This window comes from Coptis chinensis, chromosome 2, assembly GCF_015680905.1.
Source record: "Coptis chinensis isolate HL-2020 chromosome 2, ASM1568090v1, whole genome shotgun sequence".
NCBI lineage: Eukaryota > Viridiplantae > Streptophyta > Magnoliopsida > Ranunculales > Ranunculaceae > Coptis > Coptis chinensis.
This window is the reverse complement of record NC_141457.1, coordinates 110,163,906-110,217,138: the sequence shown is the minus strand read 5'-3', so window position 1 is coordinate 110,217,138 and position 53,233 is coordinate 110,163,906. Positions and strand designations below refer to the sequence as shown.

The 53,233-nt window shown below is 36.3% G+C and overlaps 4 protein-coding genes, 1 long non-coding RNA gene and 2 pseudogenes across 7 annotated transcripts; 4 read left to right on the top strand and 3 right to left on the bottom strand.

Moving 5' to 3' along the window:
• The first annotated feature begins 15,979 nt into the window (after positions 1-15,979).
• On the top strand, positions 15,980-19,007 carry LOC147520523 (protein NRT1/ PTR FAMILY 8.1-like; annotated as a pseudogene). The gene is made up of 5 exons (XR_015212657.1): positions 15,980-16,352; positions 16,496-16,610; positions 16,701-16,918; positions 17,217-17,777; positions 18,029-19,007. The product of XR_015212657.1 is annotated as a protein NRT1/ PTR FAMILY 8.1-like (transcript).
• A 1,697-nt stretch (positions 19,008-20,704) lies between these two features.
• LOC147520522 (protein WALLS ARE THIN 1-like) lies at positions 20,705-23,373 on the bottom strand. Its single transcript, XM_086592055.1, has 6 exons — positions 22,934-23,373; positions 22,770-22,832; positions 22,564-22,680; positions 22,031-22,436; positions 21,336-21,487; positions 20,705-21,025 (listed from the first exon to the last, which is right to left on the bottom strand). Exons 1-6 carry the CDS (start codon positions 23,140-23,142, stop codon positions 20,836-20,838), a joined length of 1,137 nt encoding a protein of 378 aa, XP_086448181.1. The 5' UTR covers positions 23,143-23,373; the 3' UTR covers positions 20,705-20,835.
• Positions 23,374-27,995: 4,622 nt separating this feature from the next.
• Positions 27,996-28,925, bottom strand: LOC147520521 (uncharacterized). The gene is made up of 2 exons (XR_015214431.1): positions 28,517-28,925; positions 27,996-28,237 (listed from the first exon to the last, which is right to left on the bottom strand). It is a non-coding gene; the product is annotated as an uncharacterized LOC147520521 (long non-coding RNA).
• Positions 28,926-38,575: 9,650 nt separating this feature from the next.
• LOC147520517 (uncharacterized) lies at positions 38,576-51,317 on the bottom strand. Its single transcript, XM_086592054.1, has 3 exons — positions 50,641-51,317; positions 39,537-39,686; positions 38,576-39,011 (listed from the first exon to the last, which is right to left on the bottom strand). The coding sequence occupies exons 1-3, from the start codon at positions 50,668-50,670 to the stop codon at positions 38,892-38,894; spliced, it is 300 nt and encodes a 99-aa protein (XP_086448180.1). The 5' UTR covers positions 50,671-51,317; the 3' UTR covers positions 38,576-38,891.
• LOC147520520 (uncharacterized) lies at positions 40,442-42,456 on the top strand. 2 transcript variants are annotated; one of them, XM_086592053.1, is made up of 2 exons: positions 40,442-41,411; positions 41,666-42,456. In XM_086592053.1, exons 1-2 carry the CDS (start codon positions 40,636-40,638, stop codon positions 42,294-42,296), a joined length of 1,407 nt encoding a protein of 468 aa, XP_086448179.1. In that variant the 5' UTR covers positions 40,442-40,635; the 3' UTR covers positions 42,297-42,456. The 2 variants fall into 2 exon arrangements, with proteins under 2 accessions (XP_086448179.1, XP_086448178.1); XM_086592052.1 differs by having other exon boundaries at positions 40,531-41,411; positions 41,651-42,456.
• LOC147520519 (uncharacterized) lies at positions 44,954-45,865 on the top strand. The gene is made up of 2 exons (XM_086594962.1): positions 44,954-45,070; positions 45,170-45,865. The coding sequence occupies exons 1-2, from the start codon at positions 45,053-45,055 to the stop codon at positions 45,464-45,466; spliced, it is 315 nt and encodes a 104-aa protein (XP_086451088.1). The 5' UTR covers positions 44,954-45,052; the 3' UTR covers positions 45,467-45,865.
• Positions 45,533-47,200, top strand: LOC147520518 (BTB/POZ domain-containing protein At5g48800 pseudogene; annotated as a pseudogene).
• Positions 51,318-53,233: the final 1,916 nt, after the last annotated feature.

The window sequence follows — 53,233 nt, the reverse complement described above, 5'->3', positions numbered from 1 at the left end:
ATTGTTTTTAGCAATTTAGTTTTTGTCTCATATTTTTTTGTAATTAGCTATAGTGTTTAGGAAAAATTGGAGAATCTGTGAAACTAAATGGGATTGTTTTCTTCTTTATATCATATTTTTTTTTTTGTAATTAGTAATAGAGTTCAGAAAAAACTGGTGATTTTTCGACATTAGTCTCATACTTTTTCGTAATTAGTCAAAGAGTTTTACAAATATTAGAGACTCTGTGAATACTAAAAAAACTAGAGTCAAGAGGGTACAGCTCTAATCTACTATCTATTATCTATATACTAAAGCAGAGACCTCTAATGAATGATTTTCTCTCTCTTATGTGGCACTCTAATATGAGAGTTAGTTTTTTTTCTCTCCTATGTGTCACTATAATATGAAAGATAATATTTTCTAATAGCCTACAATCCCACGTACATTGAACCTCTTTTGAGAGTTAGTGTATTTCTAATTCTTATATTTAGAGAGTTTGATTGTATTTCCAATTCTTATATATTTTATCAAATAAAAAAAATTATTAAAAAATAGGTGATTTGTAAAAGGTAATTTCCTATTACGAATCAAACACTTTTAGTGTTCCAATTCTTATATATTTGATCAAATAAAAAAAAATTGCTAAAAAATAGGTGATTTGTAGAAACTAATTCCCTATTACAAATCATACAATTTTAGTGTCTATAATAAAACACCGACTTATTTCGAATATATCCTTAACACGGCCTCAAAACATAGTTAAAAACAATTATACAAAAAATAACCTCGCAAAATATATAATAGAAAATGAAAAAAAAAAAAATAACGGCAAAGCAATAATGACAAATATTTAAAAAAAATATATAATACTGAATGAAACTAACGTAAAAAAACAATTAATAGGGAACCGAAAACTGGATGCAAATACATCGAACTAACCTCAAATAATATTTAACGGGAAATCATAAACTGGATGCAAATGCAAGCATTAAACTAATCTTAAAAAGTAATTAATAGAAAATTAGAATATGGATACAATTGCATTAAACTAACCTCAAATAATAATTAATGGAAAATCTAAACTTGGATGCAAATACACCAAACTAACATAAAAAAAATAATTGTCGGAAAATCAGAAATTGGATGCAAATGCATTGAGCTAACCTCAAAGAAAAATTAATTATAAATTTGAAACACGATGCAAATGCGTGGAACTAATCTTAAAAAATAATTAACGGGAGATCGAAAACCGGATGCAACTGCACTGAACTAATCTCAAAAAATAAAATGGATGCAAATGTATTGAACTAACCTCAAGAAATAATTAACGGGAAATCGGAAACTGGACGCAAATTCATTGAACTAACCTCAAAGAAAAATTAATTATAAATTGGAAACACGATGCAAATGCGTGGAACTAATCTTAAAAAATAATTAACGAGAAATTGAAAACCGGATGCAATTGTACTGAACTAATCTCACAAAATAAAATGGATGCAAATGTATTAAACTAACCTCAAGAAATAATTAATGGGAAATCGAAAATTGGATGCAAATTCATTGAACTAATCTCAAACAATAATTAATGGGAAATCGGAAACTAGATGCAAATGCAACTTTATCAAATAATAAACGAAATCGAAACTAGATGCAAATACATTAAACTAATCTCACAAAATAATTAACAGAAATCAACCGGATGCAAATGCATTGAATCGACCTCCTCGAGAACAATTAATGAAATTGGAAATTGGATGCAAATGTATTAAACTAATCGAAAAAAAAATAATTAACGAAATCAAACCTGGATACAACTACATTGAACTGATCTAAAAAAAATAACGGGAATTGAAAATTGGATGCAACTGCATTGAACTAACCTCAAAATATAAATAACAAAAAATCAGAAACTGGATGCAAATACATTAAACTAATCTCAAAACATAGTTGGGTTATATGTTGTGGGTATATCTCGATAAATATAGTTTTGCATTTAAAATGATGTTTATCTTATCTCTTTACGTATGATTGGGAACTCCTTGATATTCAAGTAGCTTCAATATATATATGAACTTCACATTATTAGGCAATCTCACAAAACTTCAATCAAACTTCTATTATTAAACAACAAAATGAAGTTGAATGGTTTTATCAAATGTAAGTTCTTTTTTTCTAATGGAGAGTGAGGTTTTCACGTTATAAGAAATTTGGTTGAGTGATTAATATAATATTAATATATAATAGTTAAAGATATTTGCAAATATTTTTCGAATAATTAATATAACAACACCGTTAAGTAGATAATCTTTGAAGATTCCACATAGTGAGTCATGCATAATTTAAAAAATAATTAATGGGAAATCGGGAACTGGATAATCTTCGATGATCCCACATATAGTAAATCAAGCATAATTTACTTTTTATGTCATGTTTGCAAGGACACTACAGATGGATCAGTAAACGTTGGTATTACACACCACAATGGATAATTAAAAGGAAATTGGAAATTGGAAATTGGATTCAAATACATAACTGAGCTTAAATAGTAATTAACGGAAAATCGGAAACTTTATGCAAATGCAATAAACTAAACTCAAAAAGTAATTAACTAGAAATTGAAAACTGACCGGGTGCAATTGCATTAAACTAACGTCAGATAATAACTAACACGAAATTAGAAATTGGATGCAAATCTTTGAAAAATATTTAACGAGAAATAGGAAACAGTATGCAAATATATCAAACAAACCTCAGATAATAATTAATGTGAAACCAAAAACTGGGTGCAAATGCATTGAACTAAACTCAAAAAATAATTGACATAAAATCAAAAACCGATACAACTGCATTGAACTAACCTCATAGAATAATTGGTGGAAAATCGGAAATTAAATATAAATGCATTGAAATAATCTCAAAGAATAATTAACGGGAAATAAAAAACCATATATAGTTGCAACAAATTAACCTCAAAGCATAAATAATCAGAAACAAGATGCAGATGTATTGAACTAATCTTAAAGAGTTATTAACGAAAATCGAACTGGATCATATGCAATGAACTAATCTCAAAGACTAATTAGCCAAACATTGAAAAGTGGATGAAACTACACTGAACTAACCTAAATGAATAATTAACGGGAAATTATAAATTTGATGTAATTGCATTGAACTAACCTTAAAAATAATTAATGAAAAATCAAAGCTTGATGCAAATACATTGAACTAACCTAAAAACAATTAACATAAAATCAGAAATTGGATGCAATTACATTGAACTAACCTCAAAGAATAATTAATGGAAAACCAAAAACTGGATGGAACTGTATTAAACTAAAATCAGAGATTAACTAACGGGAAATCAGAAATTTGATGCAAATACATTGAAATAATCTCAAAAAATAGTTAACTCAAAATCGAAGTCGGATGTAATCAGATCAAGATCGACCTCAAAGCATAAATGTCCGCTTTTTAGCCTTCTCACATGAGTAATTACAAGTAATTAGGAACCCAAAACAAAAGTGAGTTTATAAAAATAGACTCTTACATATATGCAAATTGTATAGAAATTGTAAACTATCGAACTAACCTAGAAAAACAATTAACGGAAAATTAAAAATTGAATGCAGATGTATTGAACTAACCTCTAAGAGTAATTAACGGGAGATTGGAACCTGGATGCAAATGTAATGAACTAATCTCAAATACTAATTAATGAAACATGAAAAACTGGATGTAACTGTATTGAATTAATCTTAATGAATAACTAACCGGAAATCATTAAGTGGATGCAATTGCACTGAACTAACCTCAAATAATAATGAATGAGAAATTAGAAACTTGATGCAATTGCATTGAACTAACCTCAATGAATAATTAATGAGAATTTGGAAACTGGATGCAACGTACTACATTAAACTAACCTCAAAGAATAATTAATGGAAAATCAGAAACTTGATGCAAATGCATTGAACTAATAACCCTAAAACATATTTGTATTATATGTAGGGGGAATAAATGTCTCCACAAATATAGTTTTGCATTTTAAGTAGTGTTTATCATAATTCTTTTATTATGATTGGGAATGCCTTGCTATTCAAGTAGCTTCAATATTATCTTCGCCACATTGGACATTCTCACAAAACATCAATCAAACTTCTATTGTTAAACCTAACAATAAAAATAAGTCGATAAGTTTTATCAAGGTTTGATGATTTCTTTTTATAGAGAGTGGTGCAAGAAATTTAAATGAGTAATTAATATAATTTTCATATCTCATAGCTATGCATAGTTGCTAATATTTTTTAAAATAATTTAATATAACGACACCCGTTTGTAGGACACGTTCATGTGATAAAATTTTTCAAGTGGGAGTAGTGTATTATTTGAGGATATGGAAACAATCAATCTGTTTTAGTGATTTGTACACATTAGTACGTATGCTGAGCGGTGATGATTTACCGCTGAATCATCATAAATATAATAAAACTATTACACAAGCTAAATTGAGTTTAAGATAATTGAATTTGAAAATTACAGATTAATATCCTAAACAACAAAGTGAAGAGGCTATCTCAATTTGATCCCTTAGTTTCCAAGTACTTATACACCATAATTGCTGCTCATTAACGTATTTCGGTTTATTTTCAATAAAAATATATTCTGATTCGAAAATTTGCCTCTAAATCACCATAAATCTAAGAAAACTATTATACAAGCTAAATCGAGTTTAAGATAATTATATTTGAAAATTATGGATTAATATCTTAAACCACAAAGTGAAGAGGTAATCTCAATTTGATCTCTTAGTTTCCAAGTACTTATGCATCATAATCGCTGCTCATTAACGTATTTCGGTTTATTATCAATAAAAATATATTATTCGATTCAAAATTTGTGTGAGACATTTTGTAAAGCCTTTTTAGCAAACAAAATATTTAATAGATCTCGGGCGTATGCCCGGGTCCAAAATCTAGTCTATATACTAAAGCAGAGACCTCTAATTGAGGATTTTCTCTTTCCTATGTGGCACTCTAATATGAGAGAGTTAGTTTTTTCTCTCTCCTATGTGGCACTATAATATGAAAGATAGTCTTTTCTAATAGCCTACAATCTCACATACATAGAACCTCTTAGGAGAGTTTGAGTGTATTTCCAATTCTTACATATTTGATCAAATAAAAAAAATTGCTAAAAAATAGGTGATTTGTAAAAGGTAATTTCCTATTATGAATCAAACACTTTTAGTGTTCCAATTCTTATATATTTGATCAAATAAAAAAAATATATGTAATTTGTAGAATTCCTTATTACAAATCATACAATTTTAGTGTCTATGATAAAACACCGACTTATTTCGAATATATTCTTAACATGGCCTCAAAACATAGTTAAAAACAATTATACAAAAAATAACATCACAAAATATATAATAGAAAATAAAAAAAAAATAACAGCAAAGCAATAATGACAAATATTTTTAAAAATTGCTAAAAAATAGGTGATTTGTAAAAAGTAATTTTCTATTACGAATTAAACACTTTTAGTGTTCCAATTCTTATATATTTGATCAAATAAAAAAATTGCTAAAAATATGTAATTTGTATAAACTAATTCCTTACTACAAATCATACAATTTTAGTGTCTATGATAAAACACCGATTTATTTCGAATATATCCTTAACATGGCCTCAAAACATAGTTAAAAACAATTATACAAAAAATAACATCACAAAATATATAATAGAAAATTAAAAAAAAAAAAAAAAAAAAAAAAAAAAAAAAAAAAAAAAAATTAATAATGACAAATATTTTAAAATATATATAATACTGAATGAAACTAACGTAAAAAAATAATTAATGGGGAACCGAAAACTAGATGCAAATGTATCGAACTAACCTCAAATAATATTTAACGGAAAATCAGAAACTGGATGCAAATGCAAACATTAAACTAATCTTAAAAAGTAATTAATAGAAAATTGGAATATATATGGATACAACTGTATTAAACTAACCTCAAAGAATAATTAACGGAAAATCAAAACTTGGATGCAAATACATCAAACTAACATAAAAAATAATTGTCGGCAAATCGAAACTGGATGCAAATGCATTGAGCTAACCCTCAAAGATTAAATTAATATAAAATCAAACCTGGATGCAATTGCATTGAATTAACATCAAAGAAAAATTAATTATTAATTGGAAACATGATGCAAATGCGTGGAACTAATATTAAAAAATAATTAATGGGAAATCGGAAACCGGATGGAACTGCACTGAACTAATCTCAAAAAATAAACTGGATGCAAATGCATTGAACTAACCTCAATAAATAATTAATGGTAAATACGAAACTGGATGCAAATTCATTGAACTAATCTCAAACAATAATTAATAAAATCGGAAACTAGATGCAAATGTAACTATCAAATAATAAACGAGAAATCAGAAACTGGATGCAAATGCATTAAACTAATCTCACAGAATAATTAATGAGAAATCAGAAACTGGATGCAAATGTATTGAACTGATCTCAATGAATAATTAACAGGGAATTGGAAATTAGATGCAAATGTATTGAACTAATCAAAAAGAATAATTAACGAGAAATCAGAAACTGGATGCAACTGCATTGAACTGATCTCAAAAAATAAATAACGGGAATTGGAAATTGGATGCAACTGTATTGAACTAACCTCAAAATATAAATAATGGAAAATCAGAAACCGGATGCAAATACATTAAACTAACCTCAAAACATAGTTGGGTTATATGTTGTGGGAATGTCTCGGTAAGTATAGTTTTGCATTTAAAATGATGTTTATTTTATCTCTTTCCGTATGATTGGGAACTCATTGCTATTCAAGTAGCTACAATATATATGAACTTCACCTTATTAGGCAATCTCACAAAAAACTCAATCAAACTTCTATTATTAAACAACAAAATGAAGTTGAAGGGTTTTATTAAAGGTACACGAAGTTATTTTTTTAATAGAGAATAAGGTTTTCACGTTATAAGAAATTTGGTTGAGTGATCAATATAATATTAATATATAAAAAAGTTTGCATATTTACAAATATTTTTCAAAATAATTAATATAACAACACCGTTAAGTAGATAATCTTTGAAGATTCTACATAGTATAAGTCATGCATAATTTAAAAAGAATAATTAATGGAAAATCGAACCGGTAATCTTCAATGATCCCACATAGTAAATCAAACATAATTTACTTTTTATGTCATGTTTGCAAGGACACTACAGATGGATCAGTAGAAGTTGGTATTATACACCACATTGGATAATTAAAAGGAAATCGGAAATTGGATTCAAATGCATAATTGAGCTCAAAGAGTAATTAACGGGAAATTGGAAACTTTATGCAAATGCAATAAACTAAATTAAAAAAGTAATTAACTAGAAATTGAAAACTGGGTGCAATTGCATTAAACTAACGTTAGATAATAACTAAAGGGAAATTAGAAATTGTATACAAATCCTTGAAAAATATTTAATGGGAAATCGGAAACGGTATGCAAATACATCAAACAAACCTCGATAATAATTAATAGGCCGAGAAATCGAAAACGGATGCAAATACATTGAACTAAACTCAAAAAATAATTAACATAAAATAAAACCGAATGCAACCGCATTAAACTAACCTCATAGAATAATTGGTGGGAAATCGAAACTAAATGCAAATGCATTGAAATAATCTCAAAAATAATTAACGGAAATCAAAACCGGATATAATTACATCGAACTAACCTCAAAGCATAAATAATCGAGAGACTAGATGCAGATGTATTGAACTAACCTTAAAGAGTTATTAACGGAAATTGAAAACTAGATCCAAATGCAATGAACTAATCTCAAAGACTAATTAATCTAAAACATTGAAAAATGGATGAAACTACACTTGAACTAACCTAAATGAATAATTATCGGAAATTATAAATGTGATGTAACTGCATTGAACTAACCTCAAAAAATTAACGGGAAATCGAAAACTTGATGCAAATGCATTGAACTAACCTCAAAGAACAATTAACATAAATTCGAAATTGGATGCAACTGCATTGAACTAACCTCAAAAGAATAATTAACAAAAACCAAAAAACTAGATGCAACTGCATTAAACTAAAATAAGATATTAACTAATGGGAAATCAGAAATTGGATGCAAATGCATTGAAATATCCTCAAAAAATAGTTAACTAAAAATCAAAAGTCGAATGTAACTGCATCGCACTGACCTCAAAGCATAAATGTCGGTTTTTTTAGCCTTCTCACATGAGTAATTACGAGTAATAAGGAACCCAAAATGAAAGTGGGTTTAAAAAAACAGACTCTTACATGTATGCAAACTGTATAAAAATTGTAAACTATCGAACTAACCTAGAAAAACAATTAACAGGAGATCAGAAATTGGATGCAGATGTATTGAACTAACCTCAAAGAGTAATTAACGAGATATTAGAACCTGGATGCAAATTCAATAAACTAATCTCAAATACTAATTAACGAAACATAAAAAACTGGATGCAACTGTACTGAATTAACCTTAATGAATAAGTAACGGGATATCATAAAATGGATGCAATTGCACTGAACTAACCTTAAATAATAATTGATAGGAAATCAGAAACTTGATGCAACTGTATTGAACTAACCTCAAAGAATAATTAATGAGAATTTGGAAACTGGATGCAACGTACTACATTAAACTAACCTCAAAGAATAATTAATGAAAAATCATAAACTTGATGCAAATGCATTCAACTAATAACCCTAAAATATATTTGTATTATATGTAGGGGGAATAAATGTCTCGACAAATATAGTTTTGCATTTTAAGTAATGTTTATCATACTTCTTTTATTGTGATTGGGAATGCCTTGCTATTCAAGTAGCTTCAATATTATCTTCACCAAATTGGACATTCTCAAAAAACTTCAATCAAACTTCTATTGTTAAAACTAACAATGAAAAGAAGTCGATGAGTTTTATCAAAGGTTGATGCTTCCTTTTTATAGAGAGTGGTGCAAGAAATTTAATTGAGTAATTAATATAATTTTCATATCTCATAGCTATGCATAGTTGCTAATATTTTTTAGAATAATTTAATATAACGGCACCCGTTCGTAGGACACGTTCATGTGATAAATCTTTTCAAGTGAGAGTAGTGTATTATTTGAGGATATGGAAACAATCAATCTATTTTAGTGATTTGTACACATTAGTACGTAAGCTGAGTGGTGATGATTTACCGTTAAATCACCATAAATCTAATAAAACTATTATACAAGCTAGATCGAGTTTAAGATAATTCTATTTGAAAATTACGGATTAATATCCTAAACCACAAAGTGAAGAGGCTATCTCAATTTGATCCCATAGTTTCCAAATACTTATACACCATAATCGCTGCTTGGCTATCTCAATTTGATCCCTTAGTTTCCAAGTACTTATCATAATCGCTGCTCATTAACGTATTTCGGTTTATTTTCAATAAAAATATATTTTGATTCGAAAATTTGCTGCTAAATCACCATAAATCTTAAAAAACTATTATACAAGCTAGATCGAGTTTAAGATAATTTTATTTGAAAATTATGGATTAATATCCTAAACCATAAAGTGAAGATGCTATCTCAATTTGATCTCTTAATTTCTAAGTACTTATGCACCATAATCGCTGCTCATTAACATATTTCGATTTATTTTCAATAAAAATATATTCTGATTCGAAAATTTGTGTGAGACATTTTATAAAGCCTTTTCAACACACAAAATATGTAATAGATCCCGGGCGTATGCCCGGGTCCAAAATCTAGTATATATCTAAAGAAAAGAAAGACCTCCTATAAGAGCATTTGCAATGCAGGTGATAGAGGGGGGGAAGTGATAACTATCACCTACTTTCCTCTAAAAGTGCTGTGCAATGCTGGGTGATAAACTCGGTGATAGTTTTCCCGAAGTTCAAAACAAGGTGAAACCTTCCACCGAAGTTTATCATCGACTTGTTAACTTCGGACGGGATGTTGGATTCCGCCTCGTGTTTTTTTTAAAAAATGGTTTTTTTTTTCTGACGGGATGTTAGATTCCGCCTCGCATGATTTTTCGGATTTTTTCGATTTTTTAAATTTCAGGACGGATGTTTTTCATTCCGTCCGAGTTTTTTCAATTTTTATGTCCGGGCGAATCCAACATCCCGTCCGAGATATTTTTTATCACCTTTGCATTGCACAGCTTCACCTTGTTTATCACCGGGTTGGTGATAGAGGGGGTGAAAAGTGAGGAGGTGGCGGTGATAGAGGGGGTGAAAACTATCACCTGCATTGCAAATGCTCTAAAAGAAGAAGATACTCCCTATATAATAGGAATAAATCTCATAAAAGCATCCTTAAAATAGGCAATAATCTTCATTTATCATGTTACAAAAGTGGCTAAAAATAGTAAAAAACATCCGAAAATTCCAATATTTGTTGAATTTCCAGCAAGACAACCTCCGAAACTCAATCTTCTTATCTTGCTAAAGTTACTATCATTAGACTCAACAAGTTTATAAAAGGGGTAGCAATTGTATAACTAAAATTTCAAAATTATGGTTTGACAGGACCTTAAGTTAGAACTTCCGCCTAAGACATTCTAGCGTTGAGCCGGTGGAATATCCGCCTCAAGTTAGAGCTTCCGCCTAAGGCCTCCGCTAGGATTGAGCTGGTGGAATATCGTCGTTACAGCGTATGCTTGTAGGACTCCATCACAAACGATATTGATCAAAGCCCAAGTCTCCAATGGTTAAAAAGGTACTAATTCTTACCATGATATTGATAGAATTTTGATGGATTGGAATTTTATACATCTGTTTATTTTGGCAAGATTTATATCCTGTACATACTAGGGTTGGATTGAGTTTTGATGAAGTGGAATTTTACCCTTCGTTCATCTGTTTTTGGGCAAAATTGATATCATGTAGCCATGTAAACCAAACTCCACAATATATTGATAAGTCCACAATATCACACATATTTCACTCCGTAACTCTCTAAATGCCTAAATGGTAATTTGAAAGTTGAAACTATACCCACTTGCTTGAAACTTGATGCTGAAAATATTATCTATGGGCCTGGCGAGCGTGTAAGAGCCCAATAATTAACTTGGAGCGTATTGCTACTTGCTACAATGCTGTCTGATGTTGGGCTTTACAATTCGGCCGAAAGCTTAGTTACAACTTACAATGCTCAACAGATATCTTCCAATTCGCCACTGCATCTGGATTTCTCAAATATTGAATGGCCTTTTTGCAATCTCCATCTCCCTAGCTGTATTGTTAACAAATACAATAACAATGGTAGTGGAAAATTGGTAATAGATAAATATATTAACGGTTCTACCAAATTACATCGTCATTAATTCCGGTTGACTAAAATTGCGCCACTTGGTGGCATACCCAAGAATACACGAAACTCGGTGGGAGACCAGGACATACACAGCCCTGTAAGTCTGAATATTGGTGGAGATGACATGATCAGTTAAAGCTCAATAATACTCAGCGTCAGTTGTTAACATTATCACTCATTGACGCTCATCCACTCAATCATTTTTGAGTATGTTAATAACATCACTAAAGAAGTAAAGATTCCATGACCCAAAACATGCATATTTTGACATAGAAATCCCATGTCAGACCCTGCGTTTGCTCTCTGAGTTTGTGCGGCTACAACTTGTTTTGTTTTTTAATTTTTTTTCGATAAGATATGCGAGGGTATGGTTTCAAACTTTCCATAACTGACTGTGTGGTCAAATGAAATGTTACACGTCATTTCATAATGAACACATAGCTCAAATCATCCTGTCATTACAGCATTCCCAATGTAAACGACTTTGTGGGGAAATAACAACTTGTTATTTTTATTAAACTAAAAGCAATAGCGTTGTTATGGCCTTATTTAGGCCTATGAGGCCCATAGATCTAAAGTATGAAGACTGGAATATTGGGCCTCCAAAGTAATCTGGGCTCTTGATTAATAAGTGTAAAATGGGCCAAAGAAATGAGGATGTTGAAAAATACCATGAGAAGAGGGTCACGTGGAGGAAATCTAAGTGTGGGATGAAAAAGAGGCTGGATGGACAAGGGACTGCCAGTATAAAAAAAAAAAAAGAATGTGTGAATAGAAAGGAGAGGCTTGATGGATAACATCTTTGAGAAGTTGGGGTTTAGCCAAAGGTGGAGAAGCTTGATTAAACAATGTATATCCACTGTTTCCTTTCAAGTCCTTTTGAATGGGAAGCCTCTTGATAAGATCATCCCTGAAAGAGGCCTGAGGCAAGGGGATCCTCTATCCCCCTATCTTTTTATCATTCTATCTGGCGCTCTTTCAAGGATGATTGCCAAAGCGAAAGAGGGGGGCAAATCCATGGGATTAAAATTAGGAGAGCTTCTCCTCCTATATCCCATCTTCTATCTTTTATGACCTTATCCCCGTTCACAAGAGGGAATCTTGAGGATGGGGGACACCTCAAGAACATCTTGAAGGAATACTGTGATGCTTCTGGGCAATTGATTAATTACGATAAGTCAAGCATTTTCTTTAGTAGGAACCTGAAGTTTAGAAACAAAATAAAGCTAAAAAAGTTCTGGAAGATGAGGCTTTTTGATCCAAAGGATAAGTATTTAGGGATTCCTATTATGTTGTCTCAAAGGAAGGCAGAGGATTTCGACTTTTTAGTGGATAAGATCCATAATAAGATTAAAGGCTGGAAGGCCAAGGTGCTATCCCAGGCTGGAAGAGCTACTCTCATCCAGTCTGTGGTTCAAGCCACTCCTCTGTATAATATGTCGACTTATATGCTTCCTAAGTCTACATGTGACAAGATAGACAAAGCATGCAGAGAGTTCTTCTGGCATGGCACTGAAAATTCGAAAAGTGTCCACACCATTGGGTGGGACAAGTTATGCAAAACCAAAATCTGCGGGGGTTTGGGTTTTAGAAAGATGAGAGACATCAATGTAGCCATGTTGGCCAAGCTTCCTTGGAAAGCGACTCTTGATTTGGATTCAATATGGACAAAGACTCTTTGCAAGTATATATGGAAAGAATTGGATTGGGGATGTTTGGAAACCACCTGGGTATGCTTCCTACTTTTGGAAAGGCATACACAAAACTTTCAACTTGATTAATGGGGGTTTGATATGGGGGATACATAGTGGGACTTCCACCTCTGTTCTGGATGACCCTTGGGTGACATGCAATGGACAACCCAAGACTCTGAGAGAGCTAGGGGTGGAAGACCCCAGACTGGAAGATCTTCATGTGGCAGACTTGTTCCAGGAGGACAAGTCAGGATGGGATGAAGCAAAGCTCACTGACTTCTTTCCTCCTTTCTTAGTTGCAAGGATCAAGGAAGTTTTAATCAGACCCTTGGGACAAGGAAAGGATAAGATGGTTTGGAGTGAGGAAAAGTCAGGAAAACTCACTGTGAAATCTGCTTATAGACACATCTCAAAGGAGAAGAATATAGGGCAAAGCTCTAATATTAATACTCATACTGTGAGGCATATATGGCAAGCTAGACTCCCAGCTAACCTCCAGCTGTTCCTATGGAAAGTGTATATGGATGCTTTGCCAATAGGGGATAGGCTGGAGGCTAGACATATGGGAGGGGAGTTCTCCTGCCCTTTGTGCTACAAGAGTATGGAAACAGATAGTCATTTGTTTTTTGATTGTGAGTGGTCCAGACTGCTGTGGTTCACCTCAGGCTTAGGTCTGAGAATGGAAAGCAAAGGCAGCAACAATGCAAAAGTATGGATCACTAAGTTTCTTAGTTGGAGTAATAACAAAAGCCAACACATATCTCGTGTAGAGTCCGGGCTTGTTATCCGCTTAACAACATCCGAAAACAAGAAATGAAGCCAAGTTTGAGCAAAGGGCACCAAACAGGGGAAAGAACCATTAGAAGAAGTGAGCCGAGGCCTACAACCGCTCATCAATAGCTTTGAAGAGAATAAAAAAATGTAATGAGATCTCTAACCCCGAGCTTATTTTAGATAGAGTTAACTATGATATGGATGCACTATTCCCGTGATTCCTAATGATTGTGTTAATTTAAGATTTGATGTCGCCAGTTTTTGCTTGAGAGGGCTTGCTCGGGATGGACAATAGCATGGGACTCGGAAAGGCAAAGTGATAGGGGCGGGGCATTAGGAAATTCAAAGCCAAATCTGCAGAGGAAGCAAGAGATGGTGGTTGCAAATGAAGTGGCAATAGGATCCGCCATTGCTTTTGGATGGAATGAAGTGTATATAGAAGGAGACTGCTCAGAGGTTATAAAGGCACTTAATAGCCACCGTGTGTTCATGGGTGTGTATGAGAGCTTGAGACTATGTAGTCCGGTTGACTCTTTTTTGAGTTCTGTAAATTTCAAAGTGGATAAACAGGGAGTCTAATGGTGAGGCTCATCGCTTAGCACAATGGGGCCTTCCATATGCAACAAAGGGAGAAGCTACCATTTTGTATCCTAACAAACAAGATAACCCCTGTAATGCTGTAATGCTTTAATTCTATAAATATATGTGGTATTATCGAAAAAAAAAAAAATAGAAAGGAGAGGAAGAACCCTAGGAAAGAACCCGAGAAAAGAGGTCAAACAAATGGCGCGATATAAAATGGTGACAATGAAAGTAGTTTTTCACTAAGTTACAATGAGAGTTGCACTTGCTACTGAGATAGCTGCCGAGTTGTAATATTCAGACAGAACTTTTTATTTCGTTTTTTTTTTGTCCGGACAGGATGTTTCATTTTGTCCTGATTTTTTTTTTCTCTTTCATCTGTCCAGAATGTTTTTTTAAAACTCCAGACAGTTAACTAGTTGTTGGATTCTGTAACTAATAAAATATTGCTTTAAGGTTGCAAGCAAATAGACTCGAACCTTGGTTCCACACATCGACCAACTTACACATCAATTGTCTTGCCACTATTCCAACGAAGGGTATTACTAATATACGAATGTATACATATATACTAGCATGATGCATGTGCTCCGCACATGATGCTTAGTAGCTATTATTAGGGCAGGGATCGGGTCGGGTTTGGGTAGGATATGGCTATATCCGAATCCGAATAGTTTCACAATATTCAAACCCGATTAAAATCAAAATTGAATATCCGAACCCGACTAACCCGATCAGATAACACTTAAAATTTTTAAAAAAAAACCAAAAATTATATCCAAACCCGAACCCGACATATCCAAATCCGACCTGAATACATAACCGGATATGAAAAGCGACCCGAACCCAATATATTCGGTAATCGGGTTGGGTTGGATTCGGGTCTACCCGACCCGATTATGTGGTGTGGAAAAAGTGTGTTGAGTCTAAATGACATAATTATATTTATTATTATTTCAAATTGACTTTAACATTTTGATTAGGTGTTTTGTAATTTAATCAATTGGATTGGATACGGGCAATTCTGTCCAAACAAAATAGTTGAAGAGACCAAGAGTTAAATAAAAAATTAATAAAATACTGTTGTTGGACTGTAGCTAACAGCCGCATTCTTTAAAGTATTTTAGATTTATTTCAAGTAGTGAGCCACTGGTCCAACCACTAATCCAATGACCCAGTCCCTTCACCGGCTTGACCTCCGGACTGGGTCTGATAACACTGATCCTAACACATGCTCAAACCGGCCATCTGGTGGTGGTGAAAACACACAATTTGATCAGTATCTTATCACGAAGAGTAACTCGTACAATAGTACTATCGGATTTGTAAACTAAAATTAATTGAGATTCGAAACTGAATTCCAACCTACTTAGCACTAAACCAATACAAGTACGTATTATTGACACTCAACTAGATTTGGTTGACCGAATTTATTAGGACGGCTTTTTGAATCAGTCCTACTTCCCACTTTTCGTAACATCAATATCCTGTGCTGCTCTGAAAGTTGGTTTAATGTGTAACGTTTTCTTACGAACATTTCCTTCCAAAAGAGAACCTAATACTGTGCCGTCCGTCAACATAATATTAACTTTCAAGATACAACCAAAGACAAACCATTTAAAATTTTGAACTCAAACTAGTACTACATACCTACAAATAATGCTTCAGGTTAGAAGTTGGAACTTGAAACAAAGAAGCTCTTTTCAATAAGATCCCTAACCATTAGTGCCTATAGTACTGCTTTGAAACATCAAATCTTCAACTGAAATTCTCCTTCAGATTATCTTTTTAGTCTAAACCTCAGTTAAGTCTCCATGAAGAGTATAGAACTAGAGGTTGAGCCAAAAACAAAGGCGTCTCAACCCCTTATGGGCATAGTTCACGAATCTCATGAACAATATGAAAAGGTATGTTTACTTTGCGCTTCACTGTGTTTAGTTTACTTGAATACATTCTATGCTAATAATGCCTAAAGATTAGGTGCCTAGGACTAAAACTGATATTTCAACAAAAATTATAGTTATCTTTGTACTGAGAAGTTTCTTAACAGAAGAAGGATGTTCAGTCATCTACAACGTTAGTGAGTAATGGCTGTGTGGACATACGAGGCAATATTGCGGACAAGCGGGAAACGGGAGGATGGAAGGCCTCACCATTCATTATAGGTGCACATTCTATTCTTAATCACTAGATGATTAGTGCTTCTTTTGTAACTTCTAATTTACTGAGACTATGAGGTATTGTTGTTGTTTTAGTGAACGAGGTTGCAGAGAGATTGGCGTTTTATGCAATTGCGGTGACTATGGTGTCTTATTTAGTAGGCGCGATGCACCAATCTCTTCCAGATGCAGCCACTCACGTCACCGACTGGATTGGAGCTGCATTTGTTTTAACAATTTTAGGAGCCTTCATTGCTGATGCTTATTTGGGCAGATTCAAAACCATCATCACTTTCTCTTGCATCTACGCAGTGGTATGAAAGTTTGGCCACTGTGCACTTCACAATTTAATTAGTTAGATTTTTGTTGTTGTAAACTTGTAAGGGTTAGTTAGTGTTACCCCCACTAGATGAGCCAATTAGGGTCTCCCCCAAATACACACAAAAAAAAAAGATTGACCGTGTTTTTTTTGTGTATTTGGGGGGGGGAGATCCTAATTTCCCCATCTAGTAGGGAGGAAATCCTAATTGGCTCATCTAGTTGAGTAGTTAACCCAACTTGTAATCACGTTCATAGTGGACTGATCCTGATTTTGCTTTCTCCTTTAAACAGGGAATGGTCCTGCTAACACTTTCAGCCTCCTTAGACAGCCTACGTCCACCACCTTGCATCGGTAGAATTAATTGCAAACCAGCAACAGGACGCCAGACAGCCTTCCTATACTGTGCACTAGGCTTGATCGCGCTTGGGACAGGTGGTATTAAGCCATGTGTATCCACATTCGGAGCTGACCAGTTCGATATTGAGGATGAAAAAAGTCCAAAAGAAATACTCATTCTTCAACTGGTTCTTCTTTGCTATCAACATGGGTGCACTTCTAGGTATCACAGTACTAGTATATATACAAGAGAAGAAGGGTTGGGTTTGGGGTTTTGGCATCCCTACAGCCGCAACGATCAGCTCAATCTTTATACTTGCGGCGGGAGTGCGATTTTATAGGTACCAGAAGCCAACGGGGAGTGCCTTCACAAGGTTCGTTCAGGTTGGTGTGGCTTCTGTGAGGAACCATAGGAAAGGTGTACGGTTGAGCCAAGATACACAACTTTACGAGGTTAACTCCAGGGAGTCAGATATTATTGGTGCAGGGAAGCTTCCACAATCAACTCAATATAGGTATTTCATGTTTGAACGCTATTTAGTTAAGGGACGACACAATTTAGTTCTGATATTTTAGATTTTGAGAGAGGGCCAAACTTGATCTCAGCTTGGCTTAAGTCCTTGATTTGATCAGTTTGGGCTTTAGCACCAAGTCAGAATTTATAGCTCATCTTGAAATTGCACACACAATTTATGAATATGCAAGTATGATAAGCTGTTTACGATCTCACAATCAACAATTAAGGTTTTGAGTATTCCATTCCCAGGTTCTTGGACAAAGCAGCAGTTATAACAGACCATGAGGCCAGCACTACCAACCGATGGAAACTGTGCACAGTCACTCAAGTAGAAGAGTTCAAATCATTTATCAGAGTTCTTCCAATTTGGGCATCCACCATAGCACTCGCCATCTCATTTGCTCAGATGTCCACCTTCTTCGTTAGTCAGGCCGCCCTCATGGACCGACATCTTGGTTCCAGCTTTGAAATCCCACCCGGCTCTGTCGCTATATTCGCTGCTATAAATGCTCTAATCCTCGTCCCCCTCTATGAAGGTTTGGTTGTTCCAATATTACGTCGCTGCACAGGTCACAGACGGGGTATAACCTCATTACAACGTATGGGAGTAGGGCTATTCATTTCAATCTTTTGCCCCTCATATCAGCTGCTGTAGTCGAAAAAGAGGCGGAGAGAGGATCATCCAAAACCAGGGTCCATGAGTGTTTTTTGGCTTCTCCCCCAGTTTTTCCTAGTAGGTAGTGCTGAAGTATTTACTTATGTAGGACAATTGGAGTTCTTTTATGATGAAGCGACTGATGGAACGCGAAGTCTTAGTAGTGCATTGTTCCTAAGTGAAATTGGCATTGGGAGTTGGTTGAGTACTGCACTTGTTAAGATCATTCAAAGTGCAACAGGTGGTGTACAAGAAGGGTGGTTAAGGAACACCTTAAATACAAGTAGGCTTGACAAGTTCTACTGGGTAATTGCTGCAATTAACGCTGTTAATTTCTTTGTATACTTGTTAGTTTCATGGCGTTTCAAGGCTAGTGATGGAGTTGGTAACACTGTGAGAGATGAGTCTATGATTGATCGGGCGGGTGGTACTGAGTTTGATAGATCAAGAAGTGGCTAAAAAAGATGTGGAAGTTCAGATGTAGTGGAAGATGTAATTACATATTTTGTGTTCGTTCTGTAGCTTCAAAACAAGTTTGTATTTCAAATCATTCTTTCAATTTAATTACAAGAACTATATCGTTTGATGTTTTCAAACGTGCAATAGTAAAAATCTTAAGATTGTCCTCGAACTCCATCAGATTAATAAAAACTCAAATATAGAAATCTACGTAAGTGTCTGTGTAATACACTAATAAGTACTCGTTCAATGTTGATGGTTTTGGTGTTATCCCTCACGTGAGGATGAGGATGAAGGAGAGAAACAGGTACTGTTCGTGTGAAGAAGTCTGAGTCGTCTTGCTGTTCGATTGATTGATCGTGACTAAGGTGCCAGCGCTTTTGTGAAAAAAAAAAATAGTTTTTTTTTTCAAAGATCTCACGAAACATGTCAGCTGGAGTTTTGAGATGGAAAAATAATAGGGCGCGCGTTCAAATTGGTCTTGCCAAGAGCATGCTTGGGCTCATGCCTTAACATCTCAGGTTCTGATTTTTCTACAGTAAATGTGAAATTTCGCAGACTCACCGAAATTTCATATTACTATAAAAACAGAAGTTAGGTTTTGGAAAACCAAGTCTTACCCAATTTTGAGACCAATCAAAATTAAGAGAAAACCCTTGCAAAGATAAAAACTTGTAAGGGGAGATGACAGATCTAGTAAGGTGGAGAGACTTGAGAGGAGTGACTATAATTTTCCTTCTCACACTTATAAAAGGATTTGCTCGTGTGGAAGTAGGTATTATTAACGTTACATCTTGTGTTGTGCTATGTTTTACTTGTTTTATATTTCTATTGCTAGTTTGTAATAGTTATATCCATAGTTTAGTTGTTGGTTGTAATGAAAAATTGGATTTTTTTATTGAAGTAGTAGATTGTTTAAGTACAAATTATTTTAGTGGAGATTGATTGATATTGTTTTCCCCAACACATGGAAGCCCATATGGTCACGTATGATCTTGTCACTTAAACCTTAAAATCCAATTTGGAATTCGAGGGTATAGCTGTGTCTCTGGCTCTGGTGGCGGTGCCTCATAGACTTACAAGCGGAGTCGACCTTCATAAAGTTACCGCGATCAATTTTCCAAATGCATATGCTTCCCATGTTGGTTGATCGTGTGTTTGGAGAACGAAATCAAAGTGAGTACCATTTTCAATTTCAGTAGCAGTAGGACAAGTCTCCGAAATCAACGAATTCCAGCTTTATACCGGTTTTAAGGTGCAATCTATTTTTGAGAAAATCAGAGATTTCACGTTCCCACTCCCTAGCCATATACGAATATACGATGAGTATACTCCGATATAATGAAATTTTCACTGAAGAGTTGAAGAGTGGGGGGAAAATATCTCATATGTAATCAAACTAGCTTTCGCAAACAATTATAAACTTTAAACCTGTATAATTATCGGAAAAAAACAACTGCTAAAACTATAATTTCAGTTCCCTTTGTATGAATATAGGGAATGATGGAAACATGACACGCTTCACTTTCTTCTCAATGTTGTAGTTCTAACATGAGGGTCGGTATGGTGGGTTAAGTAGATTTTGTTCATTAATTTTCATTTCAGGTAAAAAGAGCTTCGATGTAAGTCATGTAACGTCCATGCCATCATCATTATCATCATCACCATCACATTCCCTTGCAGTTTGTTTTCTTTAACAAATCGTACCATAAAAACATATCTAAATATCAATCTGAGGCTCTGAGCATAGGCCAAATTGTTGAAGTAGATTGGGTTTTAACCTAGCGGGCCCATATGAAAAGATAAAGATCTTAACGACAAATGATCACTATATAAAAAAAGTCCGTAGTAAAGCAAAACTACACACAAAGCACACTTTTTATAGTTAAACTAGTCATGTAGTGACCATCACTATAGCTTAAGGTTTTTCGGTTTATCTTAATCACACATTCTCAGTTAGTGAAGGAAGTAGTGGCTGAGCAAGAGTTGATTTGGTGTGGCTTGATGTTCTGTTGTTTCCATTCTCCATGGTTGATGGTATCACAGCCGTTGCCAAAGCCAACTTTTTCTCTTCACTCTTGCCCCAAAGAACCAAGTAGAGTCCAATTATAATCAATATGGCGCCGATGATCCTGTAACCACATTACACAAAAAAATTAGTACAAAAGCATTGGATCATCAAACCACATTATCACAAATTTTACAAAGAAGGAAAGTTAGAAAATCGGATGGATGTGGGTGGCGGGTCATTTGCAAAGTTGTCCATCCATAATGCACACGATGGGAAGCACTGGCAAGTAGGCCATTTATGCCTATTGAGTCCAACACCACACGGTATTTTGGACGTTTATGATTCAGTCTAACAGTTTCTCTGGGCTGTGGGGTTATGTGTAGTTGAGCTGATGATCTTCTGAGAAGGAAGGAAAAAGAGTGTGTACCTACCCTCCCAAGTAGAACTGCTCGCCTAAAGCGATGGAAGCCACGATGGCGACAACTAAGGTCTGAACAGGTTGATACACGGCCACAAACACTGGGCCACCCCTGTCGATGCACCATATCTGTACAGCAAAGGCAATCCCCGAAGCCACAAATCCCTGCAACAAAATGAACCGCCCTTTGTTACCACTATTTCGGGTATTTTTTTTCATAAATGATTAAAGTACGTTTTCTATTCTTGATAATTTATTCTTTCACTGGTGGATACGTATTGATCGTGATCATTGCAAGGCATGGCAAGTTAGCACTTAGCACTACGCAAATTTTTTAGATTTCAAGTATTTTTGGGTCAATTTTTTGTGATGTTAAAAGTCTATGGGAATCACTTATCTAGTTTTTTTTTTTGGTAATTAATCACTTGTCTAGTTATCTTCATGAAATACCAACGATGTTAATTATGGATAACAATATGCAAACGTCCAAATGCAATTGGTGATTGCGCCAAGCCCCCTTTCAAGGCCTTACACCATTCTGGTTGCTGACTTATTTTCATTGTACTCTAGCTGACTTTGGTTGTGTACTTCTGTGCACTTCAAGTGGACTAAATTTAGTACTACAGATATTTAAATATCATGACTTTTGGACTTCAGAAAAATGTTAGTACTTCAATGAGGCACTAATCGGGCTGGAAATATACTCACAGCATAGAATACACTGAATAGTTCACCGCTAGAATGAATAAGCCAAGCTTGGGCATTTCTCTCCATGGCAGCAGCAATGATCAAAAACTGAATCACACCAAACAAACAAGTGTAGGAGGTAACAGAAAGGCGAGCTGGGTATTTCTTGAGCACAGGTGCTTGAAACACAAGCCACCCTGACCATGATAGGCAATGACCAATAAGATAGATGCACCCCAAGGTCCAATTCTTCCCCTTAGCATCTCCAAGAGATAGCAATAATGAGGATTCCTGGTGTAGTGTAGGAGATGGATTGTATATGGTAGGGCCTTTGTAGAGTGTAATTACTGTTGCTCCAAATACACAAAGGAGCGTTCCACACACTTTTGCTATCCCATCTTTTCTTTTTAATCGAACTTGTTCTATCCTGCCAGCCCAGAACAACATAAAGACAACAAATCAAATAAAAACACCTACACCCCTAGAAAGATATTGTATTATAAATAAATGAATAAACGAAAGTGTGTCTGAGATAAAGGAGTTAAGTTATTTACCTAAGTGCAACAGCCATGAGGAAAGTTAAGGCTGGAACTGAGTTCTGTATGGCTGAAGCAAAGGTTGGTGATGTGTTGTCCAATCCCAGCAAGTAGAATCCTTGATTTGCAGTTATTCTAGTATCAAACAACTCAATTCATTCAGTTAATATATCAAATCTTCTGTTTTTGGGTAGCATTTTGCTTTCATGAGAAATCGAGCTTACCCAATGAGTGCAAGGAGGAAGAACTGAATAAGAATAGAGACAGTCATTCCTGGTCTCTCCTTCCTACAGATATACAATTTACATATATAAGCAGTCACTCCCTAAGAAAACAAAATATTAATTTATAAACAAGTGGTTACTTAAGAAAAAATTTAAGTGCTCACTTCTCTAGGAAATATGCAAAGGGTGCCAGGAGAATCAAAGCAATGATGTTCCTGTAGACAGGGAACACAATCTTGCTAATACCCATATTAAGGGCAAATCTTGAAACAACATGAAATCCAGCATAACCAAACTGCAAGGCCAACATGGCCAAGTGCAGCTTGGTTTTTTCAGGAACAACACACATTCTGCTTGTAGTGGTATCTGCCATTGGAGCACGGGAACACCAAGAGAAGGTTAACAGAATGAGGAGGTGGAGGGAAAGTGAAGTGAGTGGGAAGATGAGAGATTGTGGAGGTACATATAGTTGAGAGGAAAGAGAGGTAGGATGAAAGGTGTCCCACAAAGGGGACCCGAGAAAGACGTTATGTCAAACTGTTATTAACTAGTAGCACTCCTGAGTTGTTCTGGTTGTCTCCCACATTCTGGCCCTTTGGTATTTGCTAATTTGTACTGTAATGCTTTTAGTTTTAGCAAAATCCTTTGTTTTTTTTGGCAAACCGGGTGTCCGGGCCAGGCCAGCTTACGCACACCTCGACTAATTTGGGCCCTGGTTTAAAATTCGACCAGTGGCCTTGAGAGGAATCGAACTAGGGCCCTGGTTTAAAATTCGACCAGTGGCCTTGAGAGGAATCGAACTAGTGACCACTGGGGAGCAAAACCCTGTGTCCCAGAAATTTGAAGCTTTGAATCATTCTTGTAGATTAGTTTAAATTTAAATTTAATTTCTAACATTTTAAGTTCGTTAGCAGATTCTAAAACTCTATAGAATTAAATCTGTTTGAAAGTAATGGTCCAATATATGTTAGATATGGCGATGTATCAATATCTATCGGGTCCTGAAGAACGGAATTTTGTCCTACTACTGACAAGGCGTGGTCAAATTCTGCGTAAAATTAATTTGAGTGTGTACTCGTATTGTTCCTTATAAAAAATTGATATTCACTTAAGAGTGTCATTAAATTCTAACGGAGTTTGTTCAGATTTGTATGAAGTCTTCATAATGCTTTGTAATTGTTTATCAGCATATCTCTAGTTCAGACTTCAGAGTAACAAACAATGGCTACTGAGTACTGACTACAATGACGTAAGTTGAAGAGGGAGTTTCACGCCTAGCTAGTATGTCTAGCATAATAAGTGCATAACTATGTGCATCTGGAGTTCTGGGCTGTCTTTTTAATAAAAAGCCCATAATGAGTACCAACATGCCAAGTGAAAGAAGAAAAAAGGTTGGTAATACTGGTAGGACTAGGCGACTAGCACTAAACTCTTGAATTGGTGGTGCTAAGTCTGCAAGATTCCTAATTGCGACATGACAACTCCCACAGATTTATCTGTTTAAACCTGCCTGGGCTGTTATCAGTTCTGTTTGGCTCCACCTTATTAATCATGATAAAGCCATCATAAATATAGATAGAACGCACGAGGGGTTGTGGGCCGTAGGGGTACACCATGCTTCCTCCTCCTCCCCATTGAAATATCATGCCTGATCCCACCACCTCCGCTTTCCCTTCCGTATCACACTGTGAATTCTACATTATTTTAATATTTGTTTGAAATATATAAATCAAAAGTTTGTACCGTACAATTATTCAGCAAAATGACCCCATGTAGGAGACCGGTGGTCTAACCATCTCAAGTCATTTTTGCATCCATGATTCCTATTTTCTCTGAAAAAGAAAACTGCTACAGTTATGATTCATGAAGGCTGTGCCTTAGCGGTTTAGCCTATAGAAAATATCTGTACAACTGTCTGTATAGGTTTACTTTTGCTCATGAAAAAACAAAGCAATGCCTGCCAACATTTAAAAGTTCAATTGCCATTAATGTACGAATTGAAAAGACATTAAGATATTAAGCTACAGACTAATAGCAATGTTGATGATTTTCGACCATTTAATCAAGCTCATAACAGAACAGATGAAAACATGTTATGATAGCTTTCAACTGACAAAATATGTGTATGATTTTAACGTACGTCTTCACAACTGGCGGCCAGATAAGTCATAAAGTCAATAGGAGAAAGAAAGAAGAAAGGGAAGGGGTGCAATTCAGAGGCAGGAGTTACATCTCTTTTAATGACTTTGTTTAATGGTCTCTTTTATTTACAAGGTCTTAATCCAAATTGTTGCAAACCTAATGAAGTGTTTCCACTACTAATCCCACTAACCACATTTCACTCTTGCGGTCGTCCCTCCACGCCAACTTACTGCTTTTAAAGACATTTTGCTCGCTCGATTGAGACCACAATCATTTTCAATTTCCATAAAGTAAAGCCTGCTCAAAGTAATTTTAATCCTTTAAAGTAAATTTATGAGACGACAGCTATGCTTTTTCAAAAGCAGGGTCAAGAGGGGCCGATCTGACCCGGCTAGTTTGAACCAGTCTTCGACGCCGCATTGGCCTATGATCATCTTTATATATCGCTACTGAGCTACCATGAAAGGGTTAGGTGTATTTTACCAGCTTTATTAGCCAGCTGCACAAGTACATCCTCATTTTTTTTTTTGTCATTTGTGATTATTCATTATTCAGACGTACACTATACTAGTATACTTTAGTTTAATTTGTTGATTTATCTAGACAAACGAGAAAATATATGCATGGAGATATACAAATTACAAACATGCTGAAAATTCAAATTCTTCGCAGAAATATGATACTTTTCGTACTTGTTATTGAACAAAACACTGATGAAACGCATGTATGTTTAGAATTAAACTGGAGTGTAAATTAGATTGCAAGCTAAGGATAATCTGAGGAGGAGTTTGGTGGACTAAGTTTATGTTTAGAATTAAACTGGAGTATAAATTGTGTGGATATATATTGTGAATCGTAATGATATGTTATATATATAAAAGTCATCCCGCCCTCCTCAAAACGATGCAATCCTAACCTAATTTTTTCTTGTTTTCTCGGTTTTCCTGGAATTTGGATGATGTGAAACAAATGCAACTGAGTAAATATATACCGTAGGGAAAAAGAAAATTCTCTGAAACAATCTTACTTCTTCCACATCAAAACAGCATCTCAATTGTGCTTCCTACTATTGATACACACAAGGAAAGTTTGGGCAAAACAAATGAGAAAAGACATGCATGTAAGATAATATTTAACATCAATACTAAGTGCATCCAAATGCTTAAGGTTGAACTAATATAGACGTAGTTTGTTTGTTTTTTCCCCCAAATCATTTTCTCCGAGCAATAATTGCTCCTCTGAAATAGGAACAGCATCAACGGTTTTGATACTACAAATCCTCCTAGGAGATAGAGAAGTTGAGATAGTGACTTGAACCCAATCTATGCAGAAAACCAAATAACCTTCTTACTTGGCCTTTTGCTGGTTGGCTCTTATTTAGTAAAGCTACTAGGCGATAACGCACTACTGACTCTTTGGGAGCTTCGCTTGGTGTTTTTGAATGGAAAGTGATTCCCACCATTAGCAACTAGCGTATCTTTCATTAGTGTTCAAGGATAGAGATGTTAGATACTTTGTTGAGAACATGGTGTACCATACAACTGACTTTTGTTATTGGCGTGCATAATTCTATTAGTGTGTTTTATGCCAATCACTTCCCTTCTTTGTTGATGGTGGGTGATTGATATGATGCTTCTGAAACTGTCTTTTTTTTTAGTGTGAATCCTTTTTCTTATGACTTCGCTGACTGTGTTTCGAAGGCTCAGACATAATGTGACACGAAACTTGAGGGCTTTGAGGCTTTTTAGTTTTGAAGGCTCAAGAAATGCAAACCAAGGCATTTTTGAAATTGCAAAAGTTATTCTGCAAAGAGTTTTCAATAACTAGCTAGTGACCGGTTACGATATTTTTTAGTTCCTAAACAGAGTGGAAGCTAATTAATTTATATATGAAGAATCTAGTATCATCTAAATGGCTAAATCACAATTCCAGTTCCAAGTTGCAATATCATTAATGCCTCATGGAAATCAAATTCGTCCCTTGAGTTAACAGATGAGAAAATTATTAAGATGTGATGATGAAAGTAGACAGAGAGAAGATTAAAGTTGTTTGTTTTTTTTTGAATTCAGCATTCAAAGCCTCTTAAACTTAAGTTTTAAGCATTCATATGCTTAAAATTTGTTTGTTTTTTTTAAGTAATTTAAGCATTCAGTGGTACTTTCAGTACCAAAGTTTCTCCTGAATGCTGAATTATAATACTTGAAACGAGAAAGTCCCTTCTTGCCCTTTCTTAAGAACCCAATCTCAAGAATCCATCTACTTTTTTACCTTGACCTTTATGACTTCAAAATAGGTTTTTCAAAATTTGATGTTGGCGTCATAGATTTTTTTCATTTTTTTGGGTGAATGATATCCACTTTGTTAAAAATAGAATTACATATATATTTTATGAAAGTAAACAAAATATGAAAATAAATCGTTAAAATATATTTGTGAAAGTATATTTTAAATAAATTTATTTATCATTTCTTTTATTCGATAATCCATCTCTCTTCTTCAAATATAATATATATTTTGTTTTACAATAAATCAAGTTAGTGTTTAAAATAGATAACATGAGTAAAATTGTCTGAATGATTTATATTCAGCCTTCAGAGCCAGGTTATTCTAACATAAAACAAACATGTTTTTCAGAATTCAACAATCAGCCTTTAGCATTCAGAGGATGAGCCATTTAGCATCCAACATTCAACATTCAGAGGCTCAGAAAAACAAACGACCACTAAAACTATCACCGCTACCCATTGTAGTTGATCTCATTCCTAGCTTGCATAATATAATGGCTATTTTGACTTAAAAAACTTGAGCTTAAAAAACGGAGTTGAGAAATGTAGAATGGACCTTTGGTAGGGCATCTCGCGAGCTTTGGTAGCTAATATACTAGTTGAATCCGGGTAGGCCTTAATGTGGAGATGGTATCTTTATTTTCTTTTTCCTTATCTGGTATCGGAATCTTTTGAATAGAAGATACCGAGAAATCTTTTCGAAGGTGCCAAAGTAGATTCGTAAGTAACAAGTCACTATCAACTTGTTTGCTGCCACTCGTTCACTCAAGGCAGAATGTTCCATTTAACTAGTAAAACAAACGTCCAAACGCATTTCAGTATTATGGTTCAGTGAATACTATGTAAATCCTTTTCCACCCAAATTACGTACATATTTCAAATTTGAACAAGGAAAAGAACATGAACAATAATCACAACTTTCACTTCATAGTTTTTTAGTGACAGGAAAGAAACGCTTAATGTTTCATACCAATTTATCTTCCATTCTTCCTTCAAATCTGTTGCTTCTTGTGTGTATGTCACAGTTTCACAGGAGATAATCTGGAACATATAGGACAATAGAATTAGAACACAGCAAAAGTTGCTATAGCTAGCAAGAGTTGCATCTATCATGGTCGTTAGAGTCTGTCTCTATCAGAGTAATCAACAGGAATCTATCAGATATATTCTTTGCCAATCATACTGCTGAAAGTGCGAGTGATGATGGTTTCGAAGAAAATATGATGTCAAAATGTACGCCGGCATTATGGCCATCCACTGAATGGCAGCTGTGGTCATTTCTAATTATTGTTGTGAATGCGAAAACTTCCGACCACGTACCCAGTTGAATTTGCAAACGTATCATTCCCGCATGTATCGTCCACTAGTACATCATAATCGCAATGGACTGATGAAGTACTCCACTGCCACTTGAATTGATCCTTATTTCCTTAGTCGATCACCAAGCAAACGTATTCTCACCCACACTTTTGTTTGCCATGAGCCTATTAGGACTTCTCCACATTGATTTACTTACTATAGCACTGAGACTCTGAGAGTATAAATAACTAACTATGGTTAAAGGACCCGGAACTTTCCCTTTCAGTAGAAACCAGAATGAGGGCTTAGAAAGGCGAGCCTATACAAGTACAAGGTTCAAAACCTTAACTCTATTAAAACATATTTTTCTACAAAGAGGTTTAAGGCAAAGAGATTCTCTATCTCTTTACTTTTTTATCATGCTATCAGAGGCCCCCTCTAGACTCATTTTAAAAGAAGAGGAGAATGGAAATATACATGGTATTAAAATTAGAAGAAATTCACCCCCTATATCCCACCTTATGTATGCTAATGATTTGATTCTTTTCACCAAAGCTAACTTTGAGATAAATGTCAACCTCAAAAGGATTTTGGATATTTATTGTGATGTCTCTAGGCAAAAGATCAATTACATTAAGACAAACCTCTACTGCAGCAAAAATGTGCATGAAACTCACCAAACAGTTCTAAACTTTTTTTGGGGAGTAAATCTTTTTGAAAACATTGATAAATATTTGGGTGTTCCTATTGTTATCAGTAGAAATAAATCTGAAGACTTTGGCTACATAGTAGATAAAGTTTTCTCAAAAATCAGAGAGGAGAAGGCAAAGGTCCTCTCACAAGCTGGTAGAATTGTTCTTATTCAAACCAAGGAACAAAATATTGCCGATATATCCGATATATATCGTTTTTTTGTACACCGACATGGCGACATCGATATATCCGATATATATCCACCGAATATTGATCCTTTTTTTTCTGATATATATCGGAATTTTTTATATAACGATATATATCAACCGATATATACGATATAAATTGTTGATTTTGATCGATATTGTTGACTTTGACCGATATTTTATCGATATTTTTGATATAATAGACGATATTTCCAATATAATCGACGATATTTTCGATATATCGACATACAAAACAAAATTTTGACTGGTCACAAAAAAACTTGATATATCCGATATATATCGGTTTTTGGGTACACCGATATATTCACCGAATTCGATATTTTGATCCTTGGTTCAAACAATTGCTCAAGCTATACCTATATATCTTATGACAACTTAGTCCTTGCCTAACAAAGTGTGCAACATCATTGATAAAACATGCAAGAGTTTTTTGTGGAATGGTATGGAGGAATCCAACACTATTCACACATTGAATTGGAAGTCTTTATGTATGCCCAAGATTAATGGAGGTTTGGGCTTCAGAGATACAAAAATCATGAATACTGCTTTAATAGGCAAACAATGTTGGAGGCTACTCATTGACCAAACTTCTCTATGGGCTAGGACCTTCCGAGCTATCTATCACAAATGGTGGCCTGCCGGGGGAGGAGCTGATATAGTGAAAATTCCTCAACATGCTTCCGTTTTTTGGAAAGGAATGGTTAAAACCTTTGAGGCTATCAAACCTGGCATTCCATGGTCAATTAAGAATGGATCCATTGTTTCTGTGTGCAAAGACCCATGGGTATGCTTGAATGGTAAGCCTGTGGTGCTGATGGAACACCTAATAAATCGTCACTTTGACAAAAACACAAAAGTGATAGGTATTTTGAATAATCAAAGGGATGGTTGGAATGAATATTTCCTAGATTTTATATTTCCTAGAAATATGGTGGAAGCTATTATAGACATCCAAGTTAGATCAACTGAACAGGTTGATTCCCTTGTGTGGAAATGCAATCCAAAAGGGAAGTGCACAGTTAAATCTACATACAAGCTGATGACACAATACCTCTGGGAATGTAGTAGTTCTACCTTCCAAAATACAACTATCCAAAGAATATGGAGGGCCAAACTCTCTGCTGGCAGGGGCCAAAATTTCTTCTGAAAAGTTTACATGGGAGGATTGCCCACAGGAGAGGTTTTAAAATCAAGGCATATGGTGGGCGACTTTCACTGTCCCTTTTGTCAGCTACATGCTGAAACTTCACTTCATATTTTCGGAGATTGAGTTGGCTCCGATACCAACTAGTTTTGTGTAAAGGCATGTCTTCGTAATTGACAGAGGCCATATATTTATTAAAGTGGGAAGAGATTACAATAGAAACAAATATAATAGATATGGAAATAAGATCAAATCAATGATCTTAGATTATCCCATATATTCTCCAACACTTCCAATGTAATTGGATTAGAGGTGTGTGTTCACAGGCATTGCAAGCATTAGAACTGATGCTCATGCTGAATAGGGTGTCAAAAACTGGCTTGATGAGATTATGGGATGGACTGACAATAAGAAGGCTCATATTAGTAGTCTGGGCATCTATGTTTCTCATTTCTTGATAAGTATATGGGAACATAGGAACAAAATTATTTTTGATGCAGGAAAAAAAAACATAACAACCATTCTGTCCATGGGAGAAGCACAATGGAGGAGGGCTATCAAAGCTTATGAAGACTCAAAAGATCCAAACATTTCTAACTCAAACTCTGTTATTTTTCCATATACATATAGTAGTAGCAGTACTTCAACTAACCAACCACTTATAAATAACAACACTAATATCATCTTTGATGCTGCCTTTGACAGAGATAGTGGAGGAGGAACAATTATGAAATCAGCATTCAGAAAGGTCACAGTAACTTCTTCAGAAGAAGCAGAACTCATTGCAGCAAAGGTGGGGACTCTATTGGCTAAGGACCTCGATGTTATGACACTGGAGCTGCAGGGTGATAACCAAAGTGTCATTAGAATGCTAAACTCTAATTTACATAACTGTAACTGGAAGTTTAGTAGTATCATCAGTTTTATTCTGTCTAATTTGGAACAATGTTTAAGTGGGTGTTTGGTTCTCATTTTTTCAAAAAAGTATTTTTTCTTAAAAAACACTTTTATGAAAAAGTATTTATTCTAAAAACAGTTTTTCAATAAACATATTTGGTTGTGACTTTTCTTAAAAGCTATTTTATCAAATCAGATTTCACACTATGTTTGTTTCTCGATATTTTTGGCATATCATCAAGATAAAATCACTAAAAAGTAAAACATCCCAGGGAGTTCATTTGCCTTTAGCTCCAAAAGTGTTTCCTTCAAAGAAAAATAGTTTTTAACTTAAAAAACAAGTTTTACCTAATTATCATAAAACAAGTTTTGGAACCAAAAGTGTTTTTGGATGAAAAACTATTTTTTTTTAAATAGAAACCAAACACATTTATTTTTTCAAAAAATGTTTTTTCACTAATAAACACTTTTTAGCAATAAATAAATAGGATCCAAACACCCCCTAATATTTAATTTTAGTTGGGGCTCATGTGTTAGCCAGCTGGGCTATGAAACACACTGACATGACCCTTCCAAGTTGTATTGCATATGCCTAATGTAGAAACTATTATGCTATAAATAAAAGAGAGTCTTTATCTCGAAAAAAAAAATACTTCTGTTTAAAATAAAACTTCAGCTAAATTTCGACGGATTCATGGACGAGCATTAATTAAATGAGTAAATAGTCGTTATGCAGACCTCAACATTTAACAAACACAGCCAGCAGAAAGTTTTAAATCGACGTGCAACCAAGAGGGTGGAGCACTGGACCTAGCCACGATGATTGACTATTTTACTACCTTTGTGTCGTAGTCCCAATTTCCAATATAGTGAAGTCCATAGCCATGGTGAAAAAATATCGATCAGTATCTTGGTTTCTTTGCTAAATACTTGATTACTGGATTTGTTGCTTTTAGACTATGGCTTGTGAGAATCCATCGCCATCATCAATACTTAACAAGGTAACATATTTTTCCTATACTTCGATTCTAAAAGGTTTAAAACTGTGTATCAAAAAAAATTGAAATTTGGTTCTGCTCGGACATTGCACTCAGTTTCAACTAAATTAATGTGGTCCGACTACAACTAATGTCTTGGCGACAATCTGGGATACCTATCAGCATAAAATATTCTTCGTAAACAAGGAGGCTACAGCCTACAGTCACACATCTCCCTCTTCCTTTTCTTGCCGTAAAATCTTGTGCCTATTGTTAGAATAGTTGTATGAACACAGCAACTAAAGTAGAACAGAAGGAACAGTAGCAATGAAGAAAAACAAGGACAAAGAATAACCTTAATAACCAAGGCGGATTAGGGTCATCGCGCTTAAGGAAATATTTAAGCCCCTTCCAATGGTGCGAAAGGCAACGATGGCGTCTTCCTCACAGATTCAATGGTTAACAGCTGACTGACTTTGCACTAGAACGGACTACCCCTCTAGAACAACAATATAACTCTCTCGCGGTGAGAAAGAAGAAGAGAAGAAGAAAAAGACTGGTTTGAATTTTACGTTTCTCGAAGTTGAGTTCGATCAAGTCTATTTTCTCTCTATGGACTTATAGTCCTATTTATAGAGGTTAGGAGGAAGAGAGACCAACTCCTAATAGAACACCAAAACTTCTTTGCTTTCGAAAAAGGCAAAACAAGTTTAAAGCTATTGGGTCGAACCACTACCCACAACAGTAAGCTCAAGCCCAGGCCCGAACCCTATCCGATGTGGTGGATAACCAATGTGGGACTATCTACTATACACTAAAGTAGAGAGAACACCATTTGTTCATCTCCTCCACTTTGCACACACACACACTAGTATTTAGAAATACACAAGAGATTCCAACAATCCCCCACTATTTCAAAATACTAATAGTCCCCCACTATTTTGGAATAGGATATTACAAAAGAAATGGGTTAACGAAATGCCAGAGAGAATCGAAAAAACAATGCATAAGATACTGGTGCTTTACGGGCTTGAACTAGTCATAGGGTAACATGTCTTATAATACGTGAAAGTGGTGGATTAAAAAATCTTTGAACCAACATTCCCTTGTAGTAAAATAGAGGACATGCACCCACATTGCTCTTTCATTATATGCCTGTTCTGCGGTGTTGGCTTTTTTGCCCTTGCATGCCCTGTGTTCCATGAATGCTCTAGAGTACTTGCCTGAATACTCATAAGAACCGACCCAGTTCTACATTCACGTAGGTGGATATCCATCAAGTGTACATTGCAGTTAAAATACACTATCTCATTATAAAAAAATGGACTATGGATCCCAATAAGAGTAAAATAACTCATCCTTTCTCATTGCAATTCAAGTTATACTAAGTATACAAAAATGCTATCTAGTCATAGAGTGGGGCGCCTCAAAGAAAGACAATAGCATACCCGGAAGCGGCGAGGGTGACTTGTTTTTCCCTTTGAACCTAATTCATGGGATCTCCAATCACATAGGTGGGGTTGCCGCCGCCTAATAATCTATCTAAGGCAAAAGTCCCATCCCCTCGACGATAACCACTTGCCTCCAAAGAAGTGGTGCGGTTAGACATGTGGCCAAACTAAGTCCAACTTAACATAATCTCTAGCAGCTGCTTGATTAAGTTATATCTCAACTTACATGTATTCTTTTCCCATTGCACATAAGATAACATGTCTTAGCTATTGCAATGAGATAGTTGCAAAGCATATACACATCAGGATGCTATTTAGAGCCAATGAGAAGATTTGCCAAGAGGTTGCTAACCCACTCAGCATCATCACATGCCTTTCCTAAGGCGATTAGCTTGGATGATATCCAAGACACTCAATTTCCACTAAAGGTAAACACATAAACATTACTGGATCCAGTTTATAACATATTACCCTTCTAACAATGATGGAAATCTACTAAATATCAGTCCATAATCAATGGCTCTGCTATAGTACTTGGATAATCTGACAATATACATCAAAGTTCCTTATAAGGACACAATGGGTTATCATTTCGATGCCATTAATGTAGGCAATGTCATGTCTCACATACATTATCCATCAAGTACAATTGGCTACCAATGATATTGACATATTTAGTATGAAAAACACAAAGAGATTATTTTTTCATAAGATGGATATTTGCCACAAAAGGTGTTAACACATGCTTACTATCATAATACCCATACTTTTCAATGAAAAATATTTCTACTAAGTGCTATAACAATATAATGAGACCAACATGAGTTTTAATTCCTATATTCACCCGGTCATTCAATTACTCAGAGTGCCTAAATTCCCCTATACCATCCGGCCGGTCTGGTTTAAGGTACGATGTGGCCTTCAACCATATTCAAACGTCAACATCTTGACAACAGCAGTTATAGAAATGAGTTTAACAACATAATAAACTATCATTTCCAATGACGGTTTATGATGTGTTTCAAATAGGAATTTCTCTGTCTCATACACATTCTCAATGCTAGCACTCATGATATTAAATCATCTAAACAAAGAGAGATTAACACATATGTCTTGCTTTACTCTAAAGAAAGTACACATTTTTTTTATCAACAACGGTACTTTGACGTCCATATGACACTAATATGTTGTTGAATTGCTCATGCCATTTATAGGCGCTTGAATCAACTCATACAAAGATTTAACTAAATTGTATACCTTTAGCTCATCACCTGGTACTACTTGGTATTGTAGTTCCGCCTGACTACTCAACTAGAGTCTTTAGAATTCGTAGAAGAAATTCTAGTTATATGAGCAAGGTTTCAAAATAGTATAAATCTTGTCTCGATTGAAACCCCTTGGCTATTATTATTAGCATTGTATTTTGCAATACAACTATCACGTTTTAGTTTTCTTTTAAAGATCCAATTCAACCTATAGATCCCCCAATAAATCAAGAGTCCAGTTTAGAGGAGTTGTATCCTTCAAAAAGGACACTTCTCATGACGAACAACTTCCTTATAGGTTAATGAATCTTCCTCAAGAAACATATAAACATCATCACCGTGAATGGTGGAAATACTCATTGATAGTCTTCCAAATTTCTTGTGTAGAAATAATGGGATTATCTTATGTAGTTCATTATGAACATTCAACCACTCTATGCCAATTTCTCGGAAAGCACAACCTCAAATAAAATTAGCATATAAGACATTCAATAATAGTGTGGTATCTACAAAATTGTTATCATTCATGACAACCGAAAACAAACATCACTATTATGAGTTTCACCAATGAACATCTACTAGATAATTCTAGGTCTCAAAAAGACTTCTTTTAGATTCATTCACAATAGCCTTGGCAAGACACCCCCCACATTTTGAAGCATTTTTGGATAGGCCCAAGACCTTTTCATACTTTGTAGTTCAGTGTCTTTCCAATTATCTTGTGAGATGAACTATGGTAAAACAGTATTATGCATATGGGTCACCACCCCCCACAGTTCAATAGTTATTCAACTTAATCAAACTTACATACAAAACACATTATACCGCTACAAACACTAAAAGAAACAACAACAATAAAATGCACTCTTATGACAAGAATATACTTTACTCAAGTCTATGATTCTGGATCATATTAAACATAGTCATATTATGTTCATGTTATCTATATGAAAGGAAATCCACAAAAGATTCTCATGAATCTTAAAGAATAGAAGAATTAGATGAAAAGGGTTTTACCCGAGATAATATGATTATCATCCTTCTTTTCATCATTCAACATTCCAACTGTCATAGGGAGACAATCCACGCACTTGTACATCACCTTGGCTATTTATCCATAGTCATAGGAGGATAATGCCTAATAAGACAATCTACAAGCGTTACATCTCCTTGTCTAAAATAGTCACTGGAGGATATTGTCTAAGAAGACAAACCATTACCTTACATCTCCTTGACTAAATTAGGTTTAAGAGGATATTGATTGTTTCCCATATTGTTTCCTCTTATAGACAACGATGCTCATTACTTAATAATATATGACATGGTTAAACTTCATGTCAAAGTTAAATAATGCATTCATGCCAAACATGGTAAATATCATATCATAGGTTCAGGAAAAGTAAACTTTAACTGTACCCCTCACAACAAAAAGTATACGATATTTAAGCAAATCTAGCCACTGAATATGCAAAACAACTGAGGACTCCACCTCCTCTTTTTACATGAGCTCAAGTAAGATAGAATACCCTATCAACAAGACCTCAAGTACTACCACAACATCTAATGGCTCATCCCATTAATGTCTTCAACTAGAAAAATTTACCAATAAACTATTATCAAGTTTAAAGTAAATCCACGATGATTAATATCCAAAACTAGCATGCTACACAACTTTAACATATGCTATATTGGATATAAGCTACAAGTTACTTCATCTAACATGTATTTTCACAACAGTACAATTATAACCATCGTCTAACAACACGTTCACTCAATAAAGGTAAGCAATTATGCATTGAATATATTATAATTACTATCCAAGATTTGAGTGTGGTTGATATTAAATATCTTAAGGTCTCTCTTAGACCATCTACATACATCTACATATGTACAAAGAAAATTAATATCAAACTACTTCTAGTCAAACCAATTAATTCCTCAGTGATAAACACGTATAATTTGTTGACTAGGTTATTAAAGAAGTTTAAGTTTAGGGATTTCCCTCCTAAGAAAACTAGCATGCAACTCAAGGCAAGAATATCACCATATAAACAAACCAAAAGAATTGCAAAGAGTGAAAGAATACGATACCTAACCGATTGAAAAACCGGATTACCATATTTTCCTCCTTCTAGAAAAATAGTTCAAAAGAACTGTAATTCTAAACCATCTCAGGACGAATTGGGTATCAAGCCTTATACCACTGGAAAGCTCTTTGAATCATCTATCCAACACAAAAAGCGGATTGCAAAACCGAGCTCTGAGCTGAAAGTTATAGCAGTTTCCGTGAACGAGTGATGCAAAATTCAAAAAAGACAAACTTTGACGTTTTTCTTAATAGAAATCTCATATTTGACTCCCATAAACGTAGGAGAAAGGTCTACAACCATATAGGGTTTGATAAACCACAAAAAGATCAATAAATATTCAATCTTTAATTGGTTTCCTACCAAAAATGAAATTATTAGAAAATTTCTAAAGTCATAACCCAATAACACAAACAATAACTCAAAGTAAAAGACTTATCTTTTGATTGTCGTATTAAAAAAGCACTCTCCTTTGTTCTACTACAAAACTCTTTCCTTAAGATTGTTAGAATAGTTGTATGAACACAAAGAACTAAAGTAGAAACGATGAAGAATGCGAGTAATGAAGAAAACAAGGACGAATCGGGAATAACCAAGGCGGATTATTAGGTCAGTCCTTAAGGAAATATTTCGCCCTTCCAATGGTGCGAAAAGGCAACAACAATGCGTCTTCCTCCACAGATTCAATGGTTAACAACAGCCTGAATTTGCACTAGAAACGGACTACCCTCTAGAACAAAAATAATATAACTCTCGGCGGCGAGAAGAAGAGAAGAAGAAAAAGGATCGGTTTGAATTTTACGTTTCTCGAAGTTGAGTTTCGATCAAGTCTATTCTCTCTCTGGACTCACAAGACTATTTATAGAGGTTAGGAGGAAGAGAGACCAACTCCTAATAGAACAAAAACTTGTCTCCAAGAAAAAAGGCAAAACAAGTTTAGGCTATTGGTCAAACCACTACCCACAACAAGATAGCCCCAAGCCCAGCCCGAACCTATCCGATGTGGTGGATAACCAATGTGGGACTATCTACTATGCACTAAAGTAGAGAGAACACCATTTGTTCATCTCCTCCACTTTGCACACACACACACTAGTATTTAGAAATACACAAGAGATTCCAACACCTATTTCTACACGTCTTCTTTCTTCTTTCTACAGTTCCATTGACAAACTAAATCCAATTGGTGTAATGCATCTTTTTGGCATTTACAATGGTTATACTGCCGAAGTTTAGTACCTTGAATAGTACTCACCTCAGACGAATGTGTACGCGTTGAATTGGCAAAGTGGATACTAAACTGAATTATATGAAGACAAAGCTGTTCTCGAGACTCGGATGAGTGTTCTCACTCAATAAAACGTCAAGGATCTTCATTCACCATAATTATACACATACCATTTATAACAGCAGATTAGGCAATATATATGAATATGGAGCAACTTATAAACGTTTAGTCATTCCCTCAAGCTCATTACTGTGAGAATCAAATTGATACGAAAGGAGGAAAGCCAGTCTGAAGTTTCCATTGTTAGTCAGATTGCTATTTTGCCACTTTTCTCAACCGATGAAACAACCTCTTATACAGTTCCACCTTTCACATCAGAAGACTATGATGACCAGTAGTTTTTAACATGCCATTTGCAAAGGAATGTTTAACTAACATCTGCATCCTCAACAGATTTCTTATATTCTGGCTTCAGTTCATAGGTTCCTTGATTTGTTCCTCTCTTGTTGTAGACACAGAGCTCTTGCAGTATCTCTTTCAAGAATTGCTAACAAAATAAATAGAAGCTTCAATGAGATAAAAGATTCAGGTAAATGCATATTACTTAAACAGATTATCCCCCAATCACTGCTACAAGAGTCGATAAGGTGATTGGACGATAAGAAGAAATACCTACAGTAAAATTGCAAAAAGTGTTCTTTAATGATACAGACAAGACTTATATGCATTGAACAACTCAATAAGTCATATCATTTGCTGTGTATGAAACACACTTCGCAACAAATCACGCTGGCCCATGGCTTGGATTACTTAGATTTTAGTTGCGTACAGCAGGACGGTTAGGGGGGGTTGGTATTAACTAGGTAACACCAGTGTGCCTTATTACATCCCCAGGCTTTTTTGGCTCAAGTCACCCAGATAATTCGGAAACATGCAATGACAGTTCAACAATTCACTAGTTACACTAATTAGGAATTTCAGCAACAAAAGTAAAGGTAAGACCAGGAGACCAGTTATACACAAGTCTTTGACATAAGCACATAATTCTTGTTCTTCTATGCAACGTGCATACCTCAGGTTGATCAGTTTCATGAACAAGCTTCTTCAACGACCAGTTTGGTTGCCTTTCAAATAGCTTAAACATAATATCTTCCAGTTCCCCGCGGTCCCTTCTTGTTCTTTTCATGTCTGATGCCTTCACTGGTGCTGTCTTCTTCTTATCCTGACAAGTTTGCAGAAGACCCACAAATTTATGAGAATTACATCATTCATTCATCTAATTTTGCAGGAACTGCTAGAAAATTTAAAGAAAAAGCAATTCGCATCATACTTGGACAACAATACAACATAACCCGTAATTTATGAGGAAATAGAGCCTATGCTGGCAATGATGAAGAAAGTAAAGTCGTTAGTGAAAAACAAAAATATGAGAAATCTTGAGGGCTACACCAAAAAAATTTTGGATAATACTTTGGGACTCACTTATGTTGTTAGGCTTGCGAAGATTTCTTTTCAACTATAAGAAAGCTAAATCATCTTAAGAAAGATCATCCTAAGATTGTTAAAGAAATCATGACTAGAAAATAGAACTACTATCTCTACTTTTTTTAAGTTCGGTTCTTGAGAATGATTAGTATATTATTATGTAAGTTCGGTTCTTGGTGTCTACATTAACCCCAGTTTAATCTTCAAAAATAATAATAATAATAATAATATAAGAAACTAAAAGAAAAACTATAAAACCAACCCAAAATATAATCCAAAAGAGTAGTGGGGGATTTTTATTTATTTATTTTTTAAGTAGAAATTTTATTCATAATGATAACGAATTTTACAAATAATTAAAACAAACGTACAGTAAGCTCTGCAAGTTCTTTCTAAATAGCAAATCGTTTTTGTCTATTTTTAATCTTAGACTTGTGTGTCCTCTCGCGACAAAGTTTTCCATATGCCTCAATGTTTTCATTATGTGGCTTCATGTCAAACTTGTGTTCAATTATCCCTTCAACAGCAATCTCTCTCTCTCTCTTATTTTCGATATATTACATTATGCCCAATACATATCGAAAAGTTGAAGAGTTCGATTTGTGGGGACTTGTGGTCGCCAATTGTCAACAAAATTACCTACACATATCTCATCTTTAGGAAGCTACTATTCATTCCATGAAAGCATGCTGAAATTAAATTTCAAACCCATTTTTGCTACTATTCCTAAGAAATTGAAAATCTCAACTCTGCCCTTATCCGTTTCCAGTTCCCTCCAAAGTGTTCGAGAAAATGTCTCAAACAATCTCATCACCTCAATCAACCCTCTTTCTCCACCCACCTCTGCATACATTCACCTTCCCTTCTGTAGGAAACGTTGCCATTACTGTGACTTCCCCATTGTCGCTCTCGGTTCCATGAACCAATTCGAAGACGACCCTCGTATTATAAACTATGTCCAACTCATTTGCAGAGAAATCAAAGCCACAAAACCAATTTCTACTACCAACCCACCTCTTGAAACACTCTTTTTCGGTGGAGGCACCCCGTCTCTCGTGCCGCCAAAACTTGTTTCGTCGATTATTCAAGTTTTGAAGGAAAATTTTGGAGTGTGTTCTAATGCTGAAATATCAATAGAAATGGACCCAGGCACTTTTGATGAGATGAAAATGAGGGAGTTGTTGGAGTTGGGAGTGAATAGAGTGTCTTTGGGTGTTCAAGCGTTTCAACAAGAGTTGTTGAAAAAATGTGGTAGAGCTCATGGTTTGGAGGAAGTTCATGATGCTATTGGTATTGTTAAGTCAAGTGGGTTGGAGAATTGGAGCTTGGACCTCATATCTTCACTTCCTCACCAAACACTAGAAATGTGGGAAGAGAGCTTGGAGCTTGCAGTTAAAGCTAGTCCTACTCATGTGTCCGTTTACGACTTGCAAGTTGAGCAAGGCACCAAGTTTGGAAACTTGTAAGTGTTAAACGTACAAGAAAACTTCGCATAGGTTACTTGATATACACAATTGGGATCTAAACATCCCATCATACTTTGTCGACTGACCTTTAGCCCTCAATAACGATGCGAAAAACATCAATGTGCCTTAGTTAGGCCATATAGTAGTGGTGCCTCTGAGTTTTGGTTACCTATGGTATTACTGAAATTGTACGAAGAGTAGCTTCTCTTTGATATATCTGAAATTGAATTTGAAGTTGGTGTTGTTGCAGGTACACTCCAGGGGAATTCCCTCTACCTTCTGAAACTCAGTCAGCAGAGTTCTATAAGATGGCCTCAAAGACACTTTCTAAAGCTGGATATGAGCATTATGAGATCAGTAGCTACTGCAAGAAAGGATACATGTGTAAGCATAACGTTACCTACTGGCAAAACAGAGCATTTTATGGATTTGGTCTAGGGTCTGCAAGTTACCTGGGTGGAATGAGATTTTCAAGACCAAAGAAGATGAAAGAGTACATGGGTTATGTGCAGGATTTGGAGGACGGGTTAGTGCTAAATTACCAACAGAATATTCATGTTGATACCAAAGACTTGGCCATGGATGTTGTAATGCTTTCACTTAGGACTTCAGTAGGCCTACATCTGAAGTCTTTTGGGGAATCATTTGGTAGCTCTCTTGTTTCATCTCTGTGCAAGACCTTTCAACCACATGTAGCGAGTGGGCATGTAGTTCCATTAGATGTAAAGCAAATTTCGTTGAATGCAGATGAGTTCAACTCTATCCTATCCGATGAGGGAAAAATTGAAGATGTGGTGGCTTATATTCGGCTCAGTGATCCAGAGGGGTTCCTCCTATCGAATGAGTTAATATCTTCTGCATTTGGGGTTATAGCTCCATAGGGTTGCAACTGTTTGGGTGAGAACTCACACAAACATACTAACGATCTTGTTGGAGAGGTTGATAGAGAGTGAAAGAGACTGTACCACCAATGGCTGCCTACGTATCCAAATTGTTCTCTGGAATCAAGTCTCAAAAATGCACGTAGTTCTTTGTTTGAAATGATTGTTGGGTATTTATAGGAATCTTATTGCTAAAAATACCCTTTCCTTATTTGACGAGATATTTCCCTCTTTGTATGAAATCTTTCCTAAAGCTTCATATGGTAAAAATCTCTTGCCATATCTCCGGACCTGCTATATATAACTTGGGTGTCATATTAGTGGGCAGTGTCATTGCTTCAATAGAGGGCATGCCCGAATGCCACATTAGTAGACAAGTGGGGCTGCCACGATGGCGGGCAAGCAAGCCCGCCCTCATTAGTGGTCGGCTCTTATAGTGGTACCCAATGATGGTCGCTTTGTAGGGTACCCGATAATGATTGTACATACACCGCCCCCTCTTTGCCGGATGGAATTCGTTCTTTGCGGCGAATAATAGACATCATATTGCTATAAAAGAATGAAACAGTGTGATCGAAATTTCTGCGATGTCATGCGAATAACTTAGTTGAGGTTAACTTAACTTAGAATGCTTTGTAATCGTGAGATCGACTGACCTAGCGGGTAACTCGGATCCAGTAAACTCAGTGACTTTGACCATGTGTAATTAATTACATTAGTAAGGGTAATCTAGTAAATGATGGCATATGATTTCTAATTGGACCCATGGAAATAAAGATGACGGCAAATCAAATTAGGGAACATGCGCCTCACACTAATAAGTTTGATAAGTGTTTGTTTAACTAAGAAGGAATGAATCTAAAACAATTGTGACCGGAAAAAGAAGGTGTGATAAGGATCGGTTGGGGTTTGCAAACATAGAATTGAGATGTGGGTACTTGCAAGCTTTGGCCTTTTGATACAAAAAGAGATATTCATGAAAATAGAAAAAAGAATCTACCGACCTTTGAATTGGGAAACCGAATCGTGGTTACCTGCCTATAAGAAGGTAATGTTATTTTGTACTCTCTGAATATTCAGTGCTACCCGTTCCAAGTATTTAAGATTTCATATATCTCAGGGCGATATGGTGAATGGGAAAGAAAATGGTAGTGAGATGAAGGCTAAAGCTGGTGGCAATACGCGGTGGACGATGATGAGTTTATTTGGCGAGAGACGCGTTACGCTATGGATGGATAAATATCACCTTGCCAACTAACAAAATTGCTCGTAGTACAACCTCCGATGAACTCACAAGCATGTTCCGCTTGAAGAACTTCGGCATTGAGCAGCTTTCGGAATATGACAGAGGACACCCAGTGAAGGAGGGGGAATTAGTGGTGACTTTTGCACCCGAGTATGGGTTGATGATACCTCTTGACAAGGAGGTGTCTCGAAGTTCTATCGTGTGGCGATTCCACCGATTCAAGTGTCTATGTCGTTATGGTTGGTCTTCGCGAGGGCACGCACTTTGGCCGAAGTATACCGGTGTCCCTTCGGGGCAGATGAATTACTGCTCTTGGTACGGCCTCAACGCTATACAGAAGAAGATGGGTCCCTGATGTTTCATGTGGAATGGGCGATCCGGAGATGAAGTTTAAAGGTTTACGAAGGGGTACCGAAACTGGGATAAGTACTGTTTCTTAGTACGGGGAAATTGGAACCCTTATGCAACCCGTGTCCCGAATAGGATTATAGGTATGAAGCACGAATTGTGCGCCTGCATAATCACTATCTTGTGAATTATCTATATATTACGTTCGACGCGTTTTGTTTTAGGTGATCGACCAAGTACCACGGACTTTGATGTGAGCGACCAAGCTTTGGAGCATCTCGATTTTACTTTAGCATGGGCGAGGGGACGAAACATCTGGGACTTGTCATGGCCTAATGAAGTGGTTCGTAGCTGCCATTACAGTGAAGAAAAACGCTGTGGACATGCCCTTGATGTTCCCAAGTGTCCATATGGGTCGCGACGACAGGCTCCCCGACAACAAGTAACCATGCTAGAAGCTCGACAAGCTGGTGATGAGCAGCGTGACAATGAGCAGAGGTCCCTTGTAACTGCGTCTCCCATTTTAGAAGCTCGCTTGAAAACGCAGAAGAGAAAAATAATAGATGAAGCTGCCAATGCCCGTGTTGAAGGATTGAAAGCTCTTGAAGTATTCCCCAAATCTACCGCTTCAATGGAGAGGCGGAGTAAGCGCAAAGCGGACAAAGACTTTAACGGGACTTGCCGACCAGAAACTGTAGTTGCTAATGAGAGTGTGGAGGTTGGTGTGAAGGAAACTACCCGGGTGAAGGTACTCGGATGATGGGCGCGTTGGCCTCCTCTTGTTCCTTTGAATAATGAAGGTACAGGGGAGTAATATGCTTGTAATTAAAAAACGACTCAAATTATCCGGGACAACCTCGGTCTATGGAGATAGAGCAAAAGGCAGCCGCCCCAATGGTGCTATGGGACGAAAGAATTTTTCCCTGAAACGACGAGTGTGTCCATACCGTTGGAGATATTACCTCGGTTGAACCATTAGCACTTTTTGTCTCGGCAGTTTTTCTTGATGACGAGGTGATAGAGGCGTTAAGGCCTCATCGCGACATTGATTTTTCTCGCTGAAATGGTCGAGGAGTATATGCATGACCAACTTTTACTACCGTAATTAGGATCTAGTAACACGAAAGAGGTAGAGGCAAGTTCAGAATTGTGTATCCTTGGGATGCAGACGTTGCAAAAGGTAATCCCATTATACATGTTGCCTCTCTATATTACTTAGCATGGCCTTTTGAAATCGTATTCAACTTGTATATATATGTATATATCTCTGCTTTTGTAGGCCATGGAAAATTTCGCTAAGCTGATGGCGGTGTTAGAGAAAGAAAACCATGCAATGCCAGGATCCCTGACGGCGGATTATGTACAGAAAGAGCAAGAGAAAGCGAAGGCTGAGAGTGCTAGAGCCCAGATGGAAACGATGCTTTTGCGAGAGAAGGTGGCAGCCTTGTCGTGTGAAAAGGAGGAGATGGTGCAGGCGATAAAAGGGAAAGATAAGGAATGTAAGAAGGCTATGAGAGAGCTGCGTGAGGAGAAGAAGACACTATCTGAAGTGACTCTTAAACTCTCATTAAATTGAGAAAGCTCAAATTGAGGGTCGTGGTCGAAGAAGCACGTTGACGTGATAAGTCGAGCGCGAGATGTTATGAATGGCGCCTTGCAGCATTATACTTCGTTGTACCAGACCTGCCCGAGGAAAGAGGTTTGCGGGATATTGCTCCCAAGTGCCTTTGAGGATGCCATAGAAGACCTTGGGCTTGAAGATGGAGTAGGCGAGGGTGCTATGGAATTGGGGGATAGTTATGATACTTCGCCTTAAAATATGGCTATTTGGCGTAACATACGTAGTTCTTGCAATCGTCTACTAGATAGTGGTTAGATAGGTTTGAAATTTTCTGCACTTCATTTTTCTTTGTCTTTTTTGTTTGGATGTAAAGTGGAATGTTAGATGAATAAAACACTTATGTTGCGCCATAAACTCTGTATTCTTGTTGAACATCTGTGTATAGTGCTTTCTCTGAAATGTTCATTATGATTTGTTCTCTGATTTCTCTTGTTAGTTGCGGCTAAAGTTTTTGTATGGTGAAAACTTTGAGATCACGTCCTTGAATGTTGCTAATCTTTGTTGTGTTTCTGATTACCTTGAAATGACCGAGGAATATGCAAAGGACAACCTTGGCTCTCGTGCAGAGACATATCTGGATACTATTGTCTGTAAGAGCCTTGAAATGTGTGTGGATGTCTTGCAAACAAAGATTAGCGAGAACCTACGCCCTCTTGCTGATGAGTTAAAGATAGTTAGCGGATGCACGGATGCAATAGCTTCAAAGGCATGTGCGAGCGGATAGCCTCAAGCTTCTCGCGATTAGAATATAGCAGCTCAGGAAGGTTGCAAATGAACAAGCGAGTCAAGTGTGAGGGAGATCGTGGATTGAAGATCTCTCGCACTAAGGATTGATTTGTATCGGGGGAGTCCTAGTAGCCATGAAATGTCGAGGGGTTAAATCCCGAGAGTGTTGGCGCATCCCTTCGTAATTATGCCCGGAAGGTCTCAACGAAGAAAGCCACCTTATGGAATGCATCTAACCAAAGAAAAGGCTGATTTGGTTGTGAATCGATTGAACAAGAGCGGAGACTTGTGGTTGAGACACTTGTCGACTTGTTGCCCGTTGAAAACTTCGCAATTCCTATTAGTTTTCTTTTCGCCTTCTACTGAACTGCGGTGATGCTTGATTGCACGATCTCTTGCGGACTTGATCTTGAGAGGAGGATTGGTCCACAATTGGAAATTGCTACTCTAGATGATATTTTGATCCCATCATTCCGCCACAATCTTTGAAACTTTGTTTGATGTTGACACCATTCACGTAATTCTAGTAAATTTCTCGCCAGGAAGAGCGGTGAAGACGATGTGGAAGATACTTACGCCTATGAATCGACAGCGGCCCTGCTCACCCTCACAAACTGCCTTGCTCAAAGTTGCAAAGCTAGTGGGCCGATTATCTTCTTTGAAGTAGGCTGGCGATGTAAACCTCAAACTTACCAAGTTCATGGTAATTGCGGAGACTTTGCCAGCACGAGTTGCAGATAGTAGGCTATGGAGACGCTAAGTTTCCGACTTGGATTGGTTGGAGACGGTTAAAAAACTCCAAAAGTTTCAGTAGCTGGCAACAAGTATACCATAAGAGGATGCCCACTTTTTTTTTTTTTTTTTTTTTTTTTTTAATCAAAGACTTTCATTTTTGTTCATTATGCTTTTCCTTCCAATGGAAAGATTCTATTTTGCCAGAGATGTTTACACTTAACACCAATACGTTTTGATCTTCATGTTCAGGTCTTCTTGATAATGTTCTCAAATGACTACCTATGGGCTTAAGGTCGTTCTTTTAACAAGCACTACCGTGGCAACTCACCGGTCTCACAATTCAGGTTCCCTTGGCGGCTATTGTGGATTCAATAACAGGCCATGCCCCTCATCTCATGGATTACTTTGGAGCTGCGGCTGTCATGGTCGGGTTCGCTGGCATCAACATCCCCTCTGGCGCTTTGTTGCAAAGACAAAGGATGTAGGTCGAGGGGATAGCCGATACAAATGTGGTTACAAAAATGAAGATCATAATTAGTAAAACATCTTGTAGAATACTTGTGGATGCGATCGTAATCAAGTAGCTTATGTCCCCGACCTATCCATTTGGGAAAACGTGTAGGTCGATTCAGTTATGTCATATGATTGGTAGCTGCATTGAATTGTACTCCAGTTCAAAATTAGTACACGAAAGTGGCATCATTAACTTAAGAAGATTGTATATCTTGATGCACGCATTTCTAGCTCTGCATTATGCGGGATGATCGTGTTCTTATCAACTTGGTTGATCGACTCTATGTTTTGTGTCGGGGCCATCTCCTCTCGAGACCCAAATCAAAGCACTAGTAGTCCGCGTAATATAGCCCACAAGAATTTGTTTCCACTTTGCTAGAATTAGTTGCTCAAGAAGTTTATAATATATGATGGCGTCGGTCAACCGAATTGCTAACAAGTTTGATGTGCAATTTGAATGACAAAGGCAAAGGTTAAGCGAGTCCATCGAGGTTTTCGGAAGCACTAGAGAAGAAAGAGACCTAATGCACCTTCCAAGGGTCTCAAAGGACACCGACTCCAAAGGTTAGGACTGAATTTGAATTTAGCGATCGGACCACGACCTTTAGAACTTAAGTTTCATTGTTTTGGTGTGTTGGCCACCTCTCAAATGGATTTCAGAGTAGACTGCTTCGCTGCTACGCCGCTATGACAATATATATGAAAGGTTCCCGTCAATGCCTCTACATTCTATTCACAAATATCGATTTTAACAAGTCGTTTGCTATTTCCATCCGCTATTGATCCGTCCTCTATAAATTTACCAAGCTCACATTCGATTGGTATGGTAATTGCGTCATTACTCACCTAGCGTCTTTGCTCCCAACATGTAACTTTTCGGCTCACACATTCATGCCTTCCAGAGGGAAAGAAAATACAAGGGAAGCATTGGTATGGAAAGTGTTGAATATTAATTTGGAGTATTTTTTTTTTTTTTTTTTCTTGTAATAATTCATATAGGTCGCTTGTGATGGCCGATTAATGGTCTTAACATGCTAATGCTTGAGTCTTTCACCAATTTAGAGTTTTTGCATTATTTTTTCTTGAAACTTGCATGCCAAGTAAAAACACAAGTGTCCCGACTCCTCGCGTTGTACGCATTGCCTTCAAGACCAGTTAATATAAAACCTACCACATGTACGTTTTCCTGGTGGAAGAGTGAAGTTTTGTCTACCTTCGTGATGGTGTGGGTGCTGCCTCTCAGTATTATTGAAATTGAAGGCTGTGATGGTGTGATAATGTAAAATCTGGGAAACAGAAATTTCATTTTGTTGGTAGACCCGATAAACCAGTTTGCATTTATATAGTCATTCCCGCTTGATTGCTATGTGATTTGTGATGAGTGGGGTAAGGTATTGTAAATGCTAACCCCACGATTTTCTGGTGCGTGGGTCAAGATATTGCCTATGCAAGCCCTGTGACTTCTTGATGCGTGGAGTAAGGTGTTGCAGACGCCAACTCCACGTCTTTGTGATGCGTGGAGTAAGGTTTTGCAAACACAAACTCCACGACTTTTTGATGCGTGGAGTAAGGTTTTGCAAATGCAAACTCCACGACTTTTTGATGCATGGAGTAAGGTTTTGCAAACGCAAACTCCGCGACTTTGTGATGCGTGGAGTAAGGTTTTGCAAACACAAACTCCACGACTTTTTGATGCGTGGAGTAAGGTTTTGCAAACGCAAACTCCACGACTTTTTGATGCGTGGAGTAAGGTTTTGCAAACGCAAACTCCACGACTTTTTGATGCGTGGAGTAAGGTTTTGCAAACGCAAACTCCACGACTTTTTGATGCGTGGAGTAAGGTTTTGCAAACGCAAACTCCACGACTTTTTGATGCTCTGCATTTTGTATTTTTAGAGAAAATCTCCCGACGACATCTTCATTTACTGCAAGGTCTTTCCATCGTGCTTTTGTGACACCCACATTAGTCATTGTTTTCTTGATGATGTCTTTGATTTGTTGTTCCGTGAATGGTGCACCTGTGGCTTCTAGACTTATGACTTGAGGAGTAACTTCACTACGTTGCATCTAACGGTGTTGTCGCCCCCAGTTGTCGCCCCCAGTATCGGCGTCATCCCTTTGTACTTGCTTCCCTTTGTCCAGCTGCTTCTGCAAGTAGTTGCTATGCTCCTTCTCTCTTCTGAACCTCTGACGCAGTACTTCTAACGGCATGTCTTCATCTCTTATCTCTATGTTATCCGGATCTACTTCGTTTGCATTTGTAACATCTGGATCTTGAAGGTGAGTTACTGGAGCCTGAGATGTCGGACGTCTAGATCTGGGTTGTCGTGGCACTGGGAGTTGAAAAGGCTGATCTTGCGACCGCTGTTGTTGCGGCCGGTTGTTCTATCACCTCCTGATTGATTAGTATTTCCGGATTTTCGTCTTGTTGTTGTTGTGTTCTTGCATTCTTGTTCGCCTGAGACCTTGTAGTTTTTGCCATTAATGGTGCTTGGAAGAAGGAACGTGGAAGAGGGCCCGTCAATAAGGACCACAGACGGCGCCAATTATGTTTGGGTGAGAACTCACACAAACATACTAACGATCTTGTTGGAGAGGTTGATAGAGAGTGAAAGAGACTGTACCACCAATGGCTGCCTACGTATCCAAATTGTTCTCTGGAATCAAGTCTCAAAAATGCACGTAGTTCTTTGTTTGAAATGATTGTTGGGTATTTATAGGAATCTTATTGCTAAAAATACCCTTTCCTTATTTGACGAGATATTTCCCTCTTTGTATGAAATCTTTCCTAAAGCTTCATATGGTAAAAACCTCTTGCCATATCTCCGGACCTGCTATATATAACTTGGGTGTCATATTAGTGGGCAGTGTCATTGCTTCAATAGAGGGCATGCCCGAATGCCACATTAGTAGACAAGTGGGGCTGCCACAGTAGCGGGCTAGCAAGCCCGCCTCATTAGTGGCCGGCTCTTATAGTGGTACCCAATGATGGTCGTTTGTAGGGGTACCAGTACAGTGGTACATACAGCAACCTTATCTGGTTTTAGTAAATTGAATTTCAGATTATAGGGTAGTATTCAGATTATAGGGTAAATTGAATGTATGAACAAGGATAAGCTGTAATGGTGAATATCACTATCTTGAATAGTACTCACCTCGCACGAATGTGTACGTTGAATTGTCATAGCGAATACTGAACTAAGTTATTCCAAGACAAAGTGCTGTTCTTGAAAGGGACAAGTGTCCTCGCCCAGTAAAACGTCGAGGATCTTCATTCGCAGTATTTATACATGAAAAGTATAGAAGAAGATGCCACAATATGAACAGAGCAACCTCTAGCTCAGGCTCACTACTTGTAGGTGAGAATCAAATTGATACCGAAGTAGAGGAACGCCAGTCTAAAGATTCAGTTGATAAGCGTACCTATGTGGCTGTGCAACATTTCTGATGTGGGACTCCCTGCTCATGATATTCAAGGTCTACGCTTATGAAAGAAATTTGTACAGGTGATCAACAAGGAAGATGACTTATTAGACCCCCTTTGAAGGATGCCAAGCGTACAAGTGTTGATATATATATGCCAGATTATTACGCTAAATACTATGTCGTGTGCTTACAATTATTAGAAAATCATCATCAGATTTATACAGTCGTAATCGTTGTTATACTGCCCATTGCAAATGGAAAACTATTATCCTGAGACGAAGTATTTCAAGTTCATTTGAAACCACATCTAAATTTAGCATACACATTTTTTTTCTTTTAATTTTCCATTGCTTTGCAATCAGAAATTGCATCTGTATCAGTTTGGCATTATAAGAACATATCTGAATTTTTGTTCTGCTTTAACTTGATAATCATGATTCTGGGGGTGAGTAGATTTTCATTTGAAGTCATTATCTCGTCAGAATTAATTATAAATTATGTGTGGCTGTTGTTTTGTGCTAATGATGAATGAAGTAGGTTCTCTTTAATATGTAGGTAAGTTAAGTTCGAGTCAAGTTCCAAACCAACTGAACATATGGTTACGATCTTTTAACACCATAAAATGTGAAAAAAAATAGAGGGCAACAAGGCATTAGGGTTTTTGAACCTCATGGAATGAAGGCTTCCGATAAACACTAGGGTTTTTTAACTTCACCGAATATAAGCCTTCCGATAAACACTGGGGTTTCTAATATTTTACCCACTATAAAAGGGCTTGTTATTCCTCTATGCTGAAATGCTGAATCCTCAAACCAGATCTGCGTACAAAAAATACACCATTTCGACTTGAGACCTTCAATTATCTACTTGTATTTTCGTAATGCAGGGTCAACCTACTGAATTAATCTCGACTTGGCCCATTAAAAATGCAAAATGTAAAATAAATTTATAGCAACTAGGGTTCCTTAGGTACTCGACTCAGATAAGAGAAGAAAGAGCCACACATCTAACGGCAAAAAATCAAAGCCGGTTTCGTTGGCTTCAGGATATTTGCCTCTATCAACAAGTTCTCTAACCTGTCACAGTGCTTCTGGTGCATCAACACTTGTATAATTCCCTGGCATCACAAGAAAATCATCAAACAGATAAAATCACTGGAAACAAGATAATAGTAAAAGTCAAGATATAAATCATCCACTGGCCTATACATAAAAGGAAACATGAATACGGATACCTATAACTCGATCAATACCAGAGAATGGTTTCTTTCGTGATATGCTGAACATGTGCTTGTTAACAAGATTATGCTGCAATGGAGTTTGTGACACATAGATAATCAGATCTCAGCTGTAAGATATCCATATTTTAACGCACAAACAACTATAATCTATGGTATTCGATGGAAACTGTTTAATTGTGAATAATCAGATTTCCCTCAGATTTCCCTTCATCATTGGATCCAGATGGATTTGAACCATCAACCTCTCAACTAGGAGTGCTCTAACCATTTTGAGCTTATGAATCCATGAGAGAACACACTGATTAAAATATTACAATCTATGTACAAATTAGAGTACTTGTAACCAAACAAATTTAAACTACACGTAACTCAGGGAGTTTTGTCCCAACAGCCTTGATCTTATTCAGTTTCTCCTTCGCTTACATTTGCTCCATATCTGCAAAATGACCCAAAACATCAGCTCCCTAAACACCATAGCTGGCTTATTCTTAGTAGAAATAATGACAGAAAGTAGAGGACCTCCTCTGAAAAGGTAGACAGCAGTCCTATAGCCAGAGAGTAGTCCAGCTCAAACCTGTAAACCATAGTTCAATCCCAAGCTATAAAGCAGAAGAAAATTTTGGAATAAATACCAGATGGAACTGTAAAACTAAGAAAAAGTTACTAATATAAATCAAAACCCTAACCACTACTCACCTTAATTAACAACTATGACCTAATTATTCCAAGGATCTCTACGGTTTGTCTTTCACCTTCTGAAATCTGAACATCACTCCAAGAAAAAGGTGCCTAAATATAGAAGTATGTCAAATACATTAAAAAAAAAAGAACAGAACAAAAGAAAACCTAGGAAGAGAGAGAGAGAGAGAATAGTAAAATTTACTTGTTCATAAATCACGGAAAATATATGGATAATTAGTAAAAGACGAAACTGGGATTTAAGTGTAGAAGAATTTATAACTAACCAGGCTGAAACGGTCGAATTAACAACAATCCCACCCTGATTTTGACATTTTGTACATCAGTACATCACTCCTTTTCCCTCTTGTCACACCTGAAGAAGCAAATATATAAAACAAACG

What these genes read in the sequence shown, in the direction of transcription:
- LOC147520520 (XM_086592052.1), top strand. Translation starts at nt 40,636, where the DNA reads ATGCTGAAATTAAATTTCAAACCCATTTTTGCTACTATTCCTAAGAAA. An exon ending in GGCACCAAGTTTGGAAACTT is followed by an intron (nt 41,412 to 41,650) that starts GTAAGTGTTAAA and finishes TTGAATTTGAAG; the next exon opens with TTGGTGTTGTTGCAGGTACA.
- LOC147520517 (XM_086592054.1), bottom strand. Translation starts at nt 50,670, where the DNA reads ATGACAATTCAACGTACACATTCGTGCGAG. An exon ending in AACGTACACATTCGTGCGAG is followed by an intron (nt 39,687 to 50,640) that starts GTGAGTACTATT and finishes CAAACTTGTCAG; the next exon opens with GATAAGAAGAAGACAGCACC. An exon ending in ATGAAACTGATCAACCTGAG is followed by an intron (nt 39,012 to 39,536) that starts GTATGCACGTTG and finishes TTATTTTGTTAG; the next exon opens with CAATTCTTGAAAGAGATACT.
- LOC147520522 (XM_086592055.1), bottom strand. Translation starts at nt 23,142, where the DNA reads ATGGCAGATACCACTACAAGCAGAATGTGTGTTGTTCCTGAAAAAACC. An exon ending in CTCATGGCTGTTGCACTTAG is followed by an intron (nt 22,437 to 22,563) that starts GTAAATAACTTA and finishes CTGGGCTGGCAG; the next exon opens with GATAGAACAAGTTCGATTAA. An exon ending in TATTCAGTGTATTCTATGCT is followed by an intron (nt 21,488 to 22,030) that starts GTGAGTATATTT and finishes ATTTTGTTGCAG; the next exon opens with GGATTTGTGGCTTCGGGGAT.